Source organism: Pseudophryne corroboree, chromosome 6, assembly GCF_028390025.1.
Source record: "Pseudophryne corroboree isolate aPseCor3 chromosome 6, aPseCor3.hap2, whole genome shotgun sequence".
In the NCBI taxonomy this organism is placed as follows: Eukaryota; Metazoa; Chordata; class Amphibia; order Anura; family Myobatrachidae; genus Pseudophryne; species Pseudophryne corroboree.
In genome coordinates this window covers 622,606,554-622,678,642 of record NC_086449.1, presented here as the reverse complement: position 1 = coordinate 622,678,642, position 72,089 = coordinate 622,606,554, and positions in this window count along the sequence as shown.

Below are 72,089 nucleotides of genomic sequence, written 5' to 3'. Positions count from 1 at the left end.
ATACCTCACACCTCACAATATTATTTTTAGTCCTAAAATTTGCACCTAGGTCACTGGATGACTAAGCTAAGCGACCCTAGTGGCCGACACAAACACCGTGCCCATCTAGGAGTGGCACTGCAGTGTCACGCAGGATGGCCCTTCCAAAAAACACTCCCCAAACAGCACATGACGCAAAGAAAAAAGAGGCGCAATGAGGTAGCTGTGTGAGTAAGATAAGCGACCCTAGTGGCCGACACAAACACCGGGCCCATCTAGGAGTGGCACTGCAGTGTCACGCAGGATGGCCCTTCCAAAAAACCCTCCCCAAACAGCACATGATGCAAAGAAAAAAAGAGGCGCAATGAGGTAGCTGTGTGAGTAAGATAAGCGACCCTAGTGGCCGACACAAACACCGGGCCCATCTAGGAGTGGCACTGCAGTGTCACGCAGGATGGCCCTTCCAAAAAACCCTCCCCAAACAGCACATGACGCAAAGAAAAAAAGAGGCGCAATGAGGTAGCTGTGTGAGTAAGATAAGCGACCCTAGTGGCCGACACAAACACCGTGCCCATCTAGGAGTGGCACTGCAGTGTCACGCAGGATGGCCCTTCCAAAAATCCCTCCCCAAACAGCACATGACGCAAAGAAAAAAAGAGGCGCAATGAGGTAGCTGTGTGAGTAAGATAAGCGACCCTAGTGGCCGACACAAACACCGGGCCCATCTAGGAGTGGCACTGCAGTGTCACGCAGGATGGCCCTTCCAAAAAACCCTCCCCAAACAGCACATGACGCAAAGAAAAAAAGAGGCGCAATGAGGTAGCTGTGTGAGTAAGATAAGCGACCCTAGTGGCCGACACAAACACCGGGCCCATCTAGGAGTGGCACTGCAGTGTCACGCAGGATGGCCCTTCCAAAAAACATTCCACAAACAGCACATGACGCAAAGAAAAATTAAAGAAAAAAGAGGTGCAAGATGAAATTGTCCTTGGGCCCTCCCACCCACCCTTATGTTGTATAAACAGGACATGCACACTTTAACCAACCCATCATTTCAGTGACAGGGTCTGCCACACGACTGTGACTGAAATGACGGGTTGGTTTGGACCCCCACCAAAAAAGAAGCAATTAATCTCTCCTTGCACAAACTGGCTCTACAGAGGCAAGATGTCCACCTCATCATCATCATCCTCCGATATATCACCGTGTACATCCCCCTCCTCACAGATTATCAATTCGTCCCCACTGGAATCCACCATCTCAGCTCCCTGTGTACTTTGTGGAGGCAATTGCTGCTGGTCAATGTCTCCACGGAGGAATTGATTATAATTCATTTTAATGAACATCATCTTCTCCACATTTTCTGGATGTAACCTCGTACGCCGATTGCTGACAAGGTGAGCGGCGGCACTAAACACTCTTTCGGAGTACACACTTGTGGGAGGGCAACTTAGGTAGAATAAAGCCAGTTTGTGCAAGGGCCTCCAAATTGCCTCTTTTTCCTGCCAGTATAAGTACGGACTGTGTGACGTGCCTACTTGGATGCGGTCACTCATATAATCCTCCACCATTCTTTCAATGGTGAGAGAATCATATGCAGTGACAGTAGACGACATGTCCGTAATCGTTGTCAGGTCCTTCAGTCCGGACCAGATGTCAGCATCAGCAGTCGCTCCAGACTGCCCTGCATCACCGCCAGCGGGTGGGCTCGGAATTCTGAGCCTTTTCCTCGCACCCCCAGTTGTGGGAGAATGTGAAGGAGGAGATGTTGACAGGTCGCGTTCCGCTTGACTTGACAATTTTCTCACCAGCAGGTCTTTCAACCCCAGCAGACTTGTGTCTGCCGGAAAGAGAGATCCAAGGTAGGCTTTAAATCTAGGATCGAGCACGGTGGCCAAAATGTAGTGCTCTGATTTCAACAGATTGACCACCCGTGAATCCTTGTTAAGCGAATTAAGGGCTCCATCCACAAGTCCCACATGCCTAGCGGAATCGCTCCGTGTTAGCTCCTCCTTCAATGTCTCCAGCTTCTTCTGCAAAAGCCTGATGAGGGGAATGACCTGACTCAGGCTGGCAGTGTCTGAACTGACTTCACGTGTGGCAAGTTCAAAGGGCATCAGAACCTTGCACAACGTTGAAATCATTCTCCACTGCGCTTGAGACAGGTGCATTCCACCTCCTATATCGTGCTCAATTGTATAGGCTTGAATGGCCTTTTGCTGCTCCTCCAACCTCTGAAGCATATAGAGGGTTGAATTCCACCTCGTTACCACTTCTTGCTTCAGATGATGGCAGGGCAGGTTCAGTAGTTTTTGGTGGTGCTCCAGTCTTCTGTACGTGGTGCCTGTACGCCGAAAGTGTCCCGCAATTCTTCTGGCCACCGACAGCATCTCTTGCATGCCCCTGTCGTTTTTTAAAAAATTCTGCACCACCAAATTCAAGGTATGTGCAAAACATGGGACGTGCTGGAATTTGCCCATATTTAATGCACACACAATATTGCTGGCGTTGTCCGATGCCACAAATCCACAGGAGAGTCCAATTGGGGTAAGCCATTCCGCGATGATCTTCCTCAGTTGCCGTAAGAGGTTTTCAGCTGTGTGCATATTCTGGAAAGCGGTGATACAAAGCGTAGCCTGCCTAGGAAAGAGTTGGCGTTTGCGAGATGCTGCTACTGGTGCCGCCGCTGCTGTTCTTGCGGCGGGAGTCCATACATCTACCCAGTGGGCTGTCACAGTCATATAGTCCTGACCCTGCCCTGCTCCACTTGTCCACATGTCCGTGGTTAAGTGGACATTGGGTACAGCTGCATTTTTTAGAACACTGGTGAGTCTTTTTCTGAGGTCTGTGTACATTTTCGGTATCGCCTGCCTAGAGAAGTGGAACCTAGATGGTATTTGGTAACGGGGGCACACTACCTCAAGAAATTGTGTAGTTCCCTGTGAACTAACGGCGGATACCGGACGCACGTCTAACACCAACATAGTTGTCAAGGCCTCAGTTATCCGCTTTGCAGCAGGATGACTGCTGTGATATTTCATCTTCCTCGCAAAGGACTGTTGGACAGTCAATTGCTTACTGGAAGTAGTACAAGTGGTCTTCCGACTTCCCCTCTGGGATGACCATCGACTCCCAGCAGCAACAACAGCAGCGCCAGCAGCAGTAGGCGTTACACGCAAGGATGCATCGGAGGAATCCCAGGCAGGAGAGGAATCGTCAGAATTGCCAGTGACATGGCCTGCAGGACTATTGGCATTCCTGGGGAAGGAGGAAATTTACACTGAGGGAGTTGGTGGGGTGGTTTGCGTGAGCTTGGTTACAAGAGGAAGGGATTTACTGGTCAGTGGACTGCTTCCGCTGTCACCCAAAGTTTTTGAACTTGTCACTGACTTATTATGAATGCGCTGCAGGTGACGTATAAGGGAGGATGTTCCGAGGTGGTTAACGTCCTTACCCCTACTTATTACAGCTTGACAAAGGCAACACACGGCTTGACACCTGTTGTCCGCTTTTCTGTTGAAATACCTCCACACTGAAGAGCTGATTTTTTTGGTATTTTCACCAGGCATGTCAACGGCCATATTCCTCCCACGGACAACAGGTGTCTCCCCGGGTGCCTGACTTAAACAAACCACCTCACCATCAGAATCCTCCTGGTCAATTTCCTCCCCAGCGCCAGCAACACCCATATCCTCCTCATCCTGGTGTACTTCAACACTGACATCTTCAATCTGACTATCAGGAACTGGACTGCGGGTGCTCCTTCCAGCACTTGCAGGGGGCGTGCAAATGGTGGAAGGCGCATGCTCTTCATGTCCAGTGTTGGGAAGGTCAGGCATCGCAACCGACACAATTGGACTCTCCTTGTGGATTTGGGATTTCGAAGAACGCACAGTTCTTTGCGGTGCTTTTGCCAGCTTGAGTCTTTTCAGTTTTCTAGCGAGAGGCTGAGTGCTTCCATCCTCATGTGAAGCTGAACCACTAGCCATGAACATAGGCCAGGGCCTCAGCCGTTCCTTGCCACTCCGTGTGGTAAATGGCATATTGGCAAGTTTACGCTTCTCCTCCGACAATTTTATTTTAGGTTTTGGAGTCCTTTTTTTACTGATATTTGGTGTTTTGGATTTGACATGCTCTGTACTATGACATTGGGCATCGGCCTTGGCAGACGATGTTGCTGGCATTTCATCGTCTCGGCCATGACTAGTGGCAGCAGCTTCAGCACGAGGTGGAAGTGGATCTTGATCTTTCCCTAATTTTGGAACCTCAACATTTTTGTTCTCCATATTTTAATAGGCACAACTAAAAGGCACCTCAGGTAAACAATGGAGATGGATGGATACTAGTATACTTATGGATGGACTGCCGAGTGCCGACACAGAGGTAGCTACAGCCGTGGACTACCGTACTGTGTCTGCTGCTAATATAGACTGGATGATAATGAGATGAAATCAATATATATATATATGTATGTATATATAATATCACTAGTACTGCAGCCGGACAGGTAGATAATATATTTATTAGGTAATGATGACTGATGACGGACCTGCTGGACACTGTCAGCTCAGCAGCACCGCAGACTGCTACAGTAAGCTACTATACTATAGTAGTATGTACAAAGAAAGAAAAAAAAACCACGGGTAGGTGGTATACAATTATGGATGGACTGCCGAGTGCCGACACAGAGGTAGCTACAGCCGTGGACTACCGTACTGTGTCTGCTGCTAATATAGACTGGATGATAATGAGATGAAATCAATATATATATATATGTATGTATATATAATATCACTAGTACTGCAGCCGGACAGGTAGATAATATATTTATTAGGTAATGATGACTGATGACGGACCTGCTGGACACTGTCAGCTCAGCAGCACCGCAGACTGCTACAGTAAGCTACTATACTATAGTAGTATGTACAAAGAAGAAAGAAAAAAAAAACCACGGGTAGGTGGTATACAATTATGGATGGACTGCCGAGTGCCGACACAGAGGTAGCTACAGCCGTGGACTAACGTACTGTGTCTGCTGCTAATATAGACTGGATGATTGATAATGAGATGAAATCAATATATATATATGTATATATAATATCACTAGTACTGCAGCCGGACAGGTAGATAATATATTTATTAGGTAATGATGACTGATGACGGACCTGCTGGACACTGTCAGCTCAGCAGCACCGCAGACTGCTACAGTAAGCTACTATACTATAGTAGTATGTACAAAGAAGAAAGAAAAAAAAAACCACGGGTAGGTGGTATACAATTATGGATGGACTGCCGAGTGCCGACACAGAGGTAGCTACAGCCGTGGACTACCGTACTGTGTCTGCTGCTAATATAGACTGGATGATAATGAGATGAAATCAATATATATATATGTATGTATATATAATATCACTAGTACTGCAGCCGGACAGGTAGATAATATATTTATTAGGTAATGATGACTGATAACGGACCTGCTGGACACTGTCAGCTCAGCAGCACTGCAGACTGCTACAGTAAGCTACTATACTATAGTAGTATGTACAAAGAAGAAAGAAAAAAAAAACACGGGTAGGTGGTATACAATTATGGATGGACTGCCGAGTGCCGACACAGAGGTAGCTACAGCCGTGGACTAACGTACTGTGTCTGCTGCTAATATAGACTGGATGATTGATAATGAGATGAAATCAATATATATATGTATGTATATATAATATCACTAGTACTGCAGCCGGACAGGTAGATAATATATTTATTAGGTAATGATGACTGATGACGGACCTGCTGGACACTGTCAGCTCAGCAGCACCGCAGACTGCTACAGTAAGCTACTATACTATAGTAGTAGGGCCCTCATTCCGAGTTGTTCGCTCGGTATTTTTCATTGCATCGCAGTGAAAATCCGCTTAGTACGCATGCGCAATGTTCGCACTGCGACTGCGCCAAGTAACTTTACTATGAAGAAAGTAATTTTACTCACGGCTTTTTCTTCGCTCCGGCGATCGTAATGTGATTGACAGGAAATGGGTGTTACTGGGCGGAAACACGGCGTTTCAGGGGCGTGTGGCTGAAAACGCTACCGTTTCCGGAAAAAACGCAGGAGTGGCCGGGGAAACGGTGGGAGTGCCTGGGCGAACGCTGGGTGTGTTTGTGACGTCAACCAGGAACGACAAGCACTGAAATGATCGCACAGGCAGAGTAAGTCTGGAGCTACTCTGAAACTGCTAAGTAGTTAGTAATCGCATTATTGCGAATACATCGGTCGCAATTTTAAGAAGCTAAGATTCACTCCCAGTAGGCGGCGGCTTAGCGTGTGTAACTCTGCTAAATTCGCCTTGCGACCGATCAACTCGGAATGAGGGCCAATGTACAAAGAAGAAAGAAAAAAAAAAAACACGGGTAGGTGGTATACAATTATGGATGGACTGCCGAGTGCCGACACAGAGGTAGCTACAGCCGTGGACTAACGTACTTTGTCTGCTGCTAATATAGACTGGATGATTGATAATGAGATGAAATCAATATATATATGTATGTATATATAATATCACTAGTACTGCAGCCGGACAGGTAGATAATATATTTATTAGGTAATGATGACTGATGACGGACCTGCTGGACACTGTCAGCTCAGCAGCACCGCAGACTGCTACAGTAAGCTACTATACTATAGTAGTATGTACAAAGAAGAAAGAAAAAAAAAAACCACGGGTAGGTGGTATACAATTATGGATGGACTGCCGAGTGCCGACACAGAGGTAGCTACAGCCGTGGACTAACGTACTGTGTCTGCTGCTAATATAGAGTCTAGACTGGATGATAAATTATTGATAATGAGATGAAATCAATATAATATCACTAGTACTGCAGCCGGACAGGTACTATATATATTTATTATGTAATGACTGATGACGGACCTGCTGGACACTGTCAGGTCAGCACAGCACCGCAGACTGCTACAGTAAGCTACTATAGTAGTATGTATAAAGAAGAATGAAAAAAAAAAAAACCACGGGTAGGTGGTATACAATATTATATATATGTCAGGAATCGACTTACCAGGCTGACATCCGTCCGCCGCTGCGGACTCCGTCCTGGCTCCCTGCGGTCACCTGTCACCTATGCCCCTGCCATGGGACATCATCAAGGGCCTGGGAACACTCCTGAGACAGCGGGCGTGTAGCGCGCCGCGTCCCCGCTAGGCCGCGGCGTGGGCGCCGCCATGACAGTCTGCAAACAGCCAGTATACTGCGGCCAATCCGGTGCTTGGCCGCACCCACTTTCCTTCACTCACCCAATCCCTGTGCACCATGGGGTACATAAGAGACTGCAGGATCAGTCTGCAGGCATCCTGGACTTTGTGTCACTCCAGCGACCCATGTGAAAGGATCTGTTCCTGTTCCTCCTGTGTTCCTGGTTCTCTGGTTAAGAACTTGTACTCCTGGTTACTCTGCACAGCTCCGTGGAACTTCAAGGCCCAGCAATACCTGCAACCTGCAAACAAGGCTTCACACTCATCACCACCTTGTGTGCTTCAGCCTGCAGTTGAAGACTGACTCCAGGTGTGTTTCATTCCTCCACCTGTGATACAGCTTGCTGCTGCCAGTGCCTCATCACCTGCACTGTGAAGTCAGACTCCTGCCTCTGCTCAGGTTTGCCATTTCCACCTTGCTGCCTAAGTTTCCTGTTTTAAAACCTGCACTGGTTTCCAAACCAGAACCATTTCACAAACACTTGTTCTTCTGTTTATATATTACCGGATATTATTTTCTCAAGTCATCTGTCATCCATTGCCATAGACTTTCAGTTATCATACTGAGTGATTGACTTTATTCATCTGTTATTATTGTTTCTGCTACCATTCTGTATTATATCATCTGCCAAATAAAATACCATTGCGCTCATGCGCAGGAACGTTATCCAGCCTCCTCGTTTTCTCCCATCTACCTCCACTGACCCACTAGCGCCCCCTCCGGGGACACAGCCCAAACACAATCTGACAGTAAGTCCAGGATCGATGGACTCGGATGGTGGACGGAGTGTGGGGTCAGAGGCCTTGCAAAATCTGGTCTCCCGTCTGGATGGTCAAGAGGTTGCGCAGCAGCAGATGCTTCAATTCCTGCAAGGGATGTCCTCCCGATTAGATACACTACAGCAATCCCTGCCTAGTGTACTCTCTCCTACTGTTCCTGTTACTCCAGCACCTGCCAGTGCTGTGAGTTCTTCTATGCCGGCTGCATCAGCTCCAGTGTCACGTCTGCATCTGCCCGTGCCGAGCAAGTATGATGGCAGTCCAAAGTTATGTCGCGGGTTTCTCAACCAATGTGAAATACAGTTTGAGTTATTGCCACATAATTTCCCCACGCCAAGATCCAAGGTTGCCTACATCATCTCCTTACTCTCTGGATCTGCTCTGAGTTGGGTGTCTCCTCTGTGGGAACGTGCTGACCCTCTGATTAACAACTACACAGACTTCGTGTCAACCTTCAGACGGATCTTTGACGAGCCTGGTCGTGCAACATCAGCTTCGGCAGACCTGATCCAACTTCGTCAAGGTACCCGAAGCATGGGACAATATGTCATCCAGTTCCAGACGTTGGCTGCAGAGATTCAGTGGAACAACCAAGCTCTGGTAGCAGCTTTCTGGCACGGACTCTCGGATCGGATCAAGGATGAACTGGCGACCCGTGACATTCCTGTTCAACTGTCTGATTTGATCTCCCTGTGCATTAAGTTGGACTCTCGCATCCGCGAACGCAATAATGAACGCGCTCGGAGTGAGCCACGCAGATCAAGGTTCATACCTTCTGTACAGTTCCAGTCTCCCTCTTCTGACGAGCCTATGCAGATAAATAGGTCCCGCCTAACTCCTGAAGAGCGGGCAAGAAGAATACGTGAGAGACTCTGCCTATACTGTGCTGCTGCGGGCCATCAGATTAACTCCTGCACGGTGCGTTCGGGAAACGCCAGATCCTGACTTGTAAGGGAGGAGTCAAGTTAGGATCTTTCAGTCAAGCTCCTTCTCAACAAGACCTCATCCTTCCAGTGACGCTAGAGACTTCAGTTGGGCTCCAGTCTGCGTCAGCATTAGTGGACTGCGGTGCTGCAGGAAACTTTATCACCCAAGCTGCGGTAAATAAATTTTGCCTATCTACCTGTGAACTTTCTTGTCCAGTTTACATTACTGCTGTGGATGGTAGTCGAATCTCCAAGGGGAACATTTCTCATCAAACTGCCCCAGTGGTTCTGGGAGTTGGATTTCTCCATTCTGAACTGATTAAGTTCCTGGTCATCCCTCAAGCCACCCAAGAGATTGTCTTGGGCATGCCCTGGCTCCAGCTACATAATCCACAGTTTGACTGGTCAACGTTGCAGCTTACCTCATGGGGTTCACATTGTCATCAATCCTGTTTAGCCCAAGTGTGTCCCATAAAGTCTACCGAAGTAAAGACACAGTCAAGTCTCCCAGCAGCTTATCAAGACTTCTCAGACGTCTTCTGTGAAAAGGCTGCTGATATCCTGCCGCCCCATAGGGAATGGGATTGTCCCATCGATCTCCTTCCTGGCAAGAAGCCACCTAGGGGGCGCACCTACCCGTTGTCTGTTCCTGAAACTGAGGCGATGAGTGATTACATCAGAGAGAATCTTCAGAAGGGATTCATCCGTCCGTCATCATCACCCGCTGGTGCAGGTTTCTTCTTTGTTAAAAAGAAGGATGGAGGACTGCGTCCATGCATTGACTATCGGGGTCTCAATGACATTACCATCAAGAATAGTTATCCATTACCACTCATTACCGAATTATTTGACAGAGTTAAAGGAGCCCGCATTTTCACCAAGTTAGATCTCCGCGGTGCCTATAATCTCATCAGAATCCGGAGTGGTGACGAGTGGAAGACAGCTTTCAACACTCGAGATGGCCATTATGAATACCTGGTAATGCCATTTGGGTTGAGTAATGCTCCAGCAGTGTTCCAACACTTTGTGAACGAAATCTTTCGTGATGTCCTGTATAAGTACCTCGTTGTTTACTTAGATGATATCCTTATCTTCTCCTCCCAAGACCTTCCATCTCATCGTCTACAAGTCTGTGAAGTTCTCCGACGTCTTCGTGAGAACCGGCTCTACGGGAAACTATCTAAATGCACCTTTGAAGTTCCCTCTATACCCTTCCTGGGTTATATAATTTCCGGATCGGATCTTCAGATGGACCCGACAAAATTGGAAGCTATTGCCAATTGGTCCATTCCAAATTCTCTCAAGTCTATCCAGCGGTTCCTGGGTTTCGCCAACTACTATAGAAAATTTATTCGAGGATTCTCCACTCTCATCGCTCCTATTACCAACCTGACTCGGAAAGGGGCAGACCATTCCAACTGGTCAGAAGAAGCCTTGGCAGCCTTCCAGAAGATCAAGCTAGCCTTTATGTCTGCTCCAGTGCTGTCTCAGCCAAATGTCAACAGACCGTTCGAGTTGGAGGTAGATGCCTCTACAGTTGGGGTTGGAGCTGTTCTCTCCCAGAAGGGATCCGATGGGAAAGTCCACCCTTGTGGATTTTATTCTCGCAAGTTTCTTCCTGCAGAAGCTAACTACTCCGTGGGAGATCAAGAACTACTGGCGATCAAGCTGGCTCTCGAGGAATGGAGATATCTCCTAGAAGGGGCCAAACATCCGTTTAACATCTACACGGATCATAAAAACCTGCTATATTTAAAGGCAGCTCAGTGCCTTAACCCTCGCCAGTCCAGGTGGGCTATGTTTTTCTCACGTTTTAATTTCAAGCTTCATTTCCGCCCAGGTTCGCAGAATGTGAAAGCCGACGCGTTATCCCGATCCATGGAATCTGAAGAAGGAACATCTGACTCAGTGCCACATTCCATCCTGAGTCCCGTGGTTTTCGCTGCATCTCAAGTCTCCCCAGCTCCTCCTCCTGGTAAGACTTTTGTTTCCCCAGAACTCCGTTCCAAGTTGCTATCTTGGGCCCATCAATCCAAGTTCACTGGTCATCCTGGTGTCCTGAAGACCTTCAAGTTCCTTTCTGCGACATATTGGTGGCCAAAGATGAAAATGGACATCCAGGATTTCGTGGCATCCTGTCCTAAATGTGTGCAGCACAAGACTCCTCGTCAGTCTCCAGCAGGTCAGTTACAACCACTGTCTGTCCCTAGTCGTCCCTGGTCACACCTGTCCATGGATTTTATCACCGACCTTCCTCCTTCTCAAGGACATAATACCATTTGGGTTGTAGTGGACAGATTCACCAAGATGGCTCATTTTGTTCCTCTCCAGGGTCTCCCTTCTGCCCCAAAACTTGCCCAAATCTTCCTACGGGAGATTTTCCGCTTACATGGTTTACCCTCAGAAATAATATCTGACCGGGGGGTACAGTTTGTAGCGAGGTTTTGGAGGGCCCTCTGTTCTGCCATGCAGGTCAAACTGAAGTTTTCGTCATCATACCATCCTCAGACGAATGGGCAGACAGAGAGGGTCAATCAAGAACTTGAGACTTTTTTAAGATTATATGTTTCATCTTCCCAGGATGACTGGTTCGATCTGCTCCCATGGGCCGAGTTTGCCCACAACTTTCGATACCATACTGCTACTGAAACGACACCATTCTTTGCAGTATATGGGCAACATCCCCGTGTACCTGATTTCCAAGAACTCCCTCATATGGATGTTCCTGCTGCCACTACTGCTCTGACTCAGTTTTCATCTATTTGGAGAAAAATTCACGTTTCTCTCAAAAAGGCCTCCAGTCGGTACAAGTTCTTTGCCGACCGCAAGAGACGTGCGGTTCCTCATTTGAAACCTGGGGACAAGGTTTGGCTATCAACCCGTAACCTCCGTCTCAGGGTCCCATCCATGAAGTTTGCACCACGCTTCATTGGTCCTTACCCTGTCGAAAGAGTCATCAACCCAGTGGCCTACAAATTGAAGTTACCATCTTCCCTTCGTATACCTAACGCTTTTCATGTTTCTCTCCTCAGACCTCTAGTCCTAAACCGCTTTCAGAATACTCTTCCAGTAGGTCCCAAGGTTCGAACTCAGCGGGGCGTGGAATTCGAGATCAACAAAATTCTGGACTCCCGTTGTCGGTATGGACGTCTCCAGTACCTGGTCGATTGGTCCGGTTATGGCCCAGAGGAGAGAAGTTGGGTGAATTCGTCCGATGTCCATGCTCCTAGGTTGGTCCGTGTCTTCCACAGCACTCATCCCTCCAAGCCACGTGGGTGTTCGGTGTCCACCCCTAAAGGAGGGGGTACTGTCAGGAATCGACTTACCAGGCTGACATCCGTCCGCCGCTGCGGACTCCGTCCTGGCTCCCTGCGGTCACCTGTCACCTATGCCCCTGCCATGGGACATCATCAAGGGCCTGGGAACACTCCTGAGACAGCGGGCGTGTAGCGCGCCGCGTCCCCGCTAGGCCGCGGCGTGGGCGCCGCCATGACAGTCTGCAAACAGCCAGTATACTGCGGCCAATCCGGTGCTTGGCCGCACCCACTTTCCTTCACTCACCCAATCCCTGTGCACCATGGGGTACATAAGAGACTGCAGGATCAGTCTGCAGGCATCCTGGACTTTGTGTCACTCCAGCGACCCATGTGAAAGGATCTGTTCCTGTTCCTCCTGTGTTCCTGGTTCTCTGGTTAAGAACTTGTACTCCTGGTTACTCTGCACAGCTCCGTGGAACTTCAAGGCCCAGCAATACCTGCAACCTGCAAACAAGGCTTCACACTCATCACCACCTTGTGTGCTTCAGCCTGCAGTTGAAGACTGACTCCAGGTGTGTTTCATTCCTCCACCTGTGATACAGCTTGCTGCTGCCAGTGCCTCATCACCTGCACTGTGAAGTCAGACTCCTGCCTCTGCTCAGGTTTGCCATTTCCACCTTGCTGCCTAAGTTTCCTGTTTTAAAACCTGCACTGGTTTCCAAACCAGAACCATTTCACAAACACTTGTTCTTCTGTTTATATATTACCGGATATTATTTTCTCAAGTCATCTGTCATCCATTGCCATAGACTTTCAGTTATCATACTGAGTGATTGACTTTATTCATCTGTTATTATTGTTTCTGCTACCATTCTGTATTATATCATCTGCCAAATAAAATACCATTGCGCTCATGCGCAGGAACGTTATCCAGCCTCCTCGTTTTCTCCCATCTACCTCCACTGACCCACTAGCGCCCCCTCCGGGGACACAGCCCAAACACAATCTGACAATATATATATATATTATATACAATTATATATATATATATATATATTAAACTGGTGGTGATTGATTATTAAACTGGTGGTCACTTCAGGTCACGTTGCAACTTGCAACTAGTACTCACCTGAGGAACATAGCCAGAATCAAGCACTTAATTCCCTCAGATGATATGCCAAAAGTCATACATGCATTTGTATCATCTCGTTTAGATTACTGTAATGCCCTCTACCTTGGTCTCCCAGCAAAAGAATTGCAGCGCTTACAGCTGGTGCAAAACACAGCTGCCAGGCTATTAACCAACCAGCCCCGTTCTAGCCACATAACACCCATCCTCTACTCCCTTCACTGGCTGCCTGTACGATGGCGAATCATCTTCAAGATTGGCTTACTGAGTTTCAAAGCATTACATGACCAAGGCCCAAGGTACCTGAAACAGCTTCTGACCCCATACTGCCCCACTCGATTACTGCGATCTGTAGATGAAGGACTTTTAGCAGTACCTAGAATCTACCGTAATTCATCTGGGGGTCGAGCTTTTAGTCATGCGGCTCCGACTCTATGGAACTCACTTCCCCGCACAGTGCGAGAGGCCCCAACTATAGAATCCTTCAAAAGTAGACTCAAGACTTTTCTGTTTACTCAAGCATTCCCATAATTGTCCCTTTTAGTATCTTCATGCTTCTGTATTTTATGAAAATGTACTTCATTATTTTCTGTACTATATTATGCTATGTATCTGTTAAGCGCCTTGAGTCCTATGGGAGAAAGAGCGCTATATAAATAAAATTATTATTATTATTATTATTATTATTACTCCGAGGCCTAAGCAGACAATCACAAAATATATTATTATACTGGTGGTCAGTGTGGTCACAACAATGGCAGTGTGGCACTGACTCTGGCAGCAAAAGTGTGCACTGTACGTTATATGTACTCCTGAGTCCTGCTCTCAGACTCTAACTGCTCCCCACTGTCAGTGTCTCCCCCACAAGTCAGATAATACACTTACAGTCACACTATCTAATCTATAAATATCACTTCAGCAAGTAGTATAGTAGTATACAGTATAGTAGTACTCCTCCTAATAATGCTCCCCAAAATACTGTGTCTCTCTCTTCTCTAAACGGAGAGGACGCCAGCCACGTCCTCTCCCTATGACTCTCAATGCACGTGTGAAAATGGCGGCGACGCGCGGCTCCTTATATAGAATCCGAGCCTCGCGAGAATCCGACAGCGTGATGATGACGTTCGGGCGCGCTCGGGTTAGCCGAGCAAGGCGGGAAGATCCGAGCCTGCTCGGACCCGTGTAAAAAAACCTGAAGTTCGGGCGGGTTCGGATTCAGAGGAACCGAACCCGCTCATCTCTACTTATTACACCATTAGCATACAGAGCCCCGTACCGTGTACGCACTTTGCATACAAGCGCCGCGCTGGCTGTACAAAGATACTCTGTGAGCCCTTAGCAGCTACACATGTGATTGTAATACACTTAATAACCTTAGCAGGGAAAGGAAACACGACACCAGATTGTATTTAAAATACCGGGTTCCGACACACCAACATATAATTACTAAAAAGGGGGTTACAATAACAATACCAATACAATACAATAGAATAATGGCTACAGTCAATGGTACATACGTGTTTGGTTTTCGCCTGCACTTCCCAGTCTGGTCCTCAGTCATCAGGGTAGATGACCTTCAGAGTCTGTGTTTGACCTGGCATGCAGCTGGCTCTTTTATATAATATTCCAAAAACCTAACACAATGGATACTGTAATCTCTTTGTCCATTGGACACAGGGATGGTCATTTACAGTACAGGAGAGGTCATAGGTTGGTTTGAATAGGTGGGCGATGTCTGTTCCAGGTGCACTTGCAGGTGGTCTCCTCTGGGTTCCCGCCAATTACCAAATGTACAGTGAATACAGTTTAGATTTATTCTCTGCTCCTGCGCATAACTATTCGCAGAAGTGTGCGATCTTCTGCAAACCAACACAGGAATATTGCCCTTAATATACCCTACAACTGGATACCAAACACCACCTTATAACCTTGTTCTGTCCTCTCCTATCCTGTAAAGGTGAATCCCTTTGTTCTGATACCATTTAAACTGTTGTAACTTGCTGGTGTGATGCAGGGAGACTATGTGTACATTGTGCACTATTTGGATTAAATATGTAATGTGTTTTTATGGCTTTTCCATGCGAATACAAACACTACCGTAAATACTCATACCACGCGCTAATGCGCAGGACCGCGGGAGCAACCATACGCAAATTGCGGATATGCGCACGCACGGCAGAACAAGTATGCGCACGGAGTCCATCTGTGTGTAGTTTGTACGTGATGTGTGTACTGTAATATTTTTCGACTTCGACAGTGGTCAGGGCTACAGGAATAGTGCCAACCCCCCAGGCGCAGGAACGCTTCCCCCTGAGTCAGAGCCGCGTGTTTGCAGAGCGTTAATTAGAAGTGGAGGTGACCGGGTTATGAATTGTAAGACCCTAGAGCAACTAGGATAGAGCAAGGGACCAGCACATATGAAGTTACCCCTGCAGTGCTCAGTGTACAGCACCTGCAATTCCCTGAGCTGATATGAAGGTTAAAATGGCCGCCGCCAGCAGGACTGCAGCTGCTATGTGGAGGTGCAATGCAGAGTGTGCTTACCAAAACAATTACCGGGTTCTGGACTGCCCCGGGTGACCCGGCTCCTCGTCCTCCAGTGGGCTCTGTCAGCGGATGAATGCAGCGGATGCCGTGCGCCAGGGCCTGGAGTCCATGCAGCGTGAGCACCGCATCTCCTACTTCCGGCGGGTGACGGGGACACCGCTCGGCGGGGCAAGTGCAGACAATCTCCGGCTCCTTGCGGCTCCGTTCTATAGTAGTGGGTCGGGCAGACCCGTGAGCAGCCAAGGAGGGGTACCAGGCGGCCGGCGACATCGGTGCTGAGCGGGTCCGGGATCCTCCACTGACAACTTCCGGTCCGGCCCTTGTAGATATCGAGGTCCCGGCTTCTATCCCGGCGCAGGCCGCAACCTGCACGGGCACCTAGAGTGACCGCTGGCTCCGCAGCAAGCACCGGGCAGCTGCCGCAGGGTACTAGGGGCAGGGAGAGGTCACTAAAACCCGTATGGGGTGGCTCAGCTAGGACAATTTTGCAGATCTGTGCAGGAGCTGTGAGGCCGCACGTCCGTCCAGGTGCACAGCTGGCCACGCCCCCCCCCCAGCTAAATAGATTCTTATATGCGTACCAGAATTTCCAGGAATATTTGCCTGTAGTGAGGTCTTTCTTGGATATTCTCCCTCTATCCCTTGTAGCAGTGTGGATATACTCATCAAATGCAGTATTAAGCACAAAGGGAGAGGAGGAATGTGTCAGTATCAAGTACTGTCATAATCATTAAAGTGACTGTGCAATCACAAAAAAGTGCTGAGTGCAAAGTGCAACCTTATTTCAAATGGTAAAGCAAGTCGTGCTTGTTAAAATGAAAAAATTACCCAGTGAGTGTTTTTTATATAGCGAGAGAAGGGTAATAGTTTATGAAACAACTCACTTTTGCTTTCTTGTACATAGGAGAAGAAGGGGGGAGGGGGTTAAAGGCTCAGGTATCCACCATAATTTCCACAGTTGCACACTGTACCTTAAAACCAAATATGCCCCATAGGAAGAAAAAAACTCTGATACAATTTTTAACAGAGTTTAATGGACTTTACACACAAAAAAGGTAAAAAATGGACTCGTACAATATAAAAATTAAATTATGCTTATCTGGGTTTACATTAGTAGAGAGGTAGTATCATGTAGCTCTCAACGCGTTTCGTCCCTCCACGCTACCAATGGGACTTCTTTAGGAGTAGTGTGCCTATAGCTGCTGTGTGTTTTCATTTATTGTATCACACCCTTGCTATCACTATATTCTGTGCCCTTAGAGGATAAGTGCGTCAGGGTCCACATTATTTATCTATATATATATATATATATATATATATATATATAGAGAGAGAGAGAGAGAGAGAGAGAGAGAGAGAGAGAGAGAGAGAGAGAGAGAGAGAGAGTGCTACACAGTCTATACAGCTCAGTGTATTTTTCTGTGTATTTCAGTCACCCCATACCGGCTTAATTCTCTGTTTGTGTCCTGCTTTTATTAATACATAAATCAAGGGATTGGCATTCTTATTGTCTGGCTATATTGTACTGTGTGCACCATGGCTACATTCCTCCTAATGTTTGCCTCAGGCAGTGCTGATCCCACGGATTTACCAGAGGGGGAAACTGCTGCTGGGGACGCGAGTGCTGGGTCCCATACCTCTCCCACTCCACCTGTAGCTCATGTGGCCAATCAAGAGCCACCCTGGGCTGCCTTCTCCTGTATGTTAAATACATTGGTAACACATCTTACGCCCCCTGTGGGACTACCTGTGCCATTACAGCCACAAATTGTCCCTGTAACAAATCTGCCTTGGGTGGACACTCTGTCTGCCCAGATACAGATTTTGAATAAATCTTTGGTTAAACAGAAGCCTACAACTCAGCCCTCTGGGGCCAAGGGGCACTCCAAGCGTGTGGCTTCCTCCTTCCAATCCACTCATGTTTCGGATACTTCTGATGAGGATGGGGCTTATACTGATCCGACTGACTCTGACTCAGCGGCCTGTAACTCAAGTTGATGTCCCTGACTTATTGGAAGCTATCAAAATGGTTCTCCAGATTGATGATGAAGCAGATCCCACTACTGTGTCAAAGAAGCCTGATAAATTCAAGTGTCAGAAGGTGGTTAAAGTTGTTTTCCCTCACTCTGACCGTTTAATTGACATACGTCAGGAGGCATGGGCTTCACCAGGGAAGGAATTCTCCCTCTCTAAGAAGATGCTAGTTCGCTATCCTATCCCTATGGCAGAGGTTCCCAAACGCGGTCCTCAAGGCACCCCAATGGTCCAAATTTTAAATGTATCCATGCTTTACCACAGGTGAATTAATTAGCACCTTAGTCAATTTGATTTCACTATTTGTGCTGAGCCATGGATATACCTAAAACCTGGACTGTTGGGGAGCCTTGAGGACCGAGTTTGGGAACCTCTGTCCTATGGAGTTGAGTACCAAGTGGGAAACTCCACCTCCGGTAGACTCTCATGTTGCACTGATTGTGGTGTCATCTTCTCTGCCTGTCACCACTTTCACCTCCTTGAAGGAACCGACAGATAAGCGTGTGGAGGGATGCCTGAAGTGTATTTTTTCCCTAAATGGGGTGATACATAGACAAACTATTGCGGCCTCCTGGGCTGCAAAAGGTATCGAAGCATGGGTCCAGGTATCGGAGGATGAGCTACCTTCAGATATTTCTGACATTGCCAGACAGTGTCTGTCTCACATTACCACCGCCTCCCACTATATTCAGGAGGCGTCCTCTGAGGCGGGCATTATGGCGTCCAAAGCAGCCACTACGTCTATTTTGGCTCGCCATAATCTCTGGTTGCAGTCCTGGAAGGTGGACCTGGATTCCAAGAAGACTCTGGAGGTGCCCCCTTTTAAGGGAGACATCCTTTTTGGAGAAGATCTAAACAAGATCTTGACTGACTTAGCCTTTGCGAAGACTGCGTGTCTTCCTAATACTACTACTCCTGCTCCGAATGCCAAAAGTACTACTTTTCGTTCCTTTCGGACTTCAGGTAAATCGAAGGGTCAGGTGTACTCAATACGGCCTCGTGCTCCCAAGACCAGTAACCCCAAATCTAAACAATCCTGGGCTGCCCGTCAGCCTGCTTCCAAATAGGACAAGCCTGCAGCATGACGGGACGGGTCTCCCCCTGGGGGACCCCAGGGTGGGAGGCCAACTTTTTCAGTTTACCCAGGTCTGGTTAAGGACCACTTCAGATGCGTGGGTGCAGGAAGTTGTCTCTCACGGGTACGTGGTCTCCTTCAAGAGACGTCCCCCTCGCCAGTTCTGCACAATGGTCATCCCATCGGACCTGTTGAAGGAGCAAGCTCTACACTTGGTTGTATAATCCCTCCTGGAGACAGAAGTGGTGGTGCTGGTGCCTATCTCTTAAAAAGGAAGGGGCTACTACTCGACCCTGTTTCTAGTTCCAAAACCCAATAGGTATTTCCGGCCTATTCTCAACCTCAAGTCACTAAACAAATTTGTGAGAGTTTCCAAGTTCCGTATGGAAACACTGCGCTCCATTGTACTGGCCATGGAACCTGGGGACTACATGGTATCCCTGGATATACAGGACGCTTACCTGAATATACCTATTGCAATTTCACATCCGCAATATCTGCGGTTTGCTATTGGCAACCTCCATTATCAATTCAGGGCTCTGCCGTTTGGACTGGCCACGTCCCCTCAGATTTTCACCAAGGTCATGGCCGTGATGACAGCTCATCTCCGTCAACAGGGAATCAGGATCCTGCCGTCTCTGAACGACCTGCTGATCCTGACAAGCTCCCAAGATGTCCTCCAGAGTCATCTCCAGCTGATGGTGCAATTCCTCACAGCCCACAGGTGGCTGATCAATTGGAAAAAGTGCTTCCTGGTCCCTGCGAGGCGCATGGTGCACATGAGGGCTCTACTGGAAACACACAGCCAGAGGCTGTTTCTGTCTCCAGAGAAGGTCCAGAGGATTCAGGACAGGATCAGATACTTCCTCTCTCACCTAAGAGTGTCCCTTCACTCGGCGATGCAAGTACTAGGCCTGATGGTGTCGTCTTTTGACATGGTGGAGTATGCTCAATTCCATTCTCGTCCTCTCCAACGGTTAATCCTCTACAAGTGAGACGGTCTACCTCAGCGGATCAGGTCTCGAATGATATTCCTGACTCTGGAGGTCCGCTTGTCTCTAGCCTGGTGGCTCCAGGATCAACAGTTGAGCAGGGGCCGTCCCTTCTGGATTCTACACTGGGTCCTCTTGACTACGGATGCCAGTCTGAGGGGCCAGGGCGCTGTGTTCGAGCAACATTCTCTTCAGGGTCGCTGGACCAAGGAGGAGTCTCTTCTCCCCATCAACATTCTGGAACTGCGGGCAGTGTTCAATGCATTGACGCTGGCCCTGCCTCTGATAGGGAACAGGCCTGTTCAAGTACAATCAGACAACGCAACCACAGTGGCTTACATAAATTATCAAGGCGGCACTCGAAGGCGCACTGCAATGATGGAAGTGTCAAGAATTCTTTGCTGGGCGGAACGCCATCTGCCAGCAATATCGGCAGTGTTCATTATAGGTGTCCTCAACTGGGAACCGGATTTCCTCAGTTGTCAGGACGTACACACCGGAGAATTGAGCCTTCATCCTAGTGGACAAGTGGGGCCTACCAGATGTAGACCTGATGGCGTCTCGACACAATCATAAGGTTCCGACTTCGGATCAAGGACAAGGGAACCTCAAGCAGCATTCGTGGACGTACTAGCAATTCCATGGGAATTTCAGCTGCCGTACATGTTCCCTCTGGTGTCTCTCCTGCCCAGGGTACTGCGGAAGTTCAAGCAAGAAGGAGGAGTCCTGCTTCTGGTCGCTCCGGTGTGGACCAGACAGCACTGGTTCTCAGACCTGCAGGGTCTATCAATGGAATATCCTCTACTTCTTCCTCAGCGCTCAGACCTCCTCGTTCAGGGCCCCCGTGCAGAGCCATAACTATGTGTGTGCCAGGTGTGCCTGACACACAGCGCAGTCGCCCTGAGGGCACAACTGCCAGCATTCCATGTCAGCGGCTTGTAATGAGTTAAATTGACTCATTAGCGGTGACGCTATGTAATTGGTAGCGGCACCGCTACAGCTGTCCCTCTCTTTCCGCATTGGCTGGCTGGTGCTGCTGTGATTGCTGGGATGCGCTTCCCTCATCCCAGCATTAACAGCGGCGGCGGTCAGCCAATGCGGAAGGAGAGGGACAGCTGCAGCAGCGCCACCACCAATTACACTGCGCTGCTGCGGCTCCCGAGTCCCCCTCCCTCCTTCTCCGCTGCCCGGGATCTGCCAGCACCGAGGAGCCTGACTGCCTGAGCCAGCAGGGAGAGATGGTAAGTATCTATCTATCTATTCTGTCTGCCTTACTGTGTAAAAGGGGGATGCAGTCTGCCGTACCGTGTAAAAAGGGGGATGCTGTCTGCCGTAATGTGTAAAAAGGGGGACGCTGTCTGCCGTAATGTGTAAAAAGGGGGACGCTGTGTGCCGTAATGTGTAATAAGGGGACGCTGTCTGACGAAATGTGTAAAGAGGGGGACACTGTCTGCCATAATGTGTAAAAAGGGGGACGCTGTCTGCCGTAATGTGTAAAATGGGGACACTGTCTGCCGTAATGTGTAAAAAGAGGGACGCTGTCTGCCGTAATGTGTAAAAAGGGGACGCTGTCTGCTGTAATGTGTAAAAAGGGGGACTGCCTGCCGTAATGTGTAAAAAGGGGGACTGTCTGCCGTAATGTGTAAAAGGGGCTCTACCTGGTGTAGTGGCGCTACTGTGCGTCGTAATTTTAATAATGGATATTACTGTGCAGTATGAGTTGGTATTAATTTGTGGCCACACCCCTTCCCCATGAAGCCATGCCCCTATATTTTTTGCACGTGCCTACGGCGCGCACTGCCCCTATTTTACATAAGGGTGGGGGCCCAATGGCATTTCTTGCACACAGCGCTAAAATGCCTAGTTACGACACTGCCCCTGTGTCTACCCAGACCTGGCCAGACTGGCTTTGTCTGCATGGCTCTTCGAGCATCAGTCCTGAGAGCCGAAGGATTCTCTGAGGCGGTCATCCAAACTATGCTGAAGGCCCGTTAACCAGCTTCGGCTCGGATTTACTACAGGGTCTGGAACTCTTACTTCACCTGGTGTGCTGCTAAGAACTACTATGTCTATAAGTTCAGAACTTCATGGCTTCTGGCTTTTCTGCAACAAGGCCTGGATTTAGGCCTTCGTCTGGCCTCCCTCAAGGTACATAGGCCCTCATTCCGAGTTGATCGGTCGCAAGGCGAATTTAGCAGAGTTACACACGCTAAGCCGCCGCCTACTGGGAGTGAATCTTAGCTTCTTAAAATTGCGACCGATGTATTCGCAATATTGCGATTACTAACTACTTAGCAGTTTCAGAGTAGCTTCAGACTTACTCTGCCTGTGCGATCAGTTCAGTGCTTGTCGTTCCTGGTTGACGTCACAAACACACCCAGCGTTCGCCCAGGCACTCCCACCGTTTCTCCGGCCACTCCTGCGTTTTTTCCGGAAACGGTAGCGTTTTCAGCCACACGCCCCTGAAACGCCGTGTTTCCGCCCAGTAACACCCATTTCCTGTCAATCACATTACGATCGCCGGAGCGAAGAAAAAGCCGTGAGTAAAAATACTTTCTTCATAGTAAAGTTACTTGGCGCAGTCGCAGTGCGAACTTTGCGCATGCGTACTAAGCGGATTTTCACTGCGATGCGATGAAAAATACCGAGCGAACAACTCGGAATGAGGGCCATATTTCTGCCTTGTCGGTGTGGTTTCAGAGGAAGATTGCATCTATTCCTGACATTCATACCTTCACTCAGGGTGTTTTGCGGATACAACCTCCCTATGTCCCTCCTGTGGCTCCATGGGATCTGTCTGTTGTTCTTCACACCCTGCAAGAGTCTCCATTTGAACCTCTTGAGTCTGTGGACCTGAACTGGCTTACGCTTAAGGTCCTGTTTCTCTTGGCTATTGCTGGGTGTCGGACCTAGGCGCCTTGTCTTGTCGTCCACCCTTTCTGATGTTTCACCGTGACTGGGCAGTTCTTCGAACTCGCCCTGGCTATTTGCTTAAGGTGGTGTCATCTTTCAACCTTAACCAAGAGATTGTGGTTCCGGCCTTTATCTCTTCTGGTTTGTCTCCCGAATGGCGGTCTTTGGTCTTTTATATGTGGAGAGGACTGCCTCTATCAGGAGGTCAGATTCCCTCTTCGTACTGTTTGGTTTTCAGAAACGTGGCTGGCCTGTTAAAAAGTAAACTTTGGCCAGATGGATTAGAATGGTGATTGCACAAGCTTATGCGCAGGCTGATCTCCCAGCTCCTGCTGCTATCAAGGCCCAGTCTACTCGGTCTGTTGGACCTTCTTGGGTGGCGCGTTCGCTGAACAATTGTGCAAGGCAGCTACGTAGTCCTCTGTGAACACGTTCATCAGGTTCTATGCCTTTGATACTTACGCCTCCCAGGATGCTTTCTTTGGATGCCGGATTCTTGTGCCCACTACAGTGCATCCCCTACCATGAGGAACTGCTTTAGAACATCCCCGATGTTATTCCCTGTGGAATCCCAGTGTACCCGCTGCAAAAAAGGAGATTTATGGTAAGACTTACCATTGTTAAATCTCTTTCTGTGAGGTACACTGGGTTCCACAGGGCGCCCACTCTGACGCACTTAGCTTCTTTGGCTTTGTATGGCATTAGCCGCTGGTCCCTTCTCCTGTCGTGAGAATGTGGTTCTATGTGACTAACATCTGCTATCTCTTTTACCTGCTACTGAATTGGACTGGTTAACGAAACTGAGCACCAGTGTCAGGAGGCAGGGTTATAGAGGAGGCGGTGCAAGGCATCCTGGGAACAGTCAAAGCTTTAGCCTGTTGGTGCCTCGGATCAAGGACCAAATCTACACCCTGATGTATTTCCTGTGGAACCCAGTGTATCTCGCAGAAAGAGATTTAACTATGGTACGTTTACCATAAATCTCCTTTCTCTTTCATCCATCTGGGGAACACTGCGCACTTACTTACTAATGGGTTAGAGCGTGTGGGAAGGTAGTTTGGCACAGAACCTATAGAAAACTAACTACTCCCCCCTCTAACCCCTCCCATCTACAACCTGTTCAAGAATCACCTCCGTTTTAGTTTTGTGCCTGGAGAGTACAGGCACAGTTTTTTTGCCTATAGTTTTAGTTAGGTTTTATTTATTTGATTTGATTTTTTTTTGTGTGGATACTTAGTCCCTGTATACAGGTGACAAGTATATTTAGAGAAGGACTAGATAGATAGACGGATTCCCCACTCAATATAGCCTCTGGGGAAGCCACCATACTGAGGTCACTGGGGCTTTCTTCTGTCCGGACAAGGTATCCGAGGAAGCAACCTTCAGGTAGGACAGCATCAACCTGCCTGGGCAGTGTTGGGCTGTTACTCCCACTTTCATTATTTTATTTAGTGTGCTGTGCTTCACTGTGTGATTGTGCTCCGGTAAACACTCTGGCGGGTGTAAGCGGCGGTGCTATGGTGTCTGACAGGACTGTTGTATGGGCACGCTCGGTAGAGTTTTTGTGTGCTGTGGTCTGACAGGGACCGCTTGTATGGGCGCGCGCTGGTGCTCTGTCCACTGCTGTACATGCTGGTTTGGTCAGCGGTGAGGCAGCGGGCTCTTCCTCCGGCAGTGCGATACTGAAGAGGATGTAAGCCCTAAATACCGCTGCTGCCTCTGTCTGACGTCACGCTTTTACTGTAGACAGGTCCCTCTGCTGAAGTGCAACTGCCAGCCGCGGCGGTGATACAGAAGGGGAAGGAGCGCTTCCCGCCTTGCTCTTCCCGCTTCGAGGGTTATTACTGTGCCGCCCACCTCATTCTATGTTGGCGGGCTATAGCTACGGGCGGCATTTTCTCCACGCTGCCTATACACTGAGGGGGATGCTGCGCTACGGATAGCACATACACACACCGAAAACATTTGTGGACCCCAGCTTCTCACCCTGTTCAGTTCAGGCGGGGATCGGCTGACAGCAAGTATTGTGCTGGTCCTGTGCTTGTTCAGTTATTTACTTTATTTCCTTCACTGTTACAGTAATTTGTGGGGCTGTGTAAACATTTCTCTTTGCAGGGCTCACTGTTATATTGTTTACTCACCCTGTTATTAGTACAGGTGGGGTTCATATCTATATTATACATTGTGTAGGGGGATTAAAAAGACTTAATTTAGCCCCTTTTTACTACTCAGTGTTTACTTATTAGGCCACTTGTAACATTTTAAGACAGGGCCGGTTCCGGGGCTTCTGGCGCCCCGGGCGGCATTAGGGGGCGTGGCTTCACACAGGGGGCGTGGTCAGTTACGCCCCCTGTACTGTTGTAGGATGTGCAGTGCACGATGACGTCATCGCGCACCGCACAGCAAAGGTCCTCTCCACGAAGGTAAACTAGACGCTAAGCGTCTAGTTCCCTTCGTGGAGAGGACCTTTGCTGTGCGGTGCGCGATGACGTCAACGCGCACCGCACATCATTACAGTGAAGGTCCTCTCCAGGAAGGGAAACTAGACGCGTAGCGTCTAGTTTCCCTTCACAGCGGGATAGCGGGCCGCGGCAGTGGGGGGCACCACAGCAGCAGCGGATCTTGCCAGGGTGCGGCGCCCTCCGGAAGGCGGCGCCCCGGGCAAAAGTCCTGCTTGCCCGTGGCAAGATCCGCTACTGTTTTAAGAGCAATATGGCCAATAAGCCGGACAAATCTGCTAAAGGTAAAGCAGGCTCCGTTGTTTATTCGCCTGTTTACAGTGCTGCTCCAAACTCTCTAAAGGTAGCATGGACCCAGGTCCTCTCTGCACTGCGTGCTCTGGAACACCTGTTGCAGAGCAGCACAGGGGTTCTGCGGATCAGTCAATTCCTCAGTGGGTCAAGAACATTGCGAACATTGCCGACGCTAGTCCCAATCGGGTACTGATTCAGGACAGTCTGCTGAGAAGCCACCGTGGCCAAGAAATATGGGCAAATGTCTTTTTGACTTAGCACAGTCTTTGAACCAAGATAGTGACTGCTTCGGGTTCCACTGCTACTAAGCGACAGCAGCCACTGCCCGCTATAATTTTCCCAGGAGAGGAGTTAGATTCCGTAGGTCCCCCTCTGGAAGAAAGTTAAGTAGATCCTGAGTGGGAGGATACCTCCGCTTGGGAAGAGAAGGAGTGGTCTACTAGCTCAGGTGTCAGATTATTGATAGAAGCCATACATCAGACTCTTAATCTTGAAGATACTGCAGTGGCGGAGACTTAGCCTTTTTCAAAGACAAGTGGCTTTTTTCCCCTCCTATACGCACTTTGCAGATATTTTAAAAAAGCCTTGGCTTAAGCCAGATTCGCGGTTTCATGCTCATAAGAAATTGAGGTTTCTGTATCCATTTGCAGAGGAAGACACAAAATTCTGGGAATCAGCCTTGAAGGGGATGCTCCTATTACACATCTGGCGACGGCTACGGTTATCCCTTCAGTACATTCAGTGACATTGAAGGATCCCACGGATAGGGAGATAGAGGCAATTCTTAAATCCATGTTCGCCTAATCAGGTATTTCTCTACGTCCAATCCTAGCCGGTGCTTGGGTCCTTAAGGCCGTGGATGACTGGCTAGCACGGGTTGTATCTGGAAGCAATCTGATGATCCATCGGAGGATATTCAATTAGCGGAACAAATTTCTGAAACACTTACTTATGTAGATAAAGCCTTGTTGGATTCTGCCTCACTCCAGTCATATGTATCTGCTTTAGCAGTAGCGGCAAGGCGTGCACTCTGGCTTCGGGTTTGGAATGCTGACTTCGATTCCACACAGACTTTAATTGCCGTTCCCTTTGAAGGGGAATTTCTCTTTGGCTCAGAGCTTACGAAAATTATCTCCAATACCACAGGGGGCAAGAGCCTGTTTCTTCCAGTTGATCCTTAAAAGTCAAACCCAACAAAGCTTCGGTCCTTTCGTACTCAAGGCAGAGGAAGTTTCCAGTCCTTTCGAGCCTTTTCAAGATTTTCACAGCCGTCAAGTCTACCAATAAGCCTACCCAATGACGCTCTGAGGTCTCCGGATGGATCCTTGGTGGTTGGGGCTCGGTTACTACAGTTCAAGGAAGTGTGGCTCCTGTCAAAACATGATTGGTGGGTGACGGGTGTCGTATCCCGAGGATATGTTTTGGACCTCGAGGAACCAGTCCCACACCGCTTTTTCATCACTCCTCTCCGATGCAATCCCTCCAGACGACAAGCACTGATTCAGGCAACTTCCACGCTTTTACACAACGGAGTAATTCTTCCTGTTCCCAAACAACAACATTGTCAGGACTTTCACTCGAGTCTTTTTCTCGTAAACGAACCGGACGGTCTGTTTCGGCCCATTTTGAATCTAAAATGTCTAAATCTCTCGGTAGCGGGATTTCAAAATGGAATCCTTGGCATTTTCAGTTTCAAGCTCTTCCATTCGGCTTATTCACGGCCCCTTGGGTGTATATAAAAATCATAGCCCATATAGTTGCGGTATTGAGGTATCAGGGAGTCAACATTGGGGGTCATTCCGAGTTGATCGTAGCTGTGCTGCTACGATCGTTAACTCAGACATGTGGGGGGGACGCCCAGCACAGGGCTAGACCGCCCCCCATGTCAGTGCCGCCCCCCCCCCACACAAATACAAAAGCATCGCACAGAGGCGATGCCTTTGTATTTGAGGAGTAACTCCCGGCCAGCGCAGCTCCTGCGGATGGCCGGGAGTTGCTCGTCGCTCCCGCTGGCCGCAGCGGCTGCGTGACGCCCGCCTCCCCTACGTTGGCCAGACCGCTCCCCCTAAACGCCGCCGTTCAGCCCCCTCCCACCTAGTGACCGCCTCTGTCTCAGAGGTGATCGCTAGGTAACGAAAGCTGCCATGCGCCAGCGCACTGCGGTGACGGCGCATGCGCAGTTCCGACCCGATCGCTGCGCTGCGACAAACTGCAGCGAGCGATCGGATCAGAATGACCCCCCCATTACTCCTTAATTGGACAGACACTTCATCACCAACAATTACAGCTCACAACAGACACCCTACAGTCATTCGGGTGGATAGTGAATTTTCCAAAATCTTCTCTGCCTCCCTCTCAGAAGATGGTATTTCTAAGTGCCTTGTTCGACACCAGGAGCCAGAAAGTTTATCTGCCTCAGGACAAAGTTCAGGATCTACAATCCAGAATCCGATCCCTGTTACAGTTGCCAATGGTCTCAGTTCTCAGATGTATGCAAGTGTTGGGCAAGATGGTGGCAATCTTTGCGGCAGTGCCATATGCCAGATTCCATGCTTGACCCCTTCAAGCTCAGATTCACCTGTTGGACTTGAACGGGACCACATCTGGACATGTAATTCGTCCGTTTGTCGGTTCAGACTTGTCAGTCTCTCTATTGGTGGCTTCACAGTCCCAATCTGACCAAGGGGGCGCTGTTCATTATTTGTTCTTGGATGACGGTCGCCACGAACACCAACCCCAATTTCAGCACTTCCAGGGCCTGTGGAACAGCCAGGAATCGACATTGCCAATCAACATCTTTGAATTGAGAGCAATCCAGTATGCTCTGCTTCAGGTATAATCCAGCGTCCGGGGTGATCCGATACGCATTCAATCAGACAACGCCATGGTGGTGGTTTACATAAACATACCAGGCGGGCCTCGAAGTTGGAAATCCATGAAAGAAGTCTTCCATATTCTCCAGTAGGCGGAACATTGGGTTCCGACCATCTCCGCAGTTCACATTCCAGGAGTGGAAACCTGGGAAGCAGATTTCTTAAGCCGTCACACGGTCCATCCAGGGGAATGGGAGCTTCATCAAGAGGTCTTTCTTACTTTGGTGTCTCTGTGGGGTACTCCCGACATCGACCTCATGGCGTCCTGTCTCAACAGAAAACTTCCTCGGTACGGACCACAAACTCAGGATCCCAGACAGCGCTGATCAATGCCTTTACAGCTCCTGGCAGTTTCAACTGGGATATGTGTTCCCGACAATTCCTCTAATCCCATGCCTACTTCAGCGCATACGGAGAGAAGGTTTGTCGGTCGTTCTTGTAACTCCGGACTGGCTTCGTCACCAGTGGTACACTTTTATGCGCAGCATGGTGATCGAGGAACCATTCTGTCTACCACTGCGACCAGATCTTCTTCTACAAGGACCTTGTCACCACCACGATTTAAATTGTCTGGCTTTGACGGCATGGTTCTTGAATCCAGCATTCTAAGAGCTAAAGGTTTATCTCGCCTGGTGGTGAAAACTATTCTCCAAGCTAGGAAACCAGTCACCTCTCGAATTTATCACAGGGTGTGACGTATCTACATTGCTTGGTGTGAGAAACGGGGGTTGTCGCCGAACCTCTTTTGCTTACCATGTCTTTCCTGCAGGATGGTCTGAGTAAAGGACTTTGTCTTTCTTCCCTTAACGGGCAAGTTTCGGCCTGGTCGGTGTTTTTTTTTTTAAAACAAAGAAAATTGGCTTTCATTCCGGAGGTCCAGACGTTCCTTCAGGGGGGTGCTCAGTATTCAACCTCCGTTTGTTCCTCCGGTTCCCCCTTAGGATTTAAATTTAGTCTTAAGACTCTTCAGAAGGCTCCGTTTGAATCACTGGAATCTGTAGAATTGCGGTTCCTCACTCTTAAGTTGTTTTTTTCTTTGGGCCTTTGCTTCGGCCAGACGTGTCTCGGAGTTGGCGTCCCTTTCTTGCAGGCCGCCTTTGTTGGTTCTTCATGATGACCGAGTGGTCTTGCGTATGAAGCCTTCCTTTTTGCCAAAGGTTGAGTCAGTTTTCCACCTGCATCAGGACATTGTTCTTTCGGCGTTTCTTCCAAATTCTTCCGGATAGTCATTTGGCATTATTGTATGTTCTTAGGGCCTTACGCATTTATTTGTCTCGTACGGAGTCTAATCGTCGTACAGATACCTTGATAATTTTGACACACGCAAGCGTGGCTGGCCGGCCTCTAAGAACACGGTGGCTCGTTGGGTGACCTCTGCTATTCGACAGGCCTATGTATCCTCTACTATTCCCATTCCTGACCCCCTGAGGGCTCATTCGACCTGGGCGGTTGGAGCCTCCTGGGCTGTTCACAGAGGTGTATCTGTCGAGCAGCTGTGTAGAGCGGTGACCTGGTCATCCGTGCATACTTTCACAAAGTTCTACCGTTTTCACACTTTTGGATTGGAGACTGCCTCTGTTGAGCGTCAAATTTTACAGACAGCTGTGCCATCTGGTTCTCCCTCCTCTAATTAGCTTGCTTTGGAAAATCCCATCAGCAAGTGTGCATCGTCCCCCAGATGGATGAAAGAGAAATAGGGATTTTTGTTTACTTAACGTAAAATTTCTTTCTCTGATTCCATCTGGGGGACGCTGCGATCCCTCCCGTATTTTTGTCTGGTTTATTGGTTATGTTCTGTTCTGTCTCCTTCGGCTTTGCTAAACGTTAACTGAGGTGATTATTGAACAGGATGTAGATGGGGTTAGTTTTCTATAGGTTCTGTGCCAAACTCCCTTCCCACATGCTCTAATCCATCAGTAAGTGTGCAGTGTCCCCCAGATGGAATCAGAGAAAGAGATTTTACAGTAAGTAAACAAAAATCCCTATTTCTCTGTGCACAAGTTTGTGAAATTTTACAGGTTCAATACCTGCGTTACTAGTGACTAGTGACTAAATTGAACCTTTGTCCAATTTAGGGCATTGAATATTGGACAAAGCATTATCATCACACTCCCACACTTCTTAGGATAGATTTTTCCCTTAGTTATGTACTAACTGTAAAATCTGTTTCTCGTAATCCTTCTGGGGGACTCTGCATTCCCTCCCTTATGTTTTGATATGTAGCTTTCCACTTTTTCCTGTTGTCTGCTACAGTTTGCTTCTGGTATTGTCTTCTTTAGGACTTGATTTGTAAAAAAAACAAAACAGGTCCTGCTGGAAGTAGAAGGGATATATAGGGAAGGGTGCTTCAGTTCAATGGAAGTGATGCTATTCAATTGTTTCTGCCAATGGGTGCACTAACATCCTTTTCGCTCGCAGCCCCCATGCTAGTGAGCAGAAATGCATGAAGAGTGACCCGGGCTATATTGCTAAACCCGGCATTGCAGGGCACGTTCAGTGTGATTGAACAATGGGCGCCCAAATAATTGCATACCACCCTGCTAAAGTGGCGGGGGAACTGTCATTCAGAGCACCCACTAAGTTACTGAATCACGCCCAATATGTTAACTAGTTAAGTCCCTTCTCCGTTGCCCAGCCTCTATACCCAGTGTAAGGCGGTGTCCCTAGATGAATTATGAGTAACACATTTTATGGTGAGTACATAAATCCTGATTCCTGAAAAATCAAGAACGAACAGGGAATAAAACTTAAAGATCAGCAATGCTTACGTGTATTAAATGTTTGTGATACCTGTATGAATTGGAGGAAAAATAATAATTAGTTTCTGATTTGTGTGTACTGCAGAAACAGTGACTTATTGTGCATTTGTACCATGGGAACTATTCTAAACATTAATAAAAAATTCTGTGGACCTGCCTTTGAAGTGCTTGGTATACTTTACTGATGTTTACTGATGAGCTTAAGAAGAGTAAAAAAGTATGTTTATACTAGAGATGTGCAGTTTCGGATTTACCCAGATCTCAAAACGGCATCTTGTTGGCTCTCGGATGTCACGTGTTCTGGAAAGCAAATAAGAAAAATCCAGATAAATCTGAACTTGCATTAATTTTGGCGTTAAGAGCCGTGTAAATCCGAACCTCTAGCTGATACAGGAGATTCCATCTCTGCACTAACCAGGGGTTGGTTAGACAGGGAACAAGATAGTATCTGTTCCCCAGGCTCAGGGCCATAACTAGGGTAGTGCAGATGGTGTGTGGCACATAGCGCATTTTCCCTGTGGGAGCAACCATCTGCATCCACCCGTGATCCCTTTTGTATGCGCCACCGTGTACCGCCCACTGCAATGTATAATGGTAGCAGTGCGCCCGGCTCCTTCTATGATGGATGCACCACTACAATTAAACATTGAAGCATGCAGAGAATGTGTGGAGAGAGCAGCAATACTAGCCTCACCCCCAGTCGCCAGTGATTGGACTAATAGTTGAGCGCAGTGCTGTGACTGGCCGGCCATGCTGTAATCATCACTATGATTGGCTCCTGCTGGGTCCCCGCTTACTCAAGTTCTCTGTCCTGTCCATTCCATGCCACTGAGCTCCTCCCGGTCCCTGGTCTCCCCCCAGGTCCCCACTATACGGCGGGAGCAGAGTATGGCCTGTACCAAGACCAAACCACTCGTGTACACCTGTCTGATCCTGATTGAGACGAGTAACTTCACCAACTACATGGCCAGGCCCTCTGACACCAGGGGCAGCAGGAAGCTAAGGCCAGGGGGACACCCTGTGGATTATCCACAGGCTGGAGTGGCCGGAGAGCATCATCAAACGACACAACCCCCCCACCCTCACCCTGCGAGCACAAGCGAAATGCTGTGCTCCTGCAGCAGACACTTATTCGTGAAGGTATAAAATGTGTAGCGGGGCACTGACTTGCTAGCGAAATGGCTTGTTGGAAGGAGCTAACCAAGTTTGAAAAGGGGATCATCGTAGGCTGCACTAGACTGGTACTTTATACAGAAAATCGGTAACCCGGATGGACTGGCCAGCTCAGAGTCCAGATCTTAAGCTCATTGAGAACCTGTGGGGACGAATTTGAGCGACCGGTTTCCAATGCGGAGATGGAGTGTTGCGGTGGCTGCGCTGGCAGGAGGCTACCTCATTTTTTGCTTCCGTGCGTAGCAGTGTAAAAAAACCCTCTTAAAATGCCCGCTGCCGAGGAGACAGGCACTAGAGGTCAAATGTGACCTTTAGCGTCTGTCTCCTCCTTGGCGGTGGCCATTTTTGGTGGGATTTTTTACACTTACCAATCGGATGCTATGTGTTGGTCAGGAAACTCAGCTGGATTGGCATTTAAATTTGCCTGCCCAGATGTGACGTCAGTCTCCTGCTGCAAGTAACAGGAATAAAGGCCCTCATTCCGAGTTGTTCGCTCGGTATTTTTCATCGCATCGCAGTGAAAATCCGCTTAGTACGCATGCGCAATGTTCGCACTGCGACTGCGCCAAGTAACTTTACTATGAAGAAAGTAATTTTACTCACGGCTTTTTCTTCGCTCCGGCGATCGTAATGTGATTGACAGGAAATGGGTGTTACTGGGCGGAAACACGGCGTTTCAGGGGCGTGTGGCTGAAAACGCTACCGTTTCCGGAAAAAACGCAGGAGTGGCCGGGGAAACGGTGGGAGTGCCTGGGCGAACGCTGGGTGTGTTTGTGACGTTAACCAGGAACGACAAGCACTGAAATGATCGCACAGGCAGAGTAAGTCTGGAGCTACTCTGAAACTGCTAAGTAGTTAGTAATCGCAATTTTGCGAATACATCGGTCGCAATTTTAAGAAGCTAAGATTCACTCCCAGTAGGCGGCGGCTTAGCGTGTGTAACTCTGCTAAATTCGCCTTGCGACCGATCAACTCGGAATGAGGGCCAAAAAGCGTTGAGAGTGCAAACAGACTATTAAAAATTATTATGTATTCATATAATAAAATGTGAATATTCCCTTCATGTATTCAACAGAAGTAAATGTTCACACTAATTATAACCATGTGCAGTCAATGATAACAATATATCTGTAACAATTGAAGACATAGGGGGTCATTCAGATCTGATCGCTGGGCTGCTAAATTTGCTGTCCTGCGTTCAGATAGTAGCCACTTCCAGGGAGATGTGTAAATTCGCTGTGCAAGTGTGCGATGCTATGTGTATGCCGAGCTGCTAAAATTCACTTTGTGCAGTCTCTGCGCAGCCCAGGACTTACTCCTCCAGTGCGATCTCATCAGGCTGATTGGGGCCGGAGCTGACGTCAGACACCCTCCCTGAAAAGGCTTGGGCACGCCTGCATTTTTCAGAACACTCCCAGTAAACAGTCAGTTACCACCCACAAATGGCCTCCTTGTGTCAATCACCTTGCGATTGCCTGTACGAACGGATTTTTCACACCATCCCTTTCGCTGACCAGTGATGCCCTTTATTGTTGTCCAAAGCGCGTGCACATTGCGGTGTATACGCATGCGCAGTTAGTACCCTAGTGGCCACGACTTGCGTGTACAAGAATGCTGGATTGAGCGGCTCCATTTAGGACCAGAATGTCGGCTGTGTGATGTCCGCCTCAATAATGAGGGGAATGACGTCCTGACACGTTTCTCGACCCCTATACACTGGTCGTTCCTTCAGAGGAAATGAGAATAGCAAGTATACAAGCAGACTGCCCGTACACACAGTCAGATGCACCGATATATTTGAAGATACTGTATACCAGCCGTCGGCTGTGCTGCACAACCGACGCGATATGTCTGCAAAAGAAGTTGTTAAAAAACATATCAGGGATACACACCCACTGAAAGGTTCACGATATATATTGGCCGTTCGATTGAGCGGCCGATATATATTGGCCAATGTGTACCCAGCTTAAGTTATAGGAGAAGGAGTCTAATCAGTAGTCTTTTGACCGCTGTCAGGTCAGTGGAATGCATTGTAAGTTAACAATACTAGAACATGAAGGCATATCATATATTGAGACATACTTGCCTACTTTTGAAAACGAGAATATGGGTTATTTTAGTAGGATGTGCGCACAAAGCGCGGTTCGCTGCAGAAGGGGCGTGTCATACTTTGCCCAAAGGTCCTATCTAGTTCCACAAATGTGCGTGTCTATGCCTAAATGCTTGTTGTTGCAAGATATTTCTATATAACATTAGGAACAATATATTTTGGGAAGTTTTGCAAGTATTGATACTAACGTTGCTGTTTGCAATATGTATGTGCTGTGAGATTTATTTTCTTCTCACTTACAATATACATGATAAATGTGATGCTTTTGCAATAAATTCCAAATGCAAGTTGACCTTGTGTGAATCCAGCACTATACATATATGTATTAGATGTTATTTTATTGTGAACACTGGATTGTCTGCATTTTGTAGGCACTACCTATATTTATTGGATGTGCTACAGCAGTAGCAAAATCATTATACACACCAGATATTCTAATTAAACAAATGTGTCATAAGGAAACATTACAATTCTTACCCTATACAAGGGAGGGGTCTGAAGGTGCCCCCCTGTGGAGACTTTTCAGTACTGCATACAAAGACAAGGTTGCAGGTGCACAATTCAAACACTACCAATTGATTAATAACAATTGATAATGTTGATATTATCTTAAACCATAAAGCTATACCTTTAAACACACCTTTACCATGGAGCTGCTGCGGTCGCTAGCTCACGCTACGTACTTCATACGCTATTTGCGCACAGAGTCCCGTACCGTATACGCACTCAGCGTACAAACGCCGCACTGTGGGTACAAAGCACACAGAGCGTGCGCACACACAATTAATACACCTTAAAACCTTATACAGTTATACAATGCAATGATATGATTACACTTTAAACCTTATGCAGCGCTGGCGATACAAAGTATCCGCAGTGCGTACACCTTAACAATGCTTATATACCTTAAACAGGTTAATCTACTTTAAAACCCAGGCAGGAAAGTGAAAACACAACACCATTTGTAGTGAAACCACAGGGTTCTAAGGCCTCCGTGGATTGATTCCAAAAGATAAAAGATAAAACAATACAAGTTATACACTACAGACTAACAAGTAAATCTAAACAGAATAATGGCTACAGAGAATGTACGTACGTGAGAATATTCGCAAGCGCAACCCAGATCCGGTCCTCCGCCATCTGATAGATAGCGTTGTGAGCCTTCTGTCTGACTAAGCCTGCTGTAGGCTCTCTTTATTCACTTCATCCAAAACATAACACAATGGATACTGTAATCTCTTTGTCCATTGGACACAGGGATGGTCATTTACATTATAGGAGAGGTCATAGGTGGATTTGAATAGGTGGGCGATGTCCCTCCCCAACTGCTCTTGTGGATGGTCTCCTCTGGACTCCCCCCGCATACACAATACACAGTAAACACAGTCAATGTTCATATTCTACTTTTGCACATAACTATACGCAGGAACAAGCGATCTGTCTCAAACCAACACCAGAATGTTTCCCTTAAAATACCCTACAGCTGGACACCAAACACCACCTTGTAACCTTGTTCTGTCCCCTCCTATCCTGTAAAGGTGAATCCCTTTGTTCTGTTACTATTTTAAACAGCTATTTCTTTCTGATGTGGTGCAGGGGGCTATGTGTACAATGTGCACTATAAGGGTTAAATATGTAATGTTCTAATAACCCTCTATGCGTTCACAAACCCTACCGTAAATGCACATACCACGCGCCAAGGCGCATGGCCGTGGAAAGCTCCATTACGCAAGTTGCGGATATGCGCAAGCACGGCAGAGCGAGTGCACGCGCAGCGGGCATGTGCATGGGGTTAGTACATGGGGCATGTATTACAATATTTTTCGACTTTGACACAATCATTGCAATAAAATTTAGCATTTTGAGTGAGGTTCTTCACATAGTTATTAGTTATGGGCATAACTAACGGCTTGCCCACCACGTCCGGGTGACCTCATTAATCAGGAAAGTCCCTAGCATATTGGGGGGTACAAGTTTGGGGCGTGGGACACCCCAAACCCATGGCCGGATTAACAATGGGGCGGATGGAGCTGCAGCTCCAAGCCCCCCACTGAAAATAAGCCCACTGAGCTCCCTGCAGTGCAGGCAGTAGCCAGCGCTGACAGGTAAAAAAAAACATTTCCTGTCAGCACAAACAGCAGCTCACTCACTCTCCTCCGGCTGAGCATTCACCCCCACCCCAAATTGGTTAGCCTGTGTCCCGACCTCTTCGTGTTGCTTGGGGGCGGAGCCTCGGAAATAGCTCCGAGACAGCAGCCTCCTGTCAAGACCCTTCCCCTCTTCCATGAGGCATGTTATTGTTGGAAAGCTGCAGCAGGTGGGCATGCATATCTCTGAGGCCCCGCCCCCATGCCCGTCCGAAGCCCCCCCCCCTTGTCCATCAAACCATAAATGTTTTTGCTGCAGCATACCATTCCTGCTGCAGCTTCCCAACAATAACATGCCTCATGAAAGAGGGGAAGGGGTTTGGCAGGAGGCTGCTGTCTTTTAGTAAAGCTGGGTCCCTGGATGTCAGAGCTGAGGGGGCATACAAAACCATGTGAGTAGCAGCCCACACCAGGCCCTGAGGTCTCCTATGTAAGTGGTGTCTATGTCAGTAAGTTTTGAGGGTGTGTGTGTGTGTGTGTGTGTGTGTGTGTGTGTGTGTGTGTCACAAAGTAAGTAGTGTCTGTCAGTAAGTAGTGTCAGTAGGTTTTGCGTTGTGTGTGTGTCAGTAAGATTTGCATTGTGTGTGTGTGCGTGTGTCACAAAGTAAGTAGTGTCTGTCAGTAAGTAGTGTCAGTAAGTTTTGTATTGTGTCTGTCAGTAAGTTTTGCGTTGTGTGTGTGTGCGTGTGTGTGTCTCAGTAAGTAGTGTCTGTCATTAAGTGGTGTCTGTGTAAGTTTTGTGTTGTGCCGTGTGTGTCAGTATGTTTTGCGTTGTGTGTGTGTGTGTGTGTGTGTGTCAGTCCTGCAAGTGTGGTGGTACGCTCTGGTACGGCGTACCATTAAGAATGTGTCCACCAGTACGCCATACCACCCGCCACACTGTAAAACAACACCAAGCTCCTAAATCTTGCTCGGAGGCGCCGCCAGCACCTTCTTCCTTTTCCAGGAAAAGGACTGCTGCGAGCATGAAGGTGATGTCATCACCCTCCCGCACCTGGCAGACTGGCAGAGAAAAGTGATGGTGGGGTGTCGACCCAGCGGTGAGTGGGTGGTATTCAGTATACCAGTTGTTGGGATCCCGGGAGCACAGTATACCGGCGCCGGAATCCCGACAACCAGCATACCGTCACCTTTTCTCCCTCTTGGGGGTCCACGAACCCCCTGGAGGGAGGATAGCGTGGCGCTTACGCGCGCCACTGTGCCCGCACCGTGGCAAGTGTAGCGAGCCCGCAAAGGGCTCATTTGCGCTCGCCCTGCTGTCGGGAAGCCGGCGGTCGGGTAGCCGGCGCCGGTATGCTTGCCGCCGGGGACCCGGCCGCCGGCAACTCATACTACACCCCGGTGAGTAACTCTAATGGTCAGGACACCTCCCCACAAGTACAATGAGGCGGCACTCCCGAGTTTTGCTGGTGCATTAAGACTTATTGATCCAGAATCTTACTAAATAAATCTTACTGCACCAGCAAGACTCGGGAGTGCAGCCTCATTGTACTCTGTCCACAGCTTGAAAAACCGAAGGAGGACACTGGAGCAAATATTCACATTATAACAGGATGAGTGCAGGGTACACAGCTTATATATAACATTTGTTATTCTATAATCCGTGTCACATCCTGCTGTCCTTGTCTCTGTAGTCCGCAGGTGTCTGTGCCATGGATTCACATAATATATAACCACTCCACCTAGTGTCACATGGTCACATCCCTTAATGACATGTGACCACGGCGCGCAGGCACAGTACCACTGAGAAAAAAATTCTGTGTGCACCACTGGTGTCAGTAAGAAGTGTCTGTCAGTAAGTAGTGTTTGTGTCAGTACATTTTGCGTGGTGTATGTCAGTAAGTTTTGTGTTGTGTTTGTGTGTCAGTAAGTAGAGTCTGTCAGTAAGTGGTGTCAGTGTCAAAAAGTTTTGTGTTGTGCGTGTGTGTCAGAAAGTAGTATTTTTGTCAGTATGTTTTGCAGTGTGTGTGTGTGTGTGTGTGTGTGTGTGTGTGTGTGTGTCAGTAAGTGGTGTCTATGTCAGTTAGTTTTGTGTTATGTATGTGTCAGTAAGTAGTGTCTGTCAGTAGGTTTTGTAATGTGTGTGTGTGTGTGTGTGTGTGTGTGTGTGTGTGTGTGTGTGTCAGTAAGTAGTTTCTGTCAGTAGGTTTTGTGCTGTGTGTGTCAGTAAGTAGTATCTGTCAGTAAGTGGTGTCTGTGTCAGTAATACCCCTTTCACACCGCAAAAATAACCTGGTATAGACTGGGTATATTGCCGGGTCGAAGCGTTTCGATGTGCGTTGTGAAAGGGGTCATGGGCGAATTCCGGGTTGCCTGACCCGGTAATTCAACCCAGGAATAAAGAAGGGTTATTCCCAGGTTAAATACCTGGTCAGGTGCAGCGTGAACGGGTCACCCAGGTCGATGCAACCCGGGACCCGTTCACTGCATAGGGAGTAGTGGTGCAGAGATGATCTCATCTCCCAGCGCCGCCTCCGCACCTGATGCCGGCTCCGTCTCTGCCCACGGATGGCAACCCGAACCGGCGAATTGCCAGGTCGGGTTGGCGGTGTGTAGGGTCAAATGCCAGGTCCCACCCAGGAGTGGACCCATTTCCAATTCCCAGGTGGGACCCGGTATTGTGATGTGAGAGCGGTATAAGTATTGTGTTGTGTGTGTGTGTGTGTGTGTGTGTGTCAGTAAGTAATGTCTGTGTCAGTAAGTTTTTCTGTGTTGTGCGTGTGTCAGTCATTAATATCTATCAGTAAGTGGTGTCTGTGTCGGTAAGTTTTGTGTTGTGCGTGCGCGTGTGTGTGTGTTAGTAAGTAGTGTATGTCAGTAAGTGGTGATTGTGTCAGTAAGCTTTGTCTTGTGTGTGTCAGTATATAGTGTCTGTCAGTAAGTGGTGACTGTGTCACTCACATGGCATAGGCCACACCCCCTATTTAGACCACACCCACACCACACTGATCACACCCCCACATCACTAGTCACACCACCGCAGCGCTTGTCACACCTCCTGCCGAGGCACACAATAGGCCCTTCCTAAATTTCAGCTCCAGGCCCATATGGACCTTAATCTGGCACTGCCCAAACCCAAGCAGCCGAGTGACCCCAGGACAACACTAGAGTGAAAAAAGTGAAGTTAGTTATGTTAGTGAGAGAAGCTGATGAAAAACAGCAGTGGTAAAATAGTGAGAGGTAACGTGGTGAGAAATAAAGTAGTGAGAGGTAAAGTAGTGAGAAGTGAAGGTGGGAAATGATTCACACTGACCTTTCAGTACTGCATGCAAAGACAAGGCTGCAGGTGCACAATTCAAACACTACCAATTGATTAATAATAATCATTGCAATAAAATTTTGCATTTTGAGCGAGGTTCTTCGCATAATTATGGCCATAAATAACAATTCTTACCCTAACAGCTAACTAGCAGCAGCAGTATGCTATGGATGAGTGCACACCAGCACAGATAAGAAGAAGACCCTGTTTCTGCTGTCTCTTTCTCCGGTAAGGGTCCCCACAAGGGGGGATAATGAGAGTCATCAGCGGTGACTCCTGAGCAGCTACAGCAAATCACTGTTCTTGCAAAGCAACTCCTTAGTGTCACCCCTGGCAGAATCTGAAGAATCCGGGAGATCTGACCTACAAAGCAGGGCAGCAGGAGATTTATGGCTGAAATAGGAGCATCCTGCAGGATTCGGATGACTGGGCAACTATGTATTGAGACCCATTAAGGTTCTGCGAGCAGCTGCCAGTAAAGAAACCAATGTGTTGATTCAAACAGTTGAAAGATTTAAGTTTGTGTATTGACATGTGTCGATGTAGGGCCCCCATTTACGATAGAATCATACTACCCCTTTTCCACATTAGGTATAGTAAGCTGCTTGTCATAATACATTAACCTCTATAGCATCTGAATCACCTCTCTCGAACGGTGATGAGTGGGACGTCCAATATTTTAGCATTACCTTTTTTGCTACAGTCATTACAACTGTAAGAAAGGGTGTAATTGGGTTAACATTGGACCTAAGTACTAGTCACTGAAATTGACACACAGCAGGGCTCACAGGTATACAGGTTTTTATTTCAAATGACTAACGTAGGGGTATTTCATATTTGCATGATTTTTAATGAAAGAGGCAGATTAGGTTAGGATTTTTAATAAGAGAGTTGTCAGGGTCAGTTCTGGGGCATGATATTTATTGATGGATGGGGGTCAGATATTGACTATGACTTTTGATGATTTAGAAGGAGTCAGATCTGGGGGTCTAATTTTTAACAAACAGCTTGGGGTCTATTGATCTGTGTGTACCCAGTATAACCGTGTGACTGATTGAGGGGCTTCAGGACGCTTGAAGAGTGAGTTGGGACTTGTGGGCAGGAAAAAGCCATTCAATTATATGTAATTATTTTGGGAGATACTTTTGTGGGAGGCATGATCAATAGTGGACCAGTATACTCCAGGTGGGAGGGTGGCTTTTGGGGTACTGGCAGTACTGCTGTTGCCTGCTCAGTCCTATGGCTGGAGGTAGGCTTTATTTGAGAGACAATAATGAACTTTTCCCAAATAACAAAGCAGTGCCTCCAATTCATAATATGCAAGACTTGTTCCCAGGACATAATATGCCCCCCAGTGACACCCACTATTTATAATAGGCCACACATTTGTGCCCCAATACATAATATGCCCCCACAGCAACACTCCCAGTTCATAATATGCCACACATCTGTACCCCCAATTCTTAATATGCCACATATTTTTGCCCCAATATGTAATATGCCCCACAGCAACACCCCCAATTCATATTTTGCCACACATCTGTGCCCCAAATTTACAATATGCCACACATCTGTGCCCCCAATTCATAATGACTCACATCTGCATCCCAATTTATTATATGCCACATATATGTGCCCTCAATTCATAATGTCTCACATCTGTGCCCCAATTCATTATATTCCACATATATGTGCCTTCAACTCATAATATTTCTTACAAGTGTCCCTAGTTTATATACCCCATAGCAGTGCCTCAATTCATAACATCTGTGCCTTAAATTCATAATATGCCACACAAGTGTGCCCAATATATATACCCACAGCAGTGCCCTAAATTCATAAAATATTGTGCACATCTGTACCCCAACTCTTAGAAACCACAAAACAGTGTCCCCAATTCATAATATGCTTCAGAGCAGTGTCCACAATTACTATTCCTCAGTGCAGTTAGCCAAATTCATAATATGCCACACATCTGTGCAACCCAATTCATAATATGCCACACATCTTTGCACTCCAGTTCATAATATGCCACACATCTGTGCATCCCAATTCATAATATGCCACACATCTGTGCACTCCAAGTTCATCATATGCCACACATCTGTGCACCCAAATTCATAATATGCCACACATCTGTGCAACCCAATTCATAATATGCCACACATCTGTGCAACCCAATTCATAATATGCCACACATCTATGCATCCCAATTCATAATATGCCACACATCTGGGCACCCCAGTTCATAATATACCACACATCTGTGCACCCCAATTCATAATATGCCACAAATCTGTGCACCCCAATTCATAATATGCCACACATCTGGGCACCCCAATTCATAATATGCCACATATCTGTGCACCCCAATTCATAATATGCAACAGGTCTGTGCCCCAATATTTAATATGCCCTACAGCAACACCCCCAATTCATAATATGCCACACATCTGTGCACCCCAATTCATAATATGCCACACATCTGTCCACCCCAATTCATAATATGCCACACATCTGTGCACCCCAATTCATAATATGCCACATATCTGTGCACCCCAATTCATAATATGCAACAGGTCTGTGCCCCAATATGTAATATGCCACACATCTGGGCACCCCAATTCATAATATGCCACACATCTGGGCACCCCAATTCATAATATGCCACACATCTGTGCACCTCAATTCATGCTGCCCGTTGAGCAGAGATTCACAACCACAGATGGCTGAAAACGAGATTGCCGTGGGAAGAGGTGAAAGCCACACCCCAGTCTCTCGCCATGGTATATAGGGGGTCATTCCGACCCGATCGCTCGCTGCAGATATATACAGACTGGCGCCCAAGATGGCTGCCTCACCTTTTGTATGCTCCTGATCATCTCCATAAAACAGCTTAAATTCACCACAACTGACCTATGAATCATCATAAATATCCAAGGACTTATCTTGAACTTGTACTACTCTACGCGGACATTTCATCAAAACCAACGGATTGCATTCCTGCGCTGAGATACACACTGGATTGAATCCTGGACTGAATCCTCTGCATATCTCCACTGAGAAATCCTTCAGTTTAGCAGCTGCTGTACTCTGCATTGGACATTACCCAGATAAGGTACTGTGGATTACAACCTATCTTTGGCTACATCCAGCCCCTCACTTAGACATCATCCACCTCTGTTCTCTGAGCTACAAATAACTGATTTATTGCATTAATCTACTAATATCAGTATATTCAGGCTCTGAATTGCTGAAGGCTCACTGTTTAAAATCAGGATCCATTTCCAGGACATGTTATCACTTCTACCCCCACAAAAAAAAAAAATCTACTTCAAAGGCCTCTCACACTGAGACTTTCCACACCTACACAGTAGGAATTGGCTTCTAACACCTTTTCAAAAGGCTGCCTATCCTAGGATAATTGACTAAATCAGCAGTTATTTTATTTATTACTTGCTTCAAATATACACAATAGGTTATAGCAATAACTTTGTTCATAATCCCATTATAATTTTGGATCACATACCGAATTGGGGGAAAACAAAACACAAAAAGGAAAAACAAAAAAACAAAAAACAAACACTGCTTTCTCTCCCTCTCTCATCATCATATGCAGTTCAAATTTATAGTAATCTGTCATTGATGACCAAATGTATACGTATTGCTCCAGCTTCATTCTTTCACTCCGCCCACCACGCTCTGCAGTTCCTATCACACCATCACAGGCTTCTATTCTCCAATCCCTTGGCATTTTAAAAAGAAAACACAGGCGCATTCGTGGGAAGCGAGCAGGCCGGAAATGTATTTCCCCCGGTAACCATCTAAGTCCTTTGCCCACCTGCTCACCCCCATACTCAAAGAACAATCAAATAGAAGTGATACCCAAAAGACGGCCCTGTGTTTGGAAGGACAGAACTGTCTACTCTCACTTTGTGACCCCCATACCCAGAGCTCCTGCACTTAACATAAAGAAAACTGAAGGCCCTCTGGTATGCCCAATCAGGTCAGTCCTTTGTAATGCCAGATCTATAAGAAACAAGACTGCAACAATTGCTGACCTTATTGAATCTGCAGATCTAGCCTGTATTACAGAGACCTGGCTAGATGAAAATGCAGCACCTATATTGGAGGCTGCAGTACCAACAAACTACTCTGTCATCCACAACCCAAGACTGGACCGCAGGGGTGGCGGGGTGGCTATCTGCTTCAAAAAAGAACTTAAACTTAGGGTCCACCCTATTGAAACTACTCGCTCATTTGAGTGCATTGCTGCCCGGAGTTCGACAGGATTAGGTTTCAGACTACTTCTTATTTACCGGCCACCTGGAGATGGAAAGATATTTCTACAAGAAATTGCAGACACTGTTGCTGGCCTGGTTCTGGAACATCAAAGATGGCTCATCCTCGGGGATTTCAATGCATGGGTGGATGATGAGCTCTCACGCCTTGGCCAAGACCTCCTGTGCACAATGAATGGTCTGGGCTTCACACAGGTCATTCCCTCTGCCACACATAAAAGTGGTCACACTCTCGACCTCGTCTTTCAGATTGGATTAGAGGTCACTGACCTAAAAATAAACCCAGTCATCTGGTCAGACCACTACTCCCTCTGGTTCTCAGTTGCAACCCCTCAAATAAGATCTCTGCCCGTGGAGTTGACCAGGTATCGTCCAAGGAGGGGTATGACTCCCCAGGCTCTTGCAGCAAATCTGGATCTCTCTGCTATACAGGGTGCCTGTGAAGATCCCTGTTCCCTAGTCCGTTATTATAATAGGGATGTTATGGCTGCAATTGATATTATCGCCCCTGTGCGTTTAAGACCTCGTAAACCACAACGTCAAGCTCCATGGTTCGACAACAGTGTTAGTGAGCTCAAGAAAAGGGGGCGTAGACTGGAAAGACGATGGAGGAAGACTAACCTAGTGGATGACAAAATAAAACTAATAAAACATAACGAAGAATATCAATCGACAATCACTCGTAAGAAAGCACAGTTCCTGTCAAATGAGATCACAGCAGCAAACAATAGGCCAGCTCAACTTTTCCGTACAGTGGAGATGCTTTGCAAGCCAGCATGCCTGCAGACTGATGAGACCCTCTCCCAGGCAAGATGCAACGAGTTTGCAAACTTCTTTGCAGATAAAATATCCACCATCCGGGCTGGAATCTCCACAGTGCCATCAAAGGAGTGCCAAATTACAAAGCCCGCCAATATAAGCTACCTGCCTTCATGGACCAGCTTTGATCCAGTGGATGTAAAGGACACTGCTGAAATTGCTCGGATTTTGCGTCCCACCACCTGTGATCTGGACCCAGCCTCAACCAAGCTTCTAATAGGTTGTATGGATATAATTGGTCCTGTCTTTACAAAAATTGTTCAATGCTCTTTGCAGACAGGCATTTTTCCTGGACCCCTAAAGGAAGCAATTGTTAGACCGCTTCTTAAAAAACCTAATTTAGATCCCGACTGCATGACCAACTACAGACCGGTATCAAACCTTCCTTTCCTAGGAAAGGTGTCAGGAATCGACTTACCAGGCTGACATCCGTCCGCCGCTGCGGACTCCGTCCTGGCTCCCTGCGGTCACCTGTCACCTATGCCCCTGCCATGGGACATCATCAAGGGCCTGGGAACACTCCTGAGACAGCGGGCGTGTAGCGCGCCGCGTCCCCGCTAGGCCGCGGCGTGGGCGCCGCCATGACAGTCTGCAAACAGCCAGTATACTGCGGCCAATCCGGTGCTTGGCCGCACCCACTTTCCTTCACTCACCCAATCCCTGTGCACCATGGGGTACATAAGAGACTGCAGGATCAGTCTGCAGGCATCCTGGACTTTGTGTCACTCCAGCGACCCATGTGAAAGGATCTGTTCCTGTTCCTCCTGTGTTCCTGGTTCTCTGGTTAAGAACTTGTACTCCTGGTTACTCTGCACAGCTCCGTGGAACTTCAAGGCCCAGCAATACCTGCAACCTGCAAACAAGGCTTCACACTCATCACCACCTTGTGTGCTTCAGCCTGCAGTTGAAGACTGACTCCAGGTGTGTTTCATTCCTCCACCTGTGATACAGCTTGCTGCTGCCAGTGCCTCATCACCTGCACTGTGAAGTCAGACTCCTGCCTCTGCTCAGGTTTGCCATTTCCACCTTGCTGCCTAAGTTTCCTGTTTTAAAACCTGCACTGGTTTCCAAACCAGAACCATTTCACAAACACTTGTTCTTCTGTTTATATATTACCGGATATTATTTTCTCAAGTCATCTGTCATCCATTGCCATAGACTTTCAGTTATCATACTGAGTGATTGACTTTATTCATCTGTTATTATTGTTTCTGCTACCATTCTGTATTATATCATCTGCCAAATAAAATACCATTGCGCTCATGCGCAGGAACGTTATCCAGCCTCCTCGTTTTCTCCCATCTACCTCCACTGACCCACTAGCGCCCCCTCCGGGGACACAGCCCAAACACAATCTGACAGTAAGTCCAGGATCGATGGACTCGGATGGTGGACGGAGTGTGGGGTCAGAGGCCTTGCAAAATCTGGTCTCCCGTCTGGATGGTCAAGAGGTTGCGCAGCAGCAGATGCTTCAATTCCTGCAAGGGATGTCCTCCCGATTAGATACACTACAGCAATCCCTGCCTAGTGTACTCTCTCCTACTGTTCCTGTTACTCCAGCACCTGCCAGTGCTGTGAGTTCTTCTATGCCGGCTGCATCAGCTCCAGTGTCACGTCTGCACCTGCCCGTGCCGAGCAAGTATGATGGCAGTCCAAAGTTATGTCGCGGGTTTCTCAACCAATGTGAAATACAGTTTGAGTTATTGCCACATAATTTCCCCACGCCAAGATCCAAGGTTGCCTACATCATCTCCTTACTCTCTGGATCTGCTCTGAGTTGGGTGTCTCCTCTGTGGGAACGTGCTGACCCTCTGATTAACAACTACACAGACTTCGTGTCAACCTTCAGACGGATCTTTGACGAGCCTGGTCGTGCAACATCAGCTTCGGCAGACCTGATCCAACTTCGTCAAGGTACCCGAAGCATGGGACAATATGTCATCCAGTTCCAGTCGTTGGCTGCAGAGATTCAGTGGAACAACCAAGCTCTGGTAGCAGCTTTCTGGCACGGACTCTCGGATCGGATCAAGGATGAACTGGCGACCCGTGACATTCCTGTTCAACTGTCTGATTTGATCTCCCTGTGCATTAAGTTGGACTCTCGCATCCGCGAACGCAATAATGAACGCGCTCGGAGTGAGCCACGCAGATCAAGGTTCATACCTTCTGTACAGTTCCAGTCTCCCTCTTCTGACGAGCCTATGCAGATAAATAGGTCCCGCCTAACTCCTGAAGAGCGGGCAAGAAGAATACGTGAGAGACTCTGCCTATACTGTGCTGCTGCGGGCCATCAGATTAACTCCTGCACGGTGCGTTTGGGAAACGCCAGATCCTGACTTGTAAGGGAGGAGTCAAGTTAGGATCTTTCAGTCAAGCTCCTTCTCAACAAGACCTCATCCTTCCAGTGACGCTAGAGACTTCAGTTGGGCTCCAGTCTGCGTCAGCATTAGTGGACTGCGGTGCTGCAGGAAACTTTATCACCCAAGCTGCGGTAAATAAATTTTGCCTATCTACCTGTGAACTTTCTTGTCCAGTTTACATTACTGCTGTGGATGGTAGTCGAATCTCCAAGGGGAACATTTCTCATCAAACTGCCCCAGTGGTTCTGGGAGTTGGATTTCTCCATTCTGAACTGATTAAGTTCCTGGTCATCCCTCAAGCCACCCAGGAGATTGTCTTGGGCATGCCCTGGCTCCAGCTACATAATCCACAGTTTGACTGGTCAACGTTGCAGCTTACCTCATGGGGTTCACATTGTCATCAATCCTGTTTAGCCCAAGTGTGTCCCATAAAGTCTACCGAAGTAAAGACACAGTCAAGTCTCCCAGCAGCTTATCAAGACTTCTCAGACGTCTTCTGTGAAAAGGCTGCTGATATCCTGCCGCCCCATAGGGAATGGGATTGTCCCATCGATCTCCTTCCTGGCAAGAAGCCACCTAGGGGGCGCACCTACCCGTTGTCTGTTCCTGAAACTGAGGCGATGAGTGATTATATCAGAGAGAATCTTCAGAAGGGATTCATCCGTCCGTCATCATCACCCGCTGGTGCAGGTTTCTTCTTTGTTAAAAAGAAGGATGGAGGACTGCGTCCATGCATTGACTATCGGGGTCTCAATGACATTACCATCAAGAATAGTTATCCATTACCACTCATTACCGAATTATTTGACAGAGTTAAAGGAGCCCGCATCTTCACCAAGTTAGATCTCCGCGGTGCCTATAATCTCATCAGAATCCGGAGTGGTGACGAGTGGAAGACAGCTTTCAACACTCGAGATGGCCATTATGAATACCTGGTAATGCCATTTGGGTTGAGTAATGCTCCAGCAGTGTTCCAACACTTTGTGAACGAAATCTTTCGTGATGTCCTGTATAAGTACCTCGTTGTTTACTTAGATGATATCCTTATCTTCTCCCAAGACCTTCCATCTCATCGTCTACAAGTCTGTGAAGTTCTCCGACGTCTTCGTGAGAACCGGCTCTACGGGAAACTATCTAAATGCACCTTTGAAGTTCCCTCTATACCCTTCCTGGGTTATATAATTTCCGGATCGGATCTTCAGATGGACCCGACAAAATTGGAAGCTATTGCCAATTGGTCCATTCCAAATTCTCTCAAGTCTATCCAGCGGTTCCTGGGTTTCGCCAACTACTATAGAAAATTTATTCGAGGATTCTCCACTCTCATCGCTCCTATTACCAACCTGACTCGGAAAGGGGCAGACCATTCCAACTGGTCAGAAGAAGCCTTGGCAGCCTTCCAGAAGATCAAGCTAGCCTTTATGTCTGCTCCAGTGCTGTCTCAGCCAGATGTCAACAGACCGTTCGAGTTGGAGGTAGATGCCTCTACAGTTGGGGTTGGAGCTGTTCTCTCCCAGAAGGGATCCGATGGGAAAGTCCACCCTTGTGGATTTTATTCTCGCAAGTTTCTTCCTGCAGAAGCTAACTACTCCGTGGGAGATCAAGAACTACTGGCGATCAAGCTGGCTCTCGAGGAATGGAGATATCTCCTAGAAGGGGCCAAACATCCGTTTAACATCTACACGGATCATAAAAACCTGCTATATTTAAAGGCAGCTCAGTGCCTTAACCCTCGCCAGTCCAGGTGGGCTATGTTTTTCTCACGTTTTAATTTCAAGCTTCATTTCCGCCCAGGTTCGCAGAATGTGAAAGCCGACGCGTTATCCCGATCCATGGAATCTGAAGAAGGAACATCTGACTCAGTGCCACATTCCATCCTGAGTCCCGTGGTTTTCGCTGCATCTCAAGTCTCCCCAGCTCCTCCTCCTGGTAAGACTTTTGTTTCCCCAGAACTCCGTTCCAAGTTGCTATCTTGGGCCCATCAATCCAAGTTCACTGGTCATCCTGGTGTCCTGAAGACCTTCAAGTTCCTTTCTGCGACATATTGGTGGCCAAAGATGAAAATGGACATCCAGGATTTCGTGGCATCCTGTCCTAAATGTGTGCAGCACAAGACTCCTCGTCAGTCTCCAGCAGGTCAGTTACAACCACTGTCTGTCCCTAGTCGTCCCTGGTCACACCTGTCCATGGATTTTATCACCGACCTTCCTCCTTCTCAAGGACATAATACCATTTGGGTTGTAGTGGACAGATTCACCAAGATGGCTCATTTTGTTCCTCTCCAGGGTCTCCCTTCTGCCCCAAAACTTGCCCAAATCTTCCTACGGGAGATTTTCCGCTTACATGGTTTACCCTCAGAAATAATATCTGACCGGGGGGTACAGTTTGTAGCGAGGTTTTGGAGGGCCCTCTGTTCTGCCATGCAGGTCAAACCGAAGTTTTCGTCATCATACCATCCTCAGACGAATGGGCAGACAGAGAGGGTCAATCAAGAACTTGAGACTTTTTTAAGATTATATGTTTCATCTTCCCAGGATGACTGGTTCGATCTGCTCCCATGGGCCGAGTTTGCCCACAACTTTCGATACCATACTGCTACTGAAACGACACCATTCTTTGCAGTATATGGGCAACATCCCCGTGTACCTGATTTTCAAGAACTCCCTCATATGGATGTTCCTGCTGCCACTACTGCTCTGACTCAGTTTTCATCTATTTGGAGAAAAATTCACGTTTCTCTCAAAAAGGCCTCCAGTCGGTACAAGTTCTTTGCCGACCGCAAGAGACGTGCGGTTCCTCATTTGAAACCTGGGGACAAGGTTTGGCTATCAACCCGTAACCTCCGTCTCAGGGTCCCATCCATGAAGTTTGCACCACGCTTCATTGGTCCTTACCCTGTCGAAAGAGTCATCAACCCAGTGGCCTACAAATTGAAGTTACCATCTTCCCTTCGTATACCTAACGCTTTTCATGTTTCTCTCCTCAGACCTCTGTTGAAATATGGACAACAGACTATGGTTTTGTTTACATGCATGTAGTTACCGTACAGGGGCAGCAGATGGCGCTGTATAGTTACAGAGATGTAGTGTTTGTCTGTTGCATATGTTATGTACTTGTTTGTTTTACCTCACATGTGTTCCTTTCTAGAAGAGTCTCTGAGGGAGATGGAGATAAGCTGATGATACTGAAACCTGTTGTATTGATCCTGCTATTTAAGTACTATATAAAGGAGATATACATCTCAAGTCTCGTTCTGTCTGTATACAAGGTAACTCCTGAGGTAATACTTTATCTAAGGCTCCCCACTGCACACCTATGGTATCGATCCATCGCACTATACCAACAGGTTATGGGCCCAGACTGGAGTCTGTATAAGATAAAGTTTTCAGGAGTGCATCCTAAGCAGCATCCAGATCACGAGTCGCACTGCAAGTCCCAGCAGGCGCAGACAGCAGACTGTGTAACGCACAAGAAACAACCCAGGAGAACCTTGGAAAGAAAACTGTGAGTAAAACAAGTTTAATACCACAGAAGAATAGAGAGATCTATACAAGGAAGGGTTATGGCAAATTACACAGATCTCAGACTAGCTGCAAGCAAGCTTTCTAATGAGAACTATCAAACATGGAAGTTTAAAGTAGAAATGCTATTAACCAGAGATGATTTATGGGATGTTATAAATGCAGACAGACCTGAAGGAGAGGATCAGCAGTGGATTAAGAAGGACAGACAGGCAAGAGCCACTATAAGTTTACTAGTGGAAGATGAACAGCTTATACACATCAGACAAGAGAGTACAGCTAAAGGCATGTGGTGTGCTTTGCAGAGAGTGCATGAAGGAGCAAGTTTGAACAGCAAACTATTCCTATTAAGAAAATTATATCAAATGAGATTTAATAAAGGCAAGACAATGCAAGAACACATCAGTGCACTACTAGAGATAACCATACAGCTCAGGTCAATGGGAGAAGAAATCAAAAACAACCACATAGCAGCCATCCTCCTTTGCAGTTTACCAGATACATACAGTGCACTAATAAACGCACTAGAAATGAGACCTGAAGCAGAAATCACACCAGACTTTGTGAAGAACAGGCTCATAGAGGAGTATCAACGCAGAAAGGAGCTTACAGAGTGCAATACTGAAAGTGACACAGAGAAAGCACTTAAAATGGCGGACACTAAGCCACACACCAGGGAAACAAGAGCATGTTTCAGATGCAAGAAAGTGGGTCACCTGAAAAGAGATTGCACCATATGGAAGACAGAGCAGCACAAACCACCAGAAAGATTACACAAACAAAGAGTCAAAGCCACACTTACAGATACAGGAGCACACAAGTGGAATGGAACATTTAAAGCGACAGTAAACCAATTATCAGAAAAGTGGTATGTAGACTCAGGAGCGACTAGTCATATGACAAATAACAAGGACTTCTTTACTGAACTTGATTTGAACCATAAAGAAACAATCTACCTAGCAGATGGAACAAATATCATTGCAGAAGGGAAAGGGAATGGTCAATTCCTATGCTCCAAGGGTAATGGCAGCTATGCAGAAATACCCGTAACAGATGTGCTATATGTTCCCAAGCTTGAGGGAGCACTGCTATCAGTAAAGAATCTAGTAGAAAAAGGACTTACTGTAAAGTTTCAGAATAATAAGTGTTTTATCCAAAACGGAAGAGAAACACTAGCTACAGCCAGAATAAAAGAACATTTATACTGTCTGGATATTGCAGCACAGCAGGCAAAGCTGAGTACACAGAAACACGCTGACTGTATTCACAAGTGGCATAGAAGATTAGGACACAGGCACCCAGATTGCATAAAGGAAATGCAGAAGAGAGACCTAGCCAGGGATCTCAAAGTGTCAGACTGTTCAGAAATGATGAAGTGCCAATGTTGCATAAAAGCAAAAGCAACGAGAATAACAATTCCTAAGAAAAGTGAAACCAGAGCTTCCAGACCACTAGACCTGGTACATAGTGATGTATGCGGACCTATGAAAACGCGAACCGTAGGAGACAAAAGGTATATGCTGACATTCATTGACGACTACTCCAGGTTCACAGTCACTTATCTAATAAAAAGTAAAGATGAAGTCTTAGAAAAGCTGCAAGACTATGTGAACATGACCAGAAACAGGTTCAAGAGGAATATGCTAACTCTTCGCAGCGACAATGGAGGCGAGTTCACAGGACAGAAAATAGAACGGTACTTAAGAGGACTCGGTATTGAGCATCAGAAGACAGTACCATATACACCAGAGCAAAATGGCGTATCTGAGAGGAAAAACAGATCACTAACAGAAATGATAAGGTGCATGCTTACAGATTCAGGACTACCTGATAAATATTGGGGTGAAGCAGCAGCAACAGCCACCTATCTTCAAAACAGACTACTTTCCAAAGCAGTAAGGAAGACACCATATGAGCTGTGGCACGGTAAGAAACCCAGCTTAAAGCACATTAGAGTTTTTGGATGCAGAGCCTTCGTTTACATTCCTGCTGAAAAACGAAGCAAGTTGCAGAACCGAGCAGAAGAGGGAGTTCTAGTCGGCTATAGTGAACATTCAAAAGGCTACAGAATCTTAAATCCAAGAACTGGAAAGGTAGTTATAAGCAACAGTGTGACATTCATAGAAGAAACACGAGATGATGTCATAATTCCAGTAGACTCTACTGAAGAAGAAGAAAGCACCAAATTCAAAGAAACAGATGAAGTAGAGATCATTCAAGAAGTTGAAGTACAACACAAGACAAATACCAGCGACACTCATGAGAGTGCATCCGAGGGTGTGAGACGCTCTTCAAGAGAAAATAAGGGAAAAGCACCTACACGTTTATCTTACAAAGCAAAAGCCATTAGCATGCAAGAACCTGCATCACGAGAAGAAGTTGCTAAAGGATATTCACAGAAATTTGGAGAAGATTATGATGAAACGTTTGCTCCAGTTGTGAAGCACACTACCATTAGAACCTTACTCCTAACAGCAGCCATAAAGGGTATGAAAGTGAAACATTTCAATGTAAAGACGGCTTTCCTACATGGCGAACTAAAGGAAGATATATACATGGAACAACCACCAGGCTTCGTGAATTCTCAGAACCCAGATCACGTATGTAAACTGAACAAGAGTATATATGGTCTTAAACAAGCAGCAAGAGCATGGAATACAAAGATAAATGGAGTTCTGACAGAAAAGGGATTCATCAGAAGCAAAGCAGACCCATGTCTCTACACAAAGTTGATAGAGGAAAGATGGTTCTATGTATTAATTTACGTGGACGATTTGCTAGTTTGTTTCGAACAAGAAGGGGACGAAGTTGAATTGTTACAAGAACTAAACAGTCAGTTTGAAACAAAAGACCTCGGCCACATAACGCATTACTTGGGAATGCAAATCTCAAGAGAAGGTGATGGAACATTCACACTAAGTCAAGAAGTGGTATGGTTAATGCAACTACTATCAGACCTAGGAATGCCTCAAGAAGAACCTATTAAGATATATGAGGATAATCAAGGATGCCTTGCATTAGCGCAAACAGAAAGAGTGAACCCAAGAACCAAGCACATTGATGTCAAGCATCACTTCCTGAGGGATCTACAGGAACAAGGTCTTATAGAGTTGAACTATTGCCCAACAGAAGATATGACAGCTGATATCATGACTAAGCCTCTTATCAGAGAGAGACATTGGAGACTTACGTCAAAGATGGGTCTAACTGAAGAAACCCAGTCTGTTGAGAAGGGGTGTTGAAATATGGACAACAGACTATGGTTTTGTTTACATGCATGTAGTTACCGTACAGGGGCAGCAGATGGCGCTGTATAGTTACAGAGATGTAGTGTTTGTCTGTTGCATATGTTATGTACTTGTTTGTTTTACCTCACATGTGTTCCTTTCTAGAAGAGTCTCTGAGGGAGATGGAGATAAGCTGATGATACTGAAACCTGTTGTATTGATCCTGCTATTTAAGTACTATATAAAGGAGATATACATCTCAAGTCTCGTTCTGTCTGTATACAAGGTAACTCCTGAGGTAATACTTTATCTAAGGCTCCCCACTGCACACCTATGGTATCGATCCATCGCACTATACCAACAACCTCTAGTCCTAAACCGCTTTCAGAATACTCTTCCAGTAGGTCCCAAGGTTCGAACTCAGCGGGGCGTGGAATTCGAGATCAACAAAATTCTGGACTCCCGTTGTCGGTATGGACGTCTCCAGTACCTGGTCGATTGGTCCGGTTATGGCCCAGAGGAGAGAAGTTGGGTGAATTCGTCCGATGTCCATGCTCCTAGGTTGGTCCGTGTCTTCCACAGCACTCATCCCTCCAAGCCACGTGGGTGTTCGGTGTCCACCCCTAAAGGAGGGGGTACTGTCAGGAATCGACTTACCAGGCTGACATCCGTCCGCCGCTGCGGACTCCGTCCTGGCTCCCTGCGGTCACCTGTCACCTATGCCCCTGCCATGGGACATCATCAAGGGCCTGGGAACACTCCTGAGACAGCGGGCGTGTAGCGCGCCGCGTCCCCGCTAGGCCGCGGCGTGGGCGCCGCCATGACAGTCTGCAAACAGCCAGTATACTGCGGCCAATCCGGTGCTTGGCCGCACCCACTTTCCTTCACTCACCCAATCCCTGTGCACCATGGGGTACATAAGAGACTGCAGGATCAGTCTGCAGGCATCCTGGACTTTGTGTCACTCCAGCGACCCATGTGAAAGGATCTGTTCCTGTTCCTCCTGTGTTCCTGGTTCTCTGGTTAAGAACTTGTACTCCTGGTTACTCTGCACAGCTCCGTGGAACTTCAAGGCCCAGCAATACCTGCAACCTGCAAACAAGGCTTCACACTCATCACCACCTTGTGTGCTTCAGCCTGCAGTTGAAGACTGACTCCAGGTGTGTTTCATTCCTCCACCTGTGATACAGCTTGCTGCTGCCAGTGCCTCATCACCTGCACTGTGAAGTCAGACTCCTGCCTCTGCTCAGGTTTGCCATTTCCACCTTGCTGCCTAAGTTTCCTGTTTTAAAACCTGCACTGGTTTCCAAACCAGAACCATTTCACAAACACTTGTTCTTCTGTTTATATATTACCGGATATTATTTTCTCAAGTCATCTGTCATCCATTGCCATAGACTTTCAGTTATCATACTGAGTGATTGACTTTATTCATCTGTTATTATTGTTTCTGCTACCATTCTGTATTATATCATCTGCCAAATAAAATACCATTGCGCTCATGCGCAGGAACGTTATCCAGCCTCCTCGTTTTCTCCCATCTACCTCCACTGACCCACTAGCGCCCCCTCCGGGGACACAGCCCAAACACAATCTGACAAAAGGTTATTGAGAAAGTCGTTGCAAATCAACTGGAAACCCGCCTGACAACCCATGATATTTATGATCCATTTCAATCAGGATTCAGGAGAAGACATAGCACTGAAACAGCCCTGGTGTGTGTGTTAAATGATCTTCTGATGGCAAAAGACAGAGGTGACTGTTCAATATTAATCCTTCTGGATCTCTCGGCAGCATTTGATACCGTGGACCATGGGCTTCTGATTGAGCGACTGATACATTTCTGTGGTCTGGATGGCACAGTCCTAAGATGGTTCAAATCATTTCTCACAGGCAGGTCACAGAGAGTATCATCTGGATTATACTCATCACCACCAGTGTCATTGCCATGTGGTGTCCCACAAGGTTCTATACTATCCCCCATGCTTTTTGCAGTATACATGCTCCCATTGGGCGAAATAATCAGGCGCCATGGCCTGGTCTACCACTGCTATGCAGATGATACACAACTGTACTTGTCCTTTGCTCCGGGCACTGATAACCCAATAGCAACCCTTAATGGCTGTCTAGCTGAACTACAGGAGTGGATGAGCGCCAGTTGGCTGCGACTGAACCCGGATAAAACAGAGGTCCTTATGATACGACCGCAACATCAAAGGACAAGACTGCAGCATAGCCAACCAACTGGACTTACACTCGGGGATTCAGAATTACAGACCAGTGATCGTGTGCGGAATCTTGGCGTTGTCCTGGATGGTGGCTTGACACTTAAACATCAGATATCAGCCACAATCAAATCCTCATTCTTTCACCTGAGGAACATAGCCAGAATCAAGCACTTAATTCCCTCAGATGATATGCCAAAAGTCATACATGCATTTGTATCATCTCGTTTAGACTACTGTAATGCCCTCTACCTTGGTCTCCCAGCAAAAGAATTGCAGCGCTTACAGCTGGTGCAAAACACAGCTGCCAGGCTATTAACCAACCAGCCCCGTTCTAGCCACATAACACCCATCCTCTACTCCCTTCACTGGCTGCCTGTACGATGGCGAATCATCTTCAAGATTGGCTTACTGAGTTTCAAAGCATTACATGACCAAGGCCCAAGGTACCTCAAACAGCTTCTGACCCCATACTGCCCCACTCGATTACTGCGATCTGTAGATGAAGGACTTTTAGCAGTACCTAGAATCTCCCGTAATTCATCTGGGGGTCGAGCTTTTAGTCATGCGGCTCCGACTCTATGGAACTCACTTCCCCGCACAGTGCGAGAGGCCCCAACTATAGAATCCTTCAAAAGTAGACTCAAGACTTTTCTGTTTACTCAAGCATTCCCATAATTGTCCCTTTTAGTATCTTCATGCTTCTGTATTTTATGAAAATGTACTTCATTATTTACTGTACTATATTATGCTATGTATCTGTTAAGCGCCTTGAGTCCTATGGGAGAAAGAGCGCTATATAAATAAAATTATTATTATTATTATTATTATTATGTCTGAGTGCCTGATCGTAGCTGTGCTAAATTTAGCACAGCTACCATCAACTCGGAATTACCCCCCTAAGGTGGTGTGTTACAAACCTCCTGTTCTTAAACTGCTCTTGTCCAGATCTCAACATGGTGCACCAAAAAAGCATGGCGCATTCCGCAGTTCACATAACAGACAGCTTGTGTTGCCTTGCTAAACAACCTAGCATTTACATTAGGCCCTGATAGCAGCAGGGATTGGGTCGCATTTGGCCCGTGGCCTGCAGTTTGGACGTCCCTGCTCCTAACAGTAAGTGCCCTGGTTCAAATCAAACCCATGAGCCAGCACTGTGATGCAGCAGCACTTACCACCATGCCACCCATAACGGTAACATAAATATATTTGACTAGAATGTAATCAAAAGGAAATATTTTCAGTTCTGAAATCTGTTGAATTTTTTGCTACACCCTGAGTTAATCTGGATGCTGGTTGATAAAGGACAAGACAAGAAAACCCCATTGTAGGTTACATAATCCCAGAGTAGTAACTGTAGTTAATCTGATCTAAGGCTACTGAAACTTAAATCTAATTAAAATGTAATTTGTTAGGTATGTATAATTTTCAAATACTGATTCAAATCACCAGGATGCATTATTTTTGAGGAAGCCCTTAGAGAATTCCACACAATGAAATATAGTTGGACTTATCTAAAATGAGCAAACAACAAGTCAATAAAAATGCTTTCGCTATTAGTATAATTGCTATAAAAAAAAAAAAATCCATCCAAGGACTTTTCATCAGTTCCTCTAGCTCTTAAAAAAAATAATGGAGGCTTATTGTATGCAATATCAAAATGACTAGCAGTCCATGGGAAAATCGATTAGTTTATTAGAGGAGCATTGGGGAGTAACTGTGGTGATATGAAGCGCTGCAGTGCAATAACCACGCAAGAAGCAGACACATGGCTGCATTTCAATTTCCCGTGCCCTGCAGATAAATCCACTGGCCTTCATTTTATGAGCTAGTATTGATTTTTTACCCTTGTAGGGTCATTTAAACTGCAACGCAATCCCTTCAGTTTGGTGTAAGTAGAGATATTTATTAGAGATGAGCGGGTTCGGTTTCTCTGAATCCGAACCCGCCAGAACTTCATGTTTTTTTTCACGGGTCCGAGCGACTCGGATCTTCCCGCCTTGCTCGGTTAACCCGAGCGCGCCCGAACGTCATCATGACGCTGTCGGATTCTCGCGAGGCTCGGATTCTATCGCGAGACTCGGATTCTATATAAGGAGCCGCGCGTCGCCGCCATTTTCACACGTGCATTGAGATTGATAGGGAGAGGACGTGGCTGGCGTCCTCTCCGTTTAGAATTAGAATAGATTAGAGAGACACTTGATTTACTAATTTTGGGGAGCATTAGGAGTACTCAGTAGTGTACAGTGCAGAGTTTTGCTGATAGTGACCAGTGACCACCACTTTTATTTATAATCCGTTCTCTGCCTGAAAAAAGCGATACACAGCACACAGTGACTCAGTCACATACCATATCTGTGTGCACTGCTCAGGCTCAGGCCAGTGTGCTGCATCATCTATATATATTATATATCTGTCTGACTGCTCAGCTCACACAGCTTATAATTGTGGGGGAGACTGGGGAGCACTACTGCAGTGCCAGTTATAGGTTATAGCAGGAGCCAGGAGTACATAATATTATATTAAAATTAAACAGTGCACACTTTTGCTGCAGGAGTGCCACTGCCAGTGTGACTAGTGACCAGTGACCTGACCACCAGTATATAATATTAGTAGTATACTATCTCTTTATCAACCAGTCTATATTAGCAGCAGACACAGTACAGTGCGGTAGTTCACGGCTGTGGCTACCTCTGTGTCGGCACTCGGCAGCCCGTCCATAATTGTATATACCAGTGACCTAACCGTGGTTTTTTTTTCTTTCTTTATACATACATACTAGTTACGAGTATACTATCTCTTTATCAACCAGTCTATATATTAGCAGCAGACACAGTACAGTGCGGTAGTTCACGGCTGTGGCTACCTCTGTGTCGGCACTCGGCAGCCCGTCCATAATTGTATATACCACCTAACCGTGTTTTTTTTTTCTTTCTTTATACATACATACTAGTTACGAGTATACTATCTCTTTATCAACCAGTCTATATATTAGCAGCAGACACAGTACAGTGCGGTAGTTCACGGCTGTGGCTACCTCTGTGTCGGCACTCGGCAGCCCGTCCATAATTGTATATACCACCTAACCGTGGTTTTTTTTTCTTTCTTTATACATACATACTAGTTACGAGTATACTATCTCTTTATCAACCAGTCTATATATTAGCAGCAGACACAGTACAGTGCGGTAGTTCACGGCTGTGGCTACCTCTGTGTCGGCACTCGGCAGCCCGTCCATAATTGTATATACCACCTAACCGTGGTTTTTTTTTCTTTCTTTATACATACATACTAGTTACGAGTATACTATCTCTTTATCAACCAGTCTATATATTAGCAGCAGACACAGTACAGTGCGGTAGTTCACGGCTGTGGCTACCTCTGTGTCGGCACTCGGCAGCCCGTCCATAATTGTATATACCACCTAACCGTGGTTTTTTTTTCTTTCTTTATACATACATACTAGTTACGAGTATACTATCTCTTTATCAACCAGTCTATATATTAGCAGCAGACACAGTACAGTGCGGTAGTTCACGGCTGTGGCTACCTCTGTGTCGGCACTCGGCAGCCCGTCCATAATTGTATATACCACCTAACCGTGGTTTTTTTTTCTTTCTTTATACATACATACTAGTTACGAGTATACTATCTCTTTATCAACCAGTCTATATATTAGCAGCAGACACAGTACAGTGCGGTAGTTCACGGCTGTGGCTACCTCTGTGTCGGCACTCGGCAGCCCGTCCATAATTGTATATACCACCTAACCGTGTTTTTTTTTTCTTTCTTTATACATACATACTAGTTACGAGTATACTATCTCTTTATCAACCAGTCTATATATTAGCAGCAGACACAGTACAGTGCGGTAGTTCACGGCTGTGGCTACCTCTGTGTCGGCACTCGGCAGCCCGTCCATAATTGTATATACCACCTAACCGTGGTTTTTTTTTCTTTCTTTATACATACATACTAGTTACGAGTATACTATCTCTTTATCAACCAGTCTATATATTAGCAGCAGACACAGTACAGTGCGGTAGTTCACGGCTGTGGCTACCTCTGTGTCGGCACTCGGCAGCCCGTCCATAATTGTATATACCACCTAACCGTGGTTTTTTTTTCTTTCTTTATACATACATACTAGTTACGAGTATACTATCTCTTTATCAACCAGTCTATATATTAGCAGCAGACACAGTACAGTGCGGTAGTTCACGGCTGTGGCTACCTCTGTGTCGGCACTCGGCAGCCCGTCCATAATTGTATATACCACCTAACCGTGGTTTTTTTTTCTTTCTTTATACATACATACTAGTTACGAGTATACTATCTCTTTATCAACCAGTCTATATATTAGCAGCAGACACAGTACAGTGCGGTAGTTCACGGCTGTGGCTACCTCTGTGTCGGCACTCGGCAGCCCGTCCATAATTGTATATACCACCTAACCGTGGTTTTTTTTTCTTTCTTTATACATACATACTAGTTACGAGTATACTATCTCTTTATCAACCAGTCTATATATTAGCAGCAGACACAGTACAGTGCGGTAGTTCACGGCTGTGGCTACCTCTGTGTCGGCACTCGGCAGCCCGTCCATAATTGTATACTAGTATCCAATCCATCCATCTCCATTGTTTACCTGAGGTGCCTTTTAGTTGTGCCTATTAAAATATGGAGAACAAAAATGTTGAGGTTCCAAAATTAGGGAAAGATCAAGATCCACTTCCACCTCGTGCTAAAGCTGCTGCCACTAGTCATGGCCGAGACGATGAAATGCCAGCAACGTCGTCTGCCAAGGCCGATGCCCAATGTCATAGTACAGAGCATGTCAAATCCAAAACACCAAATATCAGTAAAAAGCCTCTTTTTTTCTTTGCGTCATGTGCTGTTTGGGGAGGGTTTTTTGGAAGGGACATCCTGCGTGACACTGCAGTGCCACTCCTAGATGGGCCCGGTGTTTGTGTCGGCCACTAGGGTCGCTAATCTTACTCACACAGCTACCTCATTGCGCCTCTTTTTTTCTTTGCGTCATGTGCTGTTTGGGGAGGGTTTTTTGGAAGGGCCATCCTGCGTGACACTGCAGTGCCACTCCTAGATGGGCCCGGTGTTTGTGTCGGCCACTAGGGTCGCTAATCTTACTCACACAGCTACCTCATTGCGCCTCTTTTTTTCTTTGCGTCATGTGCTGTTTGGGGAGGGTTTTTTGGAAGGGCCATCCTGCGTGACACTGCAGTGCCACTCCTAGATGGGCCCGGTGTTTGTGTCGGCCACTAGGGTCGCTAATCTTACTCACACAGCTACCTCATTGCGCCTATTTTTTTCTTTGCGTCATGTGCTGTTTGGGGAGGGTTTTTTGGAAGGGCCATCCTGCGTGACACTGCAGTGCCACTCCTAGATGGGCCCGGTGTTTGTGTCGGCCACTAGGGTCGCTAATCTTACTCACACAGCTACCTCATTGCGCCTCTTTTTTTCTTTGCGTCATGTGCTGTTTGGGGAGGGTTTTTTGGAAGGGCCATCCTGCGTGACACTGCAGTGCCACTCCTAGATGGGCCCGGTGTTTGTGTCGGCCACTAGGGTCGCTAATCTTACTCACACAGCTACCTCATTGCGCCTCTTTTTTTCTTTGCGTCATGTGCTGTTTGGGGAGGGTTTTTTGGAAGGGACATCCTGCGTGACACTGCAGTGCCACTCCTAGATGGGCCCGGTGTTTGTGTCCGCCACTAGGGTCGCTTATCTTACTCACACAGCGACCTCGGTGCAAATTTTAGGACTAAAAATAATATTGTGAGGTGTGAGGTATTCAGAATAGACTGAAAATGAGTGTAAATTATGGTTTTTGAGGTTAATAATACTTTGGGATCAAAATGACCACCAAATTCTATGATTTAAGCTGTTTTTTAGTGTTTTTTGAAAAAAACACCCGAATCCAAAACACACCCGAATCCGACAAAAAAAATTCGGTGAGGTTTTGCCAAAACGCGTTCGAACCCAAAACACGGCCGCGGAACCGAACCCAAAACCAAAACACAAAACCCGAAAAATTTCAGGCGCTCATCTCTAATATTTATCACATATACACCGTAAGGTGTCCCGTCGCCTCATGCAGACAAATATTCTGCAGACTGCACCTGTTTACACAATGTAGTATTTTTTACAGCTGTATTTAGTTGAGAAGGAGACATAATAACGCAAAGGTGTGGTAATGAACGTCACATCTAACAATGGCTGTTCTAATGAGGCAACATTTATGGTCAGGCCTGTAAATACATGAGTGCGTTTTTAAATAAATTGTCATCTGGACCCTGCTGATTAATAGTCACAGTAAAGCTGGATGTTAATATTTAATTAACCGTTTAAGATTAATCCTTATTGGATGGAATTTCCATTCTCCTTATGTATATTCAATTATATAAGGGGAAGGTCAAGTTTGATATAAATGGAGTGATTTTGGCAGTCATTTTAGGGAAATTTTTTTTTTGCACAGTAAACCTTCATGTTTGGATCTTTATTTCTTGGAAAATAAAAAAAAATACACTCATATAATTGTGTTAAAAATGTCTTTAACCCACAGGAAACAGATTGCAGCATTTTTTTTTAAATATATATCTTTTCAAGTACACTTGAAAAGTTAGGGACATATTCAATAGTCGTGGTGCTTACTGTGGACTGATAGCCTCCAATAATTTTAATGCCTGGAGCTATTCAATTTGAAACCCATTTCCTTCCCCCCGGTAAACCCAGGGCTTAAGTGTATTAATCCATAGATTCCGGGTTAAGTGCACAGAACTATGGATTAACAATTTTATGATGACAAGGGCAAAAAGATCTACTTTACACGGATTTCTGCTCGCACCTCAGGAGGGGGCAAGCAGAAATCCACTGTAATACCCCTTTCATACACTTCCTCTAATGGGCAAAACCATGTGCACTGCTGGTGGGGCAGATATAACTAGTGATGAGCGGGTTCGGTTCCTCGGAATCCGAACCCCCCCGAACTTCACCCATTTTACACGGTTCCGAGGCGGACTCGAATCTTCCCGCCTTGCTCGGTTAACCCGAGCGCGCCCGAACGTCATCATCCCGCTGTCGTATTCTTGCGAGATTCGTATTCTATATAAGGAGCCGCGCGTCGCCGCCATTTTCACTCGTGCTTTGGAGATGATAGGGAGAGGACGTGGCTGCGTTCTCTCAGTTTCTGTGTTCAGTGTGCTGCAAATATCTGTGCTTAGTGTGCTGCAAATATCTGTGCTCAGTGTGCTGAAAATATCTGTGCTCAGTGTGCGGAAAATATCTACGTTCTCTGCCTGAAAAACGCTCCATATCTGTGCTCAGTGTGCTGCAAATATCTGCGATAAGTGTGCTTTATTGTGGGGACTGGGGACCACCAGTATTATATAGTAGGAGGACAGTGCAGAGTTTTGCTGACCAGTGACCACCAGTATTATATGTTCTCTGCCTGAAAAACGCTCCATATCTGTACTGCATTGTAGTATATAGTAGGAGGACAGTGCAGAATTTTGCTGACCAGTGACCACCAGTATTATATCAGTACGGTACAGTAGTCGACTGCTCTACCTACCTCTGTGTCGTCAAGTATACTATCCATCCATACCTGTGGTGCATTTAAGTTTTGCGCAGTATATATAGTAGGAGGACAGTGCATAATTTTGCTGACCACCAGTATATAATATATAGCAGTACGGTACAGTAGGCCACTGCTCTACCTACCTCTGTGTCGTCAAGTATACTATCCATCCATACCTGTGGTGCATTTTAGTTGTTGTGCGCAGTAGTAGGAGGACAGTGCATAATTTTGCTGACCACCAGTATATAATATATAGCAGTATGGTACAGTAGTCCACTGCTCTACCTACCTCTGTGTCGTCAAGTATACTATCCATCCATACCTGTGGTGCATTTAAGTTTTGCGCAGTATATATAGTAGGAGGACAGTGCATAATTTTGCTGACCACCAGTATATAATATATAGCAGTACGGTACAGTAGGCCACTGCTCTACCTTCCTCTGTGTCGTCAAGTATACTATCCATCCATACCTGTGGTGCATTTTAGTTGTTGTGCGCAGTAGTAGGAGGACAGTGCATAATTTTGCTGACCACCAGTATATAATATATAGCAGTACGGTACAGTAGGCCACTGCTCTACCAACCTCTGTGTCGTCAAGTATACTATCCATCCATACCTGTGGTGCATTTTAGTTGTTGTGCGCAGTAGTAGGAGGACAGTGCATAATTTTGCTGACCACCAGTATATAATATATAGCAGTACGGTACAGTAGTCCACTGCTATACCTCTGTGTCGTCAAGTATACTACAAAAGTTCAGTAAAATGACCCAAAAATCAAAATGATAAGCATCTGAGGAGAAGCGTAAACTTGCCAATATGCCATTTACGACACGGAGTGGCAAGGAACGGCTGAGGCCCGGCCTATGTTCATGGCTAGTGGTTCAGATTCAGATGAGGATGGAAGCACTCATCCTTTCGCTAGAAAACTGCAGTGCCACTCCTAGATGGGCCAGGTGTTTGTGTCGGCCACTTGGGTCGTTTAGCTTAGTCACACAGCTACCTCATTGCACCTCTTTTTTTCTTTGCATCATGTGCTGTATGGGGACTATTTTTTGAAGTGCCATCCTGTCTGACACTGCAGTGCCACTCCTAGATGGGCCAGGTGTTTGTGTCGGCCACTTGGGTCGCTTAGCTTAGCCATCCAGCGACCTTGGTGCACCTCTTTTTTTCTTTGCATCGTGCTGTTTGGGGACTATTTTTTAAATCTGCCATCCTGTCTGACACTGCAGTGCCACTCCTAGATGGGCCAGGTGTTTGTGTCGGCAACTTGGGTCGTTTAGCTTAGTCACACAGCGACCTTGGTGCACATCTTTTTTTCTTTGCACCATGTGCTGTTTGGGGCCTATTTTTTTAAGTGCCATCCTGTCTGACACTGCAGTGAACCTCCTAGATGGGCCAGGTGTTTGTGCCGGCCACCTGGGTCGCTTAGCTTAGTCATCCAGCGACCTCGGTGCAAATTTTAGGACTAAAAATAATATTGTGAGGTGTGAGGTGTTCAGAATAGACTGGAAATGAGTGGAAATTATGGTTATTGAGGTTAATAATACTATGGGATCAAAATGACCCCCAAATTCTATGATTTAAGCTGTTTTTGAGGGTTTTTTGTAAAAAAAAAACATCCGAATCCAAAACACACCCGAATCCGAAAAAAAAAATTTCAGGGAGGTTTTGCCAAAACGCTTCCGAATCCAAAACACGGCCGCAGAACCAAATCCAAAACCAAAACACAAAACCCGAAAAATGTCCGGTGCACATCACTAGATATAACATGTGCAGAGAGAGTTAGATTTAGGCGGGTTATATTGTTTCTGTGCAGGGTAAATACTGTTTGCTTTATTTTTACACTGCAAATAAGATTACAGTTTGAACACACCCCACCCAAATCTAACTCTCTCTGCACATGTTATATCTGCCCCACCTGCACTGCACATGGGGGGTCATTCCAAGTTGTTCGCTCGGTAAATTTCTTCGCATCGCAGCGATTTTCCGCTTAGTGCGCATGTGCAATGTCCGCACTGCGACTGCGCCTAGTAAATTTGCTATGCAGTTAGGAATTTTACTCACGGTTTTTTCCTCGTTCTGGTGATCGTAATGTGATTGACAGGAAGTGGGTGTTTCTGGGCGGAAACTGGCCGTTTTATGGGTGTGTGTTAAAAAACGCTTCCGTTTCTGGGAAAAACGCGGGAGTGGCTGGAGAAACGGAGGAGTGTCTGGGCGAACGCTGGGTGTGTTTGTGACGTCAAACCAGGAACGACAAGCACTGAACTGATCGCAGATGCCGAGTAAGTCTCGAGTTACTCAGAAACTGCACAGAGATGTCTTATCGCAATATTGCAAATCTTTCGTTCGCAATTTTAAGAAGCTAAGATTCACTCCCAGTAGGCGGCGGCTTAGAGTGTGCAAAGCTGCTAAAAGCAGCTTGCGAGCGAACAACTCGGAATGACCCCCATGGTTTTGCTCATTAGAGGAAGATTTTGCTTTTGCGATAAACCTTGAATTAGGCCCTAAGTTCAGTGCAGGCTCTGCAGAGCTGGCTGTAAGCAAATAATATATACCTTTTGTAGGAGTATCTTGTCCACCTGTTATAGGGTAGGTACAAGTATTCATTGATGATGACTAAAAGCCAGGGCCATATGTAACACACGCAGATGTAGTCACATCAGAAGATACATACAATTCATATATGGGCAAATGTACATATTTTACTGTACATATTTCTTTTCAGCATTGTGTACCTATCAGCTCTGCTGAATATTGCCATGGCTTTACATTAATCCTGCACAATTTTATGGGATGCAAGGAAAATATTTTTTTGTTATTATATCTTTATTAGACATATAAAGTGTTACGCTGAGCAGAGCCAGGCAGAGAGTGATGGTCCTGTACTATGCAGCACTTGGAAATGTCATCCCTCACTCATTATAAGCTGTCGCTGCATTTCTCATAGCATGCATATTGCTGCAATTAGGACAGAGTAAAAGGAATATTTAAGTAAAAAAGGTTTGTCTGCAGCATTCCTGATGGATGACAGCCATTCATAATGCCCATAGTTTTTTTTAAACTACTTTGTGATTATTCTCAATTTATGTCAGTAGACCCATTAGCTATGACTTCAGCTGTTTTGCAGGAAGAAAGACGATGATTACTGTACCTGTGGGCTATGCTGTGATTAATTCTTCATAGATAATCCCTTCTATACTGTAGAGATGAGCGGGTTCGGTTCCTCGGAATCCGAACCCGCCCGAACTTCACCTTTTTTTACACGGGTCCGAGTGACTCGGCTCCTCCCGCCTTGCTCGGTTAACCCGAGCGCGCCCGAACGTCATCATCCCGCTGTCGGATTCTCGCGAGGCTCGGATTCTATCGCGAGACTCGGATTCTATATAAGGAGCCGCGCGTCGCCGCCATTTTCACACGTGCATTGAGATTGATAGGGAGAGGACGTGGCTGGCGTCCTCTCCGTTTAGAATAGATAGAGAGTGAGACACTTGATTTACTGGAGCATTAGGAGGAGTACTCAGAGAGTGCAGAGTTTTGCTGATAGTTATACTAGTGACTGACCACCAGTGCAGTTTTATTTATTTTTATTATTTAATATAATCCGTTCTCTGCCTGAAAAAAAACGATACACAGTCACATACCATATCTGTGCTCAGCCTCAGTGTGCTGCATCATCTATGTATATCTGACTGTGCTGAGTGCTCACACAGCTTAATTGTGGGGGAGACTGGGGAGCAGTTATAGCAGGAGTACATATTTAACAGTGCACACTTTTGCTGCCAGAGTGCCACTGCCAGTGTGACTGACCAGTGACCACTGACCACCAGTATATTGTGATTGTCTGCCTGAAAAAGTTAAACACTCGTCGTGTGGTGTTTTTATTCTATAAGCGCATTCTGCTGACAGTGTCCAGCAGGTCCGTCATTATATAATATATACCTGTCTTGCAGTAGTGATATATATATATATATTTTTTATATCATTATCATCCAGTCTATACTAGCAGCAGACGCAGTACGGTAGTCCACGGCTGTAGCTACCTCTGTGTCGGCAGTCGCTCGTCCATCCATAATTGTATACCTACCTGTGGTGTTTGTTTTTTTTTTCAATCTTCTTCATACTAGTAGTTTACTTTAGGAGTCTGCAGTGCTGACAGTGTCCAGCAGGTCCGTCATTATATAATATATACCTGTCCTGCAGTAGTGATATATATATATTTTTTATATCATTATCATCCAGTCTATACTAGCAGCAGACGCAGTACGGTAGTCCACGGCTGTAGCTACCTCTGTGTCGGCAGTCGCTCGTCATCCATAAGTATACTAGTATCCATCCATCTCCATTGTTTACCTGAGGTGCCTTTTAGTTGTGCCTATTAAAATATGGAGAACAAAAATGTTGAGGTTCCAAAAATAGGGAAAGATCAAGATCGACTTCCACCTCGTGCTGAAGCTGCTGCCACTAGTCATGGCCGAGACGATGAAATGCCATCAACGTCGTCTGCCAAGGCCGATGCCCAATGTCATAGTAGAGAGCATGTAAAATCCAAAACACCAAATATCAGTAAAAAAAGGACTCAAAAATCTAAAATAAAATTGTCGTCGGAGAAGCGTAAACTTGCCAATATGCCATTTACCACACGGAGTGGCAAGGAACGGCTGAGGCCCTGGCCTATGTTCATGGCTAGTGGTTCAGCTTCACATGAGGATGGAAGCACTCAGCCTCTCGCTAGAAAAATGAAAAGACTCAAGCTGGCAAAAGCACAGCAAAGAACTGTGCGTTCTTCGAAATCACAAATCCACAAGGAGAGTCCAATTGTGTCGGTTGCGATGCCTGACCTTCCCAACACTGGACGTGAAGAGCATGCGCCTTCCACCATTTGCACGCCCCCTGCAAGTGCTGGAAGGAGCACCCGCAGTCCAGTTCCTGATAGTCAGATTGAAGATGTCAGTGTTGAAGTACACCAGGATGAGGAGGATATGGGTGTTGCTGGCGCAGGGGAGGAAATTGACCAGGAGGATTCTGATGGTGAGGTGGTTTGTTTAAGTCAGGCACCCGGGGAGACACCTGTTGTCCGTGGGAGGAATATGGCCATTGACATGCCTGGTGAAAATACCAAAAAAATCAGTTCTTCGGTGTGGAAGTATTTCAACAGAAATGCGGACAACATTTGTCAAGCCGTGTGTTGCCTTTGTCAAGCTGTAATAAGTAGGGGTAAGGACGTTAACCACCTCGGTACATCCTCCCTTATACGTCACCTGCAGCGCATTCATCATAAGTCAGTGACAAGTTCAAAAACTTTGGGCGACAGCGGAAGCAGTCCACTGACCAGTAAATCCCTTCCTCTTGTAACCAAGCTCACGCAAACCACCCCACCAACTCCCTCAGTGTCAATTTCCTCCTTCCCCAGGAATGCCAATAGTCCTGCAGGCCATGTAACTGGCAATTCTGACGAGTCCTCTCCTGCCTGGGATTCCTCCGATGCATCCTTGCGTGTAACGCCTACTGCTGCTGGCGCTGCTGTTGTTGCTGCTGGGAGTCGATGGTCATCCCAGAGGGGAAGTCGTAAGACCACTTTTACTACTTCCACCAAGCAATTGACTGTCCAACAGTCCTTTGCGAGGAAGATGAAATATCACAGCAGTCATCCTGCTGCAAAGCGGATAACTGAGGCCTTGGCATCCTGGGCGGTGAGAAACGTGGTTCCGGTATCCATCATTACTTCAGAGCCAACTAGAGACTTGTTGGAGGTACTGTGTCCCCGGTACCAAATACCATCTAGGTTCCATTTCTCTAGGCAGGCGATACCGAAAATGTACACAGACCTCAGAAAAAGACTCACCAGTGTCCTAAAAAATGCAGTTGTACCCAATGTCCACTTAACATGGACATGTGGACAAGTGGAGCAGGGCAGGCTCAGGACTATATGACTGTGACAGCCCACTGGGTAGATGTATGGACTCCCGCCGCAAGAACAGCAGCGGCGGCACCAGTAGCAGCATCTCGCAAACGCCAACTCTTTCCTAGGCAGGCTACGCTTTGTATCACCGCTTTCCAGAATACGCACACAGCTGAAAACCTCTTACGGCAACTGAGGAAGATCATCGCGGAATGGCTTACCCCAATTGGACTCTCCTGTGGATTTGTGGCATCGGACAACGCCAGCAATATTGTGTGTGCATTAAATCTGGGCAAATTCCAGCACGTCCCATGTTTTGCACATACCTTGAATTTGGTGGTGCAGAATTATTTAAAAAACGACAGGGGCGTGCAAGAGATGCTGTCGGTGGCCAGAAGAATTGCGGGACACTTTCGGCGTACAGGCACCACGTACAGAAGACTGGAGCACCACCAAAAACGCCTGAACCTGCCCTGCCATCATCTGAAGCAAGAAGTGGTAACGAGGTGGAATTCAACCCTCTATATGCTTCAGAGGTTGGAGGAGCAGCAAAAGGCCATTCAAAGCCTATACAACTGAGCACGATATAGGAGGTGGAATGCACCTATCTCAAGCGCAGTGGAGAATGATTTCAACGTTGTGCAAGGTTCTGCAACCTTTTGAACTTGCCACACGTGAAGTCAGTTCAGACACTGCCAGCCTGAGTCAGGTCATTCCCCTCATCAGGCTTTTGCAGAAGAAGCTGGAGACATTGAAGGAGGAGCTAACACAGAGCGATTCCGCTAGGCATGTGGGACTTGTGGATGGAGCCCTTAATTCGCTTAACAAGGATTCACGGGTGGTCAATCTGTTGAAATCAGAGCACTACATTTTGGCCACCGTGCTCGATCCTAGATTTAAAACCTACATTGGATCTCTCTTTCCGGCAGACACAAGTCTGCTGGGGTTCAAAGAACTGCTGGTGAGAAAATTGTCAAGTCAAGCGGAACGCGACCTGTCAACATCTCCTCCTTCACATTCTCCCGCAACTGGGGGTGCGAGGGAAAGGCTCAGAATTCCGAGCCCACCCGCTGGCGGTGATGCAGGGCAGTCTGGAGCGACTGCTGATGCTGACATCTGGTCCGGACTGAAGGACCTGACAACGATTACGGACATGTCGTCTACTGTCACTGCATATGATTCTCTCCCCATTGAAAGAATGGTGGAGGATTATATGAGTGACCGCATCCAAGTAGGCACGTCAGACAGTCCGTACTTATACTGGCAGGAAAAAGAGGCAATTTGGAGGCCCTTGCACAAACTGGCTTTATTCTACCTAAGTTGCCCTCCCACAAGTGTGTACTCCGAAAGAGTGTTTAGTGCCGCCGCTCACCTTGTCAGCAATCGGCGTACGAGGTTACATCCAGAAAATGTGGAGAAGATGATGTTCATTAAAATTAATTATAATCAATTCCTCCGTGGAGACATTCACCAGCAGCAATTGCCTCCACAAAGTACACAGGGAGCTGAGATGGTGGATTCCAGTGGGGACGAATTGATAATCTGTGAGGAGGGGGATGTACACGGTGATATATCGGAGGATGATGATGAGGTGGACATCTTGCCTCTGTAGAGCCAGTTTGTGCAAGGAGAGATTAATTGCTTCTTTTTTGGTGGGGGTCCAAACCAACCCGTCATTTCAGTCACAGTCGTGTGGCAGACCCTGTCACTGAAATGATGGGTTGGTTAAAGTGTGCATGTCCTGTTTATACAACATAAGGGTGGGTGGGAGGGCCCAAGGACAATTCCATCTTGCACCTCTTTTTTCTTTCATTTTTCTTTGCGTCATGTGCTGTTTGGGGAGTAGTTTTTGGAAGGGCCATCCTGCGTGACACTGCAGTGCCACTCCTAGATGGGCCAGGTGTTTGTGTCGGCCACTTGGGTCGCTTATCTTAGTCACACAGCTACCTCATTGCGCCTCTTTTTTTCTCTGCGTCATGTGCTGTTTGGGGGGTGTTTTTTGGAAGGGCCATCCTGCGTGACACTGCAGTGCCACTCCTAGATGGGCCAGGTGTTTGTGTCGGCCACTTGGGTCGCTTATCTTAGTCACACAGCTACCTCATTGCGCCTCTTTTTTTCGTTGCGTCATGTGCTGTTTGGGGGGTGTTTTTTGGAAGGGCCATCCTGCGTGACACTGCAGTG